We start from the raw sequence: 72,089 nt of genomic DNA on the forward strand, positions 1-72,089 counted from the left end.
AACGTGTGCACGTGGCCTCATTGGTATGTGCGCATGATGTCTTTTTCAGGTGGGGACACTCAGAAAACACTGAAAATGCTCTAAATAAGTATTAAAAAAATTAATATATGCACTGTAAAGTAAAAACAACTTGTCGTTCACATGTCCAGTCTTTTGAGCTTCTTCTAACTGCTTCACATTTGTAAAGATGCAAAGAAGTTAAAAGAAGTGACCTGTCTAGTCTTCACACTTGGAAGACACTCATTATAGGGAATAGTACTGCCTGATGCATTATAGGAGAACAGGTAAGCTACTATGGAGGTGTCCAATGACAAATTGTTGGCTGCTTCCATAGATGACCAGCAGAATTATGAATGCAGCTCTGGACTATAATATAGCAGTGTCACAATGGGTATACAAGGTTGCTAAACTATTTTTAGTGCGTAATGGAGAATATGACATTGAAATAGATATCCAGGCTCACGATTATTATTACTGTAGTCATTTTCCTACTCAAAGCAATGTATTTAGTTCCTTCTTTAATTTCCCCCAGTTTCAAAATCTGTACTTGCTGTCGATGAATGAAGCAATTTTTGTCTGGGAATCTGTCCTGATCATGTCTAACGAAGGTTCATGACTCGTAACCAAAGAGCTCTGACTCAAATAAAATAGTTGTATGAGAAAAAAAAACACATTGATTAGAGCCAAACTGTAATACCATAAACAGCCACTGGACAAGAGTGGCGCTATTGCTGGAATCAAAAGAAGCAAACGAAAAAAAAGCTACGGTAATTGTTTTACAATCTCATACAACTTCTTTGATGTGCTCAGCACCTGTGCAAAACTAGAACAAGACCAGGACTTGCTTTCAGCCACTGAAAAGACTGTACGCAATTAATTTTTTCATCCGTCAGCAAGCAAAAATCTTGAAAACTGTCAGAAGCTGAAACACAAAGGGACAATTATTATTTAAAAAAAATAAATAAAATAAAATTGTCTAATAGCTTTCCGTTTGGGAGTCTAATAACATTTTTACACACATAGCCAAATTTATAAAGCACATGCATCATTTTCCATGCCAGGAAATTATTATCCTGTGCAGATCAGTTAAGGCCAATGCTATTCTATCCAAGGCTATTGAACAGGGCAATATATGCACTTTGTGAAACTTTGATGTATTTGGCACATCATGAACAGTGTATGATACTTTTTCTAAATGTATCCCAAAGTAAATAGCACAATATAAGAATATCCCCTTAAAAGCAGATACAACCTGCATGGATTATTAAATAGATCGCTTAAAGGGGTTATCCAGGACTAAATTATTTAGGCAAGTTGCTGCTAACTACCTGCCTGTTCCATCCAGCACTGACTCAGAGTGATTCAGCTGCTCCACGTCAACACAGAAACTCTTCTTCTTCCGGGCTGCCCTGTCGACGTTGCGTGACTGCCGATGTCATGCTGATTGACAGCTGGCTTCCAGCAGTTAGGCAACAGGGAGTTAATTAGCATGACATAGGCAGTCACGTCCTATCAACAGCGCCGAGCAGAAGAGAAGCCGCTGCTTTCTCTACGTGGCATCAGTGGAAGCTGCAGAATTACCGGCAGGTGCGGTCAGTGACCAATCTGTGTCACTGACCGCTCCTGCCGATCAGTGACATCTGTGCCAGGCACAACAGGCAGGTAGTTAGCAATTACCTGCCTGTATTCTTAGGCCCACAGTAAAAAAAATCATATAGTCCTGGATAACTCCATTAACGCTCCCATACACATTAGATAAAGGTCATTCGAATGTCTCAATCTTGGTTGTCAGTGCGGGAAGCGGACAGCAAGGGACCTGACGGACACCGGAATGTGAGTATGTAGTGTTTGTTTTTTTTTACGTTTAAGCTGGTAACCAGGGTAAACATCGGGTTACTAAGCGCGGCCCTGCGCTTAGTAACCCGATGTTTACCCTGGTTACCCGGGGACTTCGGCATCGTTGGTCGCTGGAGAGCTATCTGTGTGACAGCTCCCCAGCGACCACACAACAACTTACCAAGGATCACGGCCAGGTCGTATCGCTGGTCGTGATCGTTGGTAAATCGTTTAGTGTGAAGGTACCTTAAGATCTATTAAATAATGTATGCAATTTTGTATTGTGAAATCTCGTGTCAAGCCAACTTTAGATAAATCTGCATTTTTTACTTGCTGAACACTGTCTTTTTGCTTTATCCACTCCCTGGATGAGTAACCCATTACCATTGTGACCAAGATATACAACAGTAAAGTGATGAGATTGTTTTTCATTATTTACTCTCAGGAATTACCATCCCAACTGCAGTGTTTATGGCAACTGTGGACATTACTTGAATGAAAAGTTGCTCCAAAAGTGCTGATCTCGCAATTCAGGCATTAGTTTTTAGTGATGTGGCTGAGAACACATATAAAAAATAGTCGCAAATCATTTTTAAAGGCTGCTCTGAGCTAGGGTATGTTAGTCACTCAGTCATAGGTTCTGTCTGAATTCCAAACAATGGGATTCAAACGTGCCCCTGACAAAACCCTAGACTTCAATTATTAAAAAAGTCCAAACATGCAACTTTGATGTACTTTTGAGAGCTTGGGAGTTTTTTTACACCTAACAATAGCATATTCTACTGTGCGAAAAAAGAAAATCCAAAGTTGCAAGTTGATAACTGAAGTTTAAAGTACCGTCATGGGCACATCAAAATCCCATTTTTGGGGAATTCAGAAGTAACTATTGATGGAGTCACAAACATGTGACCAAAACATAAAGCAAACCAGGCTTTAATCAGTTGGCCAACCTTGGGCTTGACATTTAAAAAATTGCTGTTGCATCAGTATATATCAAATTAATCCACTGGCAATCTGGTAGATCTGTTTTTATATAATCAATGACTATGATGTGAGTGCATCTATGTGGTTTTCTGGGTAATATATAGATAGCCTATCCTTAGCACAGGTCTACAATGCATGATTGGTGGAGGTCGTGAAGTGGTGCCTCTATATGTGCAGCTGTACCTCAAACTGGAGTTCAGCCCCATATTGCTTTTCATGGAGTTGTTGTGACCCCCTCCAATCACACATATAAATCCATAGGCAAGGCCATCAATATATTTTCCCCAAAAAACTCTTGAACTCTGGTAATATAAAATGGCAATTTTTATTATTCTAATGAGAAAATAGTTAATTTAACATTGGAGAATTAGATTTATCTCAAAACTCAGTGTCGGTAATGAGAACTAAACATAAATATATTTTGGGAACATATACGATCCTTGATGTTATTTTGTAAAATACAACAATTTAGTATAATAGAGCCTAGATCCAAAATAGAGGGTGGAGGCTTTACGTGACTCAGTAGAGACGATGAAGGTTGGGGTTGGCGTTGCTTCAACAAGTCTTGTCCTGTGGTTATGTCTGTGTTTCTGGAAAAAGTCCTCATTTCAACCAGTTCTTGCGCCTCCTAAAGTCCTAGTGTGTCCGTCTGTTCATTCACAGGCAGAGGCCACGGAGGTGACGCTGGTAATTTTCGAGACATCATCTGACCAAGGCTGGAGGTTCTGCAGGGCGAAGAGAGAAGAGTTGTGGATGCAGATTGGATCTGGCTGGAGAGGCTGGTTTATAGATTTCTGAAAGGCCTCTTGCTGAAGTTGCATTAATATCCTGTTGGCTTGTTGTCTTTCTGCTTCCCTCTCTTCAGCTGTCTGTCTTCTGTAGGTGGAACAACAATAATGTCATTCTCGTTGCAAGCATGTCAAGTAAAATAGCTTTGCTTTTATTCTTTATTTTTTATATTCTAATAAACCTAAATGTCATTGGTATGAAAACTGCTCTATGAAAATGTCTGAACAACATCAAATGTGTATTGTGCTATGAGTTGGCCATTAGGAGGATCCCACTGATTAGCCCTTATCTGACTGCTGATTGGCACAAGATCCAGGTCAGGATTGGGCTCAATATCATCATAACTGAGAACTCTTATAAGTAGGAATCTGATGTGACCTATGTGCTGGGTGTCACCATCAAGAGACTCTGCCATAGCCAGTGCCTTTAGCTATATTGCCCCAGGTGAAGGGACACGTAACTATAGCTGTGAGCAATTTTTGCCTCCACCACCATTTTCTATCAGTCTATGGACAAGTTCAAAAGTCTTTTTTTTTGCTGACTGATTGTCTTAAAAAAAAATAAAAAGTAGACCTGGATGGTTTTGATCCGATTTGCAAATCAATCTGGCGCATTCAACTGAATGACTAAAGATGGTCTTGTGTGTAGAAAAAAGCATTTTTAATCCAGCAAAAAACATGGAAATCCAATTGGATTTCCATGTGTGTGCTCGATTAAAAACGGTTTATTCTAGACATGAGTGCCGGGACCTGCTTTATTCATAATACTGCTTCCCACGAGCACCACTTTATACGGAGTGCCAACTTACCCTCTTTCCATTTAATTAATTCAATTGAATGGGTCCATGAAACAAAAAACAGATAGCAGTTGCCATCAGGATCTTACCTAAGTGCTGTCCATTTTAAGGGCAGATGCAGACGACAGTAGATTCTCTCATCCGAGAGGATTGTGTGGATTTTGTATATCACACTCTGATCAAACTCTGATCAATGTTTGATCATAGTGTGATTCGATTCTCTTGAATGAGGAGATGGAGAAAAAAAATCCAACACACGCAGCCCCATAGAAAAATATTGGGCCAAGTGTAATCCAATGTGTTGTCACACTCAGGACGAAAATACCGCCACTCGCATGAGCCGTAACGGCAAATTATTAGGAAACGTGGAAACTTTTTTTTTTTCATATGAGAAAAACATGATATCCTGATGGTGAAAATAAACACATGGATGGAAACTAAAATGCATAAAATGTGATCTTGGACAACGAACGCTAAAAAATGGGTGTCTGAATGAGGCCACTAAGGAATAATCGGAACAAGCAGATCATTCAGATTCTTTTATGTTTTAATTAAAATTTGCAATGTTCACATCTATTAGATTTGACAAGTGATTCATGAATCAGTTTTTGAAACAGTCTGTACACATTTTCTGGGATTAGTACAAGATGTCTTTTGTGATAATTGATTGGTTTCCATCTTATGCTTGGCAGGCATTAAGAAGTATATTTGCTTTTGACCTTAGTCTTTCAGTTCATGAATAGACTGAATCTATGTGAAATGCTGCCTGCACAGTAAGGCTACTTTCACACTAGCGTCGGTACGGGGCCGTCGCCATGCGTCGGCCCGACGTACCGACGCACGTTGTGAAAATAATGAACAACGGGGGCAGCAGATGCAGTTTTTCAACGCATCCGCTGCCCCATTGTAATGTCCGGGGAGGAGGGGGCGGAGTTTCGGCCGCGCATGCACGGTCGGAAATGGCGGACACGACGCACAAAAAAATGTTACATGTAACTGTTTTTGTGCCGACGGTCCACCAAAACACGACGCATCCGTCACACGACGGATGCGACGTGTGGCCATACGTCGCAATGTGTCGCTAATGCAAGCCTATGGAGAAAAAACGCATCCTGCGGGCAACTTTGCAGGATGCGTTTTTTCTCCAAAACGACGCATTGCGACGTACAGCAAGCGACGCCAGTGTGAAAGTAGCCTAAGGCTGTGTTCACATCATGTTTTAGGCAATTTGGATGTATACATTAAGCAGATGCCCCATATACATTAGGACCATCACTGTAGGAACTGTCTGTAAAAAAGGTGAGCAGTCACTATTACTTTTTCCGAGCACTCGGGGCAATATCATTTTCTACAGACACTTGGGAATTTTTGGTGGGAGAATTATGACTGCTTGTGGTTCACTCAAAGGGTGTCATAATCATTATGGGGGACACACGTGTATTTATTAATAGTTATGGGGCATTATTAATTTTGCGGGGTATTCAGAGGACATTATTAATAGCGGGCACCTAAAGGACATTAATACTTATTTAGGGGGCACTTAGGTCATCATTGTTTTTTAATATTACTGTTAAGGGGCACTTAAGGGGTACTGCTACTTGAAAGGGGGTACTTAAGGGACTTGTGGCATAATTACATAATAAGGGGCACTCAGTTAATTTTTACTCATTCTAGGGGCTATTTGGGACATTATTACTTTAAAGGCGCTTTTAAGGAATTAGAACTCGCAAAGTGGTCCACAGGGGATATTATGACTCTTTAAATGGTTAAAAAATGGGGACATAAAACTTTTTGGGGCTCATGCATCCTTTTCTTGCTGTTTGAAAAAATGCAGTTGATTTTGTTTTTGATTAAACATATGTGTTTTTTTACTATGGGTTCCTATGGCAGCCGTCTCAAGCATCTTCTTATCCAATACAACCTAGCATTTAACATATATATTATGGAAAGCGTTACCTTTTGTATTGTACAGAAGTTCGGTGTAGGAAAAACTAAAGGTCCGTTTACATGACCCAACCGCCTGCATGATACGACCGCCAGTCTGTAAACTTTTACCTATCTGCGGTTGTTTAAATACCGGTTTCCACAAACAGACCAAAGTAAATTATGCATACTGAGTGATCTACTAGATCACTCAGTGCGCATAGACTGCCATAGTTTTCGGCAGTGTGAGTCTTGATTACACAGGACGGTGTACCGCCAAGAATGATGATATTATGTTCTCTACTCTTCAACACCTGTTTACATGGCAAGATAATAGTGAAACAAGCATTTTTTCACAATGCTCGTTCACGATTATTTTACAGTGTAAATGCCCCTTAACTCCTTTCTGCATTACAAGAGTCATTGTCCAAGGGGACAAGTTTCTTACTGGTACTAGGAGATGGCAGCTATGAAGCTGCACAATTAGGAACGCAGCCCTGGGCAATAATACATACCGTGATACCTGATCAGTGTAAGGCAAAGACTGGCAAACTGTCTTTACACATTTGTGAGTGAAAAATCTGATAATAGACTAGATAAGGGAGAGGAGAGGGTGAGGAAATTTCAGAGCTACACTTAAAGATTATAGATTTATTTTGCAATGTTGGGCAAATTTACAGCGTAATTGTCGTTTTAATTTTTATTTAAAAAAATCAATGGTACACGTGAAAATTAGCAACTTTGCAATATATCTTATCGCAGAAATCTGAACAAGTCTTCCATTCTCCAAAGACATAATGATAGGGAATTTAGATTGTGAGCCCCATTGGGGACAGTGATAATGTATGTAAAGCGCTGTGGAATAAGATAGCGCTATATAAGCAAAGCATAATAAATAAATAAATAATAAAATTCTCATTATTCTAAATTCATGGGTAAAATCTGTATTCAGTAAATACAGATTTTTACATTACTAACATAGGAAATGGCAGTTGTTACAGATAATATTCTATACAGATAGGAGGGGTAGGGGAGGAGAAGGGAGAAGCTAGAGGAAAAACTCCTTCTTCCTCCCACCCTTCGATCTAAATGTAATCTAATCAGTAGGAACTGTCATCTACTATCTATGAAATTGAACACCTGTCTTCACTGAATACAGATTTTACCCATGAATTGAGAATTTTGAAAAATGAATAATCAGTCCTGGAGGAGACAGAAGCAGATTTTTGGATAAGATATATTACAAAGTTGCTTACTTTCATGTGTACTATTGATTTATAAAAATACAAATAAAACAACATAATATTGGTGCATTATGGAAATTGTGGGGCTGTTACCAGACCCATGGCAGTGCCAACTATATCATCCGTATCGTCTTTTTATGAAACCAGCCTTAACATGAGAAAAGATATTTCCTGACATGACATTTCTAAATTTCTGAATACTCCATTTGATATCACGTTAATTTAGAAAAAAATATATTTTGAATATGTATTATAAATGATGCTGTATATTTTGCAATTGTCTCCAACCTTTTTTGTTTCAGGGTGGAGTCTTTTGCATAAATGTTTGTCATGATTATTAAACAGCAATAATCATATGAGGATGATTAATTAGGGGCAAAAGTTTAAAGACCTTATCAGCATGTGTTTACATCTGCAACCCAATTATCAGAAGTGATAAAAGAGATTTGTAGTAAGTAAACAAATATGCAAACAAGAGTAAAACTATCTACAGAAAACAATCTTCCCATACCCATGAGAATCATTGGGGTGCATTTACACTGGCTAATTATTGTGAATGAGTTTTCCTAGGAAAGTTTGTTTCTCGATAATTTTGCAGAGTAAACAGGCTGCCAATTACCCAATGAACAAGAAAAACAGTTGTTTGTCAGATAAAATAATCATTTGGCTTGCTTAAAAGCCATCGTCCTTGGCCGCGCATCGTCTTGAGTAAACTGGATGTGCTACCGAGAGCAAATAAAGTCTATACACACAGATTGATCATTCTGTGCACATGGGAAGGGTGGTCAGCCTATTTAAATAGGTTATTAAACAGCTGCTGATCGACTTACAGGTAGTTGTTCAACATTCATTTAAAGGGAAACTGTTACATCATTTCAAGCATCTAAACTATCCCCAGTGTGTGATTAGAAATGAAATGTGCATCAATAACTTTTTGTTTTTCATTAAAAACGGCGCTGTAATGATGTCCAAAAAGCACTTTATATAGTTATATGGTACCTGCTTGTTTAGTCATAGGAGTGGGCTTAATTTTCTGTTCAGTCACAGGCGTCACCACCCAACCAATTTCATTGATTTCCTTGGTTGCACCAATGTCACTGGAATCCTGCGCTTGCACAGTGTGGTGCTTGGAGCTGCGTTTGCACAATGTTGAGCGGGCAGCTGCACTTGCTCAGTGTGTAGCGTGGAGCCGGCCACTCTAGTGCAGTGTCGAGCGGGGAATCGCGCATCTTGGAGCATGCGTGGCTCCCAGATCAACACTGTATAAGCATGGCTCACCACTCAACACTGCTCAAGTGCGGGTGGCTCCATGCTGCACACTGTGCAAGCGCGGCTCCTGCTCGACGCTGCTCAAGTGCCGCCGGCTCCATGCTATGCACTGTACAAGCACAGGTGCCCACTTGACACTGCGCAAGGGCAGCTCCAAGCGCCACACTGCACAAGTGCGGGATTCCAGTGACGTCAGTACAACCAGGGAAATCAATCAACTTGAGTGGGCGACGACGCTCGTGACTGAACAGAAAATGAAGCACACCCCTATGACTAAACGAGCTGATACCATATAACTAAATTGTTTTTTGGCCATCACTACAGCGACGTTTTTAAAGAAAAAAACGTGTTAGTGATGCACATTGCATCACCACACACTGAGGACCGTTTAGATGCTTGAAATGACGTAACAGGTCGCCATTGGATAGTGTTAATGCATCCTTAGACTGCATCAGACACAACAACTAATAATCTTGGGGAAAAGAATTAGTCTGTGTTAGGGCTGGCAGAACGCACACCGAGTAAATATGGAGATAATATTGGTGCGTTCGCAGCCCGGGGTCCACCGTGCAGGAGTGGACTTTGCTGCTAGTAAATTGCAGCACTATATGGCGGTATTACGCCTGAACAGACATGGGTTCCATCACCTGGTCTGTAAAGGAGCGAACTCTGTTGCTTCGCAAAGTCACCGGGATAAAAGATAACGCTGTGCCTTGATAATCTCACAGAGGGTCACAGCTCTCTAATGGAGCAGGTAGCATACAGTGGTCACACAGTCAGCAACAGCACTCAAACAACTCCTCTCCGGAGGTGCCAGAATTCTAGAGGCTATATGCCAGCCCTAAATTCACATACACAAACTCCTCTCCGGAGGTGCCGGAATTCTAGAGGCTATACGCCAGCCCTGAATTCATACACACAAACTCTGGAATTCTAGTGGCTATACAACCGACCCTGAGCACATGCTGACAGCGACCACAAAAGTAGCTAAGGTCATACACACATGAACTTAAGTTGATACTAGCGCATGGCCGTGCGGCCATGCGAACCTTTTATAGAGAAAACTCTCCAGGACCTTCCTAGTGGTCCAATAGGAACTGCTTCAGGACCTGAGCATGTGACCCCCGACCTTCAATGAGAGGTCGTCCCTTGGGCATGCCCAGTAGAGGAAAAGCAGGACTTAGTCCCAGGAGCGTCTGCTTGCTGCAGAACAGTGTTGATTACAATGGCTGAGTCTGGAAGATCAGCAGTAACCAGGCGCACAGTATCTGCCTGAGCCAGACGCTGGGACCGACGTCTCCACTGAGCAGACTCCACTGCGGCCGGAGAAGAATGGGAGACCGCAGCGGAGGTGGTTCGAGATTCCCCCTGTGCAGCGGCGGGAACTCGACACCTAACAGTCTGTTTCTAAAAAATTAATCCCAATCAAGCTGCACCCCCCACTAGGAAGCAACCAACGGTTAACACAACAATACCTGCCAACTTTAAGAAGTGGTTGTGCTGGAGTTATATGCGTTCTAAGCCAGAAGATTTTTGCCCATGTTACAAGCCATGCACTTCCATGCCCCATTTTTCTGCATGTGTGTCTGGACATTGGGCTCTGCCTGAAGATGAAGCATCCCTGAGTTATGCAATGGAGACTATCCAGAAGGTTATAATATTTTTTTGCACCATGCAGGATAATTTCCCAACTTTTCCATACAGGAAAGATATATATCTTGGTACCGTGTTAGCCAGTGGATAGAAAAATATTTAGAATTGGACTGAGGACTCTCAATTCTAAATATTTTTCCAACTTTTCCAGGAGTTCAAAAGGTCTCCTCTTTTTATTGGAGTCTTCTAGATGTTCTGGGAGAGTTGGCAAATAGGATTTACAGGTAAGTAAGTTATTTGGATCACCTTCAAGTTTTACTTAATGGGGTATAGAAAAAAAAAGTTACATAAATACTAAACCAGAGAAAATAAGTTAAGGATTCAACGAATAGAAAAAAATCCCTTTAAGGGACAGGGTGATCCACATATGTATAGCCCAGTTTAGGCTTTTTTCAAGGGGGTGGAATTAATGTAAATGCTTAGGTGTTTTATATTATTTAACTTAAAGGGGTATTCCAATCTCCAAGATCCTATCCCAGTATGTAGTAGGTATAATAATAATAATAATAATAATAATAATAATAATATTAGCAAACACTTCCAATTGAAATGTAGTATACTTCTCCTTATTCGCTATGTCGCTTACCCCATGTGCAGGGCATTGCAGTAGCTTAGATATCCATGGTTACGACCACTAACAACTAACTAACCGTCTCTATTTGAGTAGTCGTAACCATGGATACTGCAATGCCCTGCATACGGGGTTAGCGATAGCTTATAAAAAGAACTATACTACATTTCTAATTGGAGGCATTTACTTATATTCTTTTTACTATTATACATACTACATATTGGGACAGGATCTTGGAGATGGGAATACCCCTTTAAGCATAATGTGAAGCCCATAGAATTCTATGAGGCGCCACTGTACCTCAGTATGCCACAGCATTTCTATTTACCGTCATACTGACTGCATGCACCTTATGAATAAAGAATTAGGCAATGTTCACACATTCAGTATTTGGTCAGTTTTTTACCTCAGTATTTATAAGCCAAAACCAGGAGTGGGTGATAAATACAGAAGTGGTGACGTGTTTCTATTATACTTTTCCTCTTTGTTAAACTCCTGACTTTGGCTTACAAATACTGAGGTAAAAAACTCATCAAATACTGAACGTGTGAATGTGGCCTTAGTCTCACTCACGTATATGTACAGAATCTACTACAATTCAAAGATCCATCTAAACTGAGTCACCGTCATGGTCTACTATATTAGATGCATTTTACTCAATTACTGTTTTATGTCGAAGTCTGTCAGTACAGCTCACGTCTTCCTCTGGACTGACCACTGAGACAAGCTGGATGTCAGGGATACATAAGCCTAACAACTATATCTTTGCTGAAGGCAAAAATTGCAAAATGTCCTTGCTACACCGCCATCTTACTGACTGCTGTCTAATTATCACCAATCTTAGATTTTCACCCTCAGGGTTACAGTTCCTTCCAGTTTTTTAGGTTTCCCTCCAATTGAGAGATTTGCCGCTGCTCGAAGGTCTGCATGTCTGCCAGGGAGTTGTCTGAGGTCACATTTTGAACTACCGTACCATTTTTTAGCATCAGCAATGTTACCGACATTGGAGAGATCCCACAGAGCAGGATTCACATTGTCGATGACAAAGAGGAGCACTTTGTGCCCATGCCCAACATCCAGAGCCAGATAGACCTATATTCATTGTTTCTTTTTCCAGCTCAGCGAGATTTACATCAATGGAACCAGTGATGCCGAATCCCGTCAGAAACTTTGAGATCAGTTTTATCATCGTTTTTTGTACTTCTCTAGAGGAATAAGAGATGAGGGAAGTAAACATATGTGAACTTGCCTTTTTTTAGAATTAGACAAAGGGGTCTCAGGACAGACATTTCTGGAATATACACCAGTTATGCCATTAATATCTAATCACTTAGCTTCAAAGTAGGGTTCCCACTGGCACCCAACCACAGTGACCATAGAGGTGTACCCCTGTTCTGGAGATAGCTGGAGGTCCCAGCATCTATTAGACATTTATTGCACATACCATAGATGGGCAGCATGGTGGCTCAGTGGTTAGCACTCAGTTCAAATCCCACAGAGGACAACATATGCAATAATGCAACGTCTGCAGGGTTTTCTCCTACACGCCAAAGACATATTGATAGGGAATTTAGATTGTGAGTCCCAATGGGGGCAGAGATTATGATAAAGTGCTGTGGAAATTACTGGCGCTATATATGCAAATAAAAGAAATAAATATGCCCTAATTGTCTTTTGTGAGACAAACGCTTTAGGAAAAGTAGCACAAGAAATGCAAGAAGAAAAACTAGACTAGTGTGAATGTGCCCTAAAGCTCTGCACACATCATAGGTTTTTTTATCCAAAAAATGATAGAGATGAGTATCCAGCAACAGGTCCGAGAGAGCGTGATTAAAAACAAAAAATTATTATAATTTCATTAAAAAATGCAGAAAAAAATAGGGGCAGTCCCCGGGAACTGTGCCATGTTAATCGAGTAGATCTGACGCGTTTCGAACTAGGCAGTTCTTATTCATAGTCCGGCAGCAGTAGCATACTGTATATGTACCAGAACATATAAATTCAGTCCGTCACAAGGTCCTACTGTGAAATCAGACTACTGTATAGCATTTCATACTGCCTCTTTGTGTGTTAGTGTAGTCTACTACGCTATTTCATACAGGAAAAAAAAAGTATGTCAACGCACCCAGCGTGCCCCAAAATGGCACTCTTTAGGCACACATAGGATCAATGGAGCTTCATAGAAATATTTGGTTTTGTGAATACCTTAACAAGAATGACAGGCTGATAATAAGAATCCTTTATACCCATAATAAAAAGAATCTTTGTATTCATATGGCAATATTATTCAAGTCTTACAATGCAGCCTTTAAGGCCTTGTTTCCATTCAAGGGTCTGTCTTATGCTCTTACCCTATCTATGGTGTGGTAGGGAAACTGATGCCTATACTGATCCCATATATTTATATGGGATCATTCCAAGACATCCATGGTCGCTCTGGACTAGTCCTAAAGCTAGATAAAAAAAAATTTGCATGCGATATTTTTTGGCCCAGCTGGACAGGTGCACAACCTCACATCAGTTGGGTCTGGCTCACACATAAATCAACCGTCTGGGCACAACAGGTTTGGGGAAACCAAGCCTTACATTGTCAGATTTCTTTGCATTACAATGGAAAGTACTCCTTCAAATCATGACAAAGATTGTTCAGGGCATAACAGATATACAAACAGTACATAACATCATTATGGATCAATGTGAGGTAGCATTTACAAGCTGGGGTCACTCAGTGTTCTCCAGCCTGCGGGGTACTGCTTCAACTGGACACAACTGATAACAAAGAAGTGCTAGTCTGAGAAACGTTTCATGGATATCCAACGTCAAAACTAAGAAAAATGGAACTAAATGACTGCATAGGAAACTATCAAAGACTGGAGGCATGGACATATGATGAGGGTCGTCAGTGGACTTCTCTCTATGCACTGCTCTTATATGTGCAATGTCTGTAGAGGCCAATAGTGATGAGTGAACGTTCTCGGATAAGGTGTTATCTGAGTATACTCGCGTGCTAAGCTTGAAAAATATGTTCAAGTCTCCCCACCTGCATGTCTCGCGGCTGTTTGACAGCCTCAACACATACAAGGATTGCCTGTTTATTAGACAATCCCTGCATCTGTTGCTGCTGTCTAAAAGCCGCGAGACATGCAGGCGCAGGGACTCAATCATATTTTTGGAGCACGCTGAAGACACTCTGTTAGCACCCGACCATGCTCAGATAACACCTAATTCGCTCATCACTAGAGGCCAACAATGGTAAAGGTGTTCATGAGATTGGTAGCTACTAGTGATGAGCGAATATATTTGTTACTCGAGATTTCGGGGTCCTCCGAGTATTTTTTAGTGCTCGTAGATTTAGTTTTCCTCACCTCAGCTTAATGATTTACAGCTACTAGCCAGCTTGATTACATGTGGGGATTCCCTAGAAACCAGGCAACCCCCACATGTACTTATGCTGGCTAACAGATGTAAATCATGCAGCTGCGGCAAGAAAAACTAAATCTCCGAGCACTAAAAAATATACGGAGGACCCCCGAGCGTGCTCGAGAAATCTCGAGTAACGAATATATTCGCTCATCACTAGTAGCTACAGTGAATCAGATTGCATGTCAGTGAGAGAACAGTCCAAGTGCTAATTCTGGGTATAATATGACTCAGTTATTTGTCAGATTTTATATTCGAGAAAGCTTGGTGCTTTTACTTTTTTGCTTTTTGGCCCATAGTTTTGAGATTGGGTTTTCACAGATTTGTTGCATCCTGTCCTTAGATTTTCTGCCTGAGCATTGTACAAGTAGTGACAAAGTTGTGCACTTTATGTACCGATCCAGGGTCAATAGATAGACTTAAAAATGCTTCATGCCATGTTGCTGATCCTTCAATAAGACCAGCCGGATTCAACAACTGAACCAGCCGATGCCGGGAATGATCCCATAGAAAACAAAGGCGATTAGATCTGGTGTCAGATTCCAAAGTTTACAAATCACAAAGAAGATGAAAAATTATAGTAGGCAGGATATATGGCAATAAGGCCTTACAACAGTAGCAGATGCAACATGTATGTCATTTTTTTATGAAATGTTGCATCTTGGCTAATAGGTCCCTGTACACATAAGCTCAGCCACTTAGCTAGCATAAGGCTACATTCCCATGATGAGCTTTTGGTGAGTTTTTGATGTTGCAGATTTTCTCCACCAGTTCTGCACCCATTAAGTAAAAAAGTTTGCCTACATTATTTTGAAAAATTAAGCGTGAAAAAATCACCAAAAACTCACCGTGGGAATGTAGCCTTAGGCCCCTTTCACACATCAGTCTATTGCCGTCAGTCACAATCCGTTGGCTCGATGGATCCGTCGCAGATTGCGAAAAACTGATGCGACGGATCCGATTTTTGGATGGATTCGACTAGCAGATCTGGCTAATTGGAACGAAGCATGCACAGTTTAAAAAAACCTAATCCGTCACCGGATTCCGTCATTTGACGGATCCGGTTCCATATGCTTCCATTCTAGCAAACGATGGACGGCAACAGATCCGTCACTGTCCGTTTTTGCAACGTACACCAAAAACGTTACTTTGTCCGTTGTCTCCGGCCGCCGGACAAACAATTTTCGACGGATCCAGCGAACGACGGATGAAACTTGAGGCCATCTGTTGCAATCTGCCGCTAATAGAAGTCTATGAGATAAAAAAAACTTATCCGGTGGTATCAGTCTCCGGATCCGTTTTTTTTCAAAATTTGACGGATTGCGACTGATGGCAAAAAACTGATGTGTGAAAGGGGCCTTAATGACAAAGCAGGGAAGCATGAGCAAGCATTAACTATTTTTTCACCTCCCAAAACAAGTAGTTCACAAATCATGATGCATATAGACCATTTAGTTGAAAGCAATTTGCAAAAAAAAAATGTTTATCATTCTAAACTGCAAATAGGAACTATATGGCATGGGGCAGCCGCTAATCTCTGCAACCTGGAATCACCATAAAGCTGGATATAAAGGATTCCAGAATAATTGATTCGGGGATTTGTATTCAGGAGAGTTAATTCAGCAAATGGTCTTTAGGATAAGCAACATATTTTGGGTGGATAGATAATATTAATTATTTATAATACTTAATAGTCTTGTAAAACCAAATAAAGGACTGAGTAAATTAGTATAAAATATAGGGAGCTAAATAGTCCAGTACAATAATATACAGCACTGGATAGTTCTGCTCATTAATATGAAAAAGATAATCTAATATAATAATATACTATACACTGAAAAGTCTTGTATTAAAAAAACTACTGGATTGTCTGGTATGATAAAATAAAGCACTGGGTAATCTACAAATAACATGAATAATGTAATATAATAATGTACAACAGAGAAATATGCAGCACTGGAATGTCTGGTGATATGTAGATATATCATAACACACATCACTGGATAATGTGGCACCATAATAATATACAACACTGGGTAATTTAGTATTATAATAGATAAGAAAGAAATATATTGTAGAGGTCAGCCCGGGATAAAAAATAGACAGCACCGGATAGTCTAGTATATATATATATATATATATATATATATATATATATATATATATATATATTTATTTAATATAAAACAGGGATAGTCTATATAGTAGCATACGGGACAGAATAGTTTTATACAATGCAGCATGGAACTAGGATTCCAGTGTACTAAACTGAATGATCTAGTCTTATACACAACACAGAATATTCTATTAGAATACTGTACAGCATTGGAAAGTCTAATAAAATATATGCCAATGGTTAATGTGGTATAAAAATTGACAGCTTGGATAGTCTAGTAGTGTAAAAGCATAATATAGCACTGGATAGTTAAATATAATAAACTGCACTGGATAGACTAATATTATAATAGTAATATAACAATATACACCACTAGATGGTCTTGTAATTTAATCATATACAGCACTGGATAATCCAGTAATACAATAATATAAAGCACTGGATAATCTAGAAATATAATATACAGCACTGCATAGTCTAATAATATAACAATATACAGAACTGGACAATCCAGTAATATGACATATAGCACTGGATAATCCAGTAATATAATAATATACAGCACTGGATAACCTAGCAATATAATATACAGCACTGGATAGTCTAATAATATAACAATATACAGAACTGAACAATCCAGTAATATAATATATAGCACTGAATAATCCAGTAATATAATAATATACAGCACTGGATAGGCTAGGACACTAATATGCAGCACTGCCTGCTCTAGTATAATAATATACAGCACTGGATAGTCTAATAATTAAACAATATAGAGCACTGGATAATCCAGTAATGTAATAATATAAAGCACTGTATAATCCAGTAATATAATATAAAGCACTGGATAATCTAGAAATATAATATACAGCACTGCATAGTCTAATAATATAACAATATACAGAACTGGACAATCCAGTAATATGACATATAGCACTGGATAATCCAGTAATATAATAATATACAGCACTGGATAACCTAGCAATATAATATACAGCACTGGATAGTCTAATAATATAACAATATACAGAACTGAACAATCCAGTAATATAATATATAGCACTGAATAATCCAGTAATATAATAATATACAGCACTGGATAGGCTAGGACACTAATATGCAGCACTGCCTGCTCTAGTATAATAATATACAGCACTGGATAGTCTAATAATTAAACAATATACAGCACTGGATAATCCAGTAATGTCATAATATAAAGCACTGTATAATCCAGTAATATAATATACAGCACTGGATAATCTAGTATAATAATAATCCACAGCACTGGATAATCTAATAATATAAAAATATACAGAACTGGATAATCCAGTAATATAATATCCAGCACTGGATAATTTAATATTATGATACATAATTCTAACTATTCTAGTATTATCATCTACAGCATGAAATATGGAGCATTTGATAGTCTAGACTCTAGATCCTTGGGTTATTCCACATTACACTGTGTAATACACAGATCTGGATAGTCTCGTAGTATAATGTGCTGCACTGGATAGTCTATACTCTATAGGATACACAGCTGTGAATATTCAAGTATTATTATATGTAACTGGATGGTCTGGTATAATGATATACAAGACACATATTGTAGTTCTGGGCAACTAAAGCGAAAAATATCACCTGTCTGTAGTGATTTCCCATGTGACCAGGAAGGCATCGCACACAGCAATTATTACAGACTTGTCACTTTGGGGGGCTCTGAAGACACTCATGACATCTTTTGCAATAGAGCAGGATTGTGAGCAAACTCCACCTATATAGAGATAGTCTGGATTGTTTTGTTATAGTCTAGAATTGGTGATCTAGTTTTACATTTCCACTATTTTAATATACTGTATACATATATTGTGGAAATACAAAACTATATATATACACTATATATATACACCAGATCGATAACGGTATATATATATATATACACACCAGATATATATACACCAGATCGATAACGGTATAATGTTACTTGTTAACTTTATTATGCATAATGACAAGTGTATATACATGTGATATATGTGAAAAAGTTTAGTACAAATATCCTATCACACGTAGCAAATTACGATGCTCGGAAGATTTCAATCACTCAAGGGGTTAATTATCTGATGTAATTTAGCCGGTAATTATGAACTCGTAGAAAAAAAAGGTCGTTTAACTGTTCAAATTAATTGCAATTTCATCTGAATGCACAATTTCCTATATGCACCATGGGATATTGTGCGGCAATATACAGTAATATAAGATGCCGGTAATATTGTTAACCTTAGATGACTTATCATTCATGCCTCCTCGTCAATAAAATATTCCTCTTTTAAGTAAGATAAATATTACTAGGAGGGAAGAAAGAAAGAAAGAAAGAAAGAAAGAAAGAAAGAAAGAAAGAAAGAAAGAAAGAAAGGAAGGAAGGAAGGAAGGAAGGAAGGAAGGAAGGGAAGAAAGAAAGAAAGAAAGAAAGAAAGAAAGAAAGAAAGAAAGAAAGAAAGAAAGAAAGAAAGGAAGGAAGGAAGGAAGGAAGGAAGGAAGGAAGGATGAATGAATGAATGAAACAACACAATTAATGGAGAATTGTGGGTTCAAGGCCTCCCAAATAACAATAAGGTTGTAATAATACAAAGAAAATAAAGAAAGGCCGTACTCCAAAAATATGCAAAAAAAAGTTACATTTAATTAGCCCATGTGGCAACGTTTTGGTACACAGAATCTTTTTCAAATGATTGAGAAAGGTTCTGTGAACAGAGACGTTGCCACATACGCTAATTACATGTAACTTTTTTTTTTGCATATTTTTGAAGTAATATAAAGTCCACTTTTTTCATCATTTATTGGAGTGCTACCTCCTTTTTTATTTGTTATTATTTATACAAATGGATATTTGCTTGGATGGTTTTGCACCCCGAATTCATCTATACGGTGCTGTTCCATTTTTTCTGATATATACATAATAGTAATAGACAGATAATAGGATAGATAGATAGATAGATAGATAGATAGATAGATAGATAGATAGATAGATAGATAGATAGATAGATAGATAGATAATAGAGTAATGTATTTCATAGACATGTGGAATAATTTTTAGAGTGATGATGTCAGCTACAGGTGAGGTGACACATAGTTGCAGGTATGGAATGTTGTATCGATCTTTTTTACTAAATGGATATTCTGCACTCATTGTCCATAAGAATGATACCGAAACCCTGGCACAAGAGCTGCAAATGTACATAAATAGTGCAGTGTGAATATTAACAAAGGCCCAATGGAAGAAATGCATCGGAGAGATTAACAAAGTCTAGATACAGACTAGCTTACTACTAAAAGGGAATCCCTTTCACCCCATAGCCCTCTGTATAGATAGTGGCACACATGGCAGCCAGCAATTATTATCATTGACGAAGTGATTCTTCCCTATGTAAACATAAGACGTCATATGATAATACAGTGCTGCCTCCTTGTCAGGGATGGGAATGGGATTATTTATGGCTCTGCCATTACTGAGGCCACATGCTCAGTGCAGGAATGTGTAGGATAATCAGTCCTTACTGTTAGGACCCAAAATATGCACAATAGTTGATACAACACAGGGTTTTAAATATAAAGGCTTTTGGGTTACAGGACATGAAGCTAATACTGTACATTATACAGGCAATGCAAAGTCAGTGCTGTCAATAGATCCTTATGTATTTCTGACAACAAACAGGCCAGAAGGCATCTCAGCACTTGACAAAGATACAAAGAACATAATGAAAGTCCACAAAGGAGGCTAGGAAATAGAATAAAAACAAATACATTATATATAGTGTACGTGCGTATCAAACATATGTCTATTGTCTCTCTGTTATTTATCTAAATATCTTTATATCTTCTACATTTTATAAGGTTACATTGATGGTAATGTATGTAGAACCAGGAAATGTCTTCAGGTGAAGTCATAAATATATGTAATTTAATTCCACCTCTCATAACTATAGGTATTATCTATCATCTGTCTACATTAAGAAAAATAGAGCAGCACCAGAATAATAAGAGTGCAAAGCCACCCTAGCAAGTACCAAACCTTCCAAATATGAAAAAGAAAAAACATCTGGAGGCAGCACACCAGAATAATGTAAGGCGAAGCTTTCTTTAAAAAGCGTGATCTTTTATCAAAGGAAAAAGGTTCACATTTTTGAACCGAAACGTCGCCTTAATGGGCCATTAAAATCACTTTTTACATTTGCTGCCTCCAGATGTTTCTTTAATATAATCTATCTATACATAGGTAGTGTCCATTGTGCATGCAGGTCCATCAGATGGATGAAGTGTTGCCTTGTTACCTCCACTTGGTCCTGCGGTTCTGGAACCAGGTCTTGACCTGGGCATCTGTCATCTTGAGCGCCTTGGCCAGGGCAGCCCTCTCGGCGGAGGCCAGGTACTTCTGGCGGTGGAACCTCTTCTCCAGCTCGCAGATCTGCAGTCTGGTGAACGAGGTCCGCGGCTTCTTCTTTTTCGGCGGCGTCCGGTTCTGGTACGGGTGACCTATACGGCGTGTTACAGTGAACGGTGAGAGCGCCACTGAGCGGAGGACAGAGGCAGAAGCGGCATCAGCAGCGGAGAGACAGACAAGGGTCATCAGTACAGGAACACTGGAGCCACACAGCACAACACACAGGAAACAGTCACAGAAGAATGCCACAGGATCTATCATCTATTATCTATCATCTATACAGTATATAGCATCTATTATCTATATATTATATATCATCTATTATCTATTATCTATCATCTGTACATTATATATCATCTATTATCTATTATCTATAATCTATCTATTATCTATATATTATCTATTATCTATCATCTATCTATTATCTATCTATAATCTATCTAATATCAATTATCATCTATGTATTATCTATCTATTATTTATATATTCTCTATCATCTATCTATTATCTATATATTATCTATCTAATATCTATTATCATCTATGTATTATCTATCTACCATCTATCTATCCATTATCTATCATCTACCTATCTATCTATCTATCTATCTATCTATCTATCTATCTATCTATCTATCTATCTCTCATATCTATCTATCTCATATCTATCTATCTCTCTATCTATCTATCTATCTATCTATCTATCTATCTATCTATCTTTCTATGTATGTATATTTCCATCTGTCTAACATCGATTCCCCTTTTTTATATTAAGAACGACATAAAATTTCCAACATATCTGTGTTTATAATATTATCTAAATCGTATACAATATATACAAAACATATTTATAGATAAAGATAAGTATATTTAAATAAATATGAAGTAAGTAACATTAAAGAGAAAGTGTAAAGTGAAAATTAAAATTTAGAAATAAAAAATATGAAAAGTTAATTGCGCACACAATAAAAATTATATATATATATATATATATATATATATATATATATATATATATATATATATATATATATATAAATAACATTAGAAATTTAATTTCGAGACATCTAACATTGTTCCTCATATTATCTACACATTCAAAGGATAGCTCTGGTTGTAGGGAGTTTATTATTATTTTTCATTACTGTTTTCTTATAATTATGGTGAACTTGGCAATGTAATTATAGGACACCTAGCTTTTTTTCTTTTATTTTATCGACATTTAGATCGCTCTGGTGGTAGGGGGTTTATTATTATTTTTATTTTTCATTTTTTCTAAAAAATATATACAGGAATGCACAGATTATTTATGTGTGTCTAAATGAAACACGTGACATTGTTATAGTGTGATGGCAATGAGAAATAATAATAATAGAACAATATTTAGACTCAGCTAATTTATTAGCATGTTATACATCATGAGTTATATTAATTATGTAACTCACATATGTGTTATATACTCATGTATACATTATATATTATATATTATTTATATATGTATAAGATCTGTATGTTTTGTACGAGGCACGTTTTAATACTTTTACCTAATTTTATTGTAACATTATCAATCAATCAATCAATATATATATATATATATATATATATATATATATATATATATATATATATATATATATATATATATATATATATACATACACCTTCCTAAACACCTCTCTGTTGTGATTTCAGCATTACCACTAGACCCTAAATAGTCTCGCAATTCTAAATAAAATCAACTTACCCAAAACGCAATTGTTTTTTAAACTGGTATTGTGTAATTAAATCAACCTGTCATGTAAGGTTTTGAAGCTGAACCATATGCTGTACAGCTCCATCTTTCTTTGTATTATTCTATTTCTGCAGTCTGGTAAAATGTATAATTAAAAATAAACAAAATCACACTCCATGTAAGTATTTTGCTATTACAGTTAATAACTGCAGAAAACAAAAACTGCAGTATATAATAATTATTACAATTATCATATACATGCATGCAAATCCATAGTACTAAATTAAATACTATTAAAAATGAATGTATTACTGCCACTGCTATTATTATCATCACCACAAATAAAATAATAGTCATTTTTATTTTATGGACTAGTGGAATTTATATTTAGTATCAGGAAATAATATAGCTGATAATAAATAAATAAATATAAGAAATTGTTCATATAATAATTTAATGGAATAATAAAATAAATTAATATAATAATACAAGTATTATAATAATTATTGTTATTGTTATTTTAATAATAATACAAATGATAATAATATTATATTAATTTATTTTATAATAATGTTAATAATTATAATAATAATTATAATGGTATTATTATATCAATTTATATAATAATAGTAATAATAATAATAATTGTATTATTTTATTTATGAATAATAGTATTATTATATTAAATTGTTTATTAATAATAATAATAATGGTATTATTTTATTTATGAATAATAATAATAATAACAACAATAATAATGGTATTATTGTATTTATTATTAATAATAACAATAATAATAATAGTATTATTATATTAATTTATTTAATAATATTTTATTAATAATAATAATAATAATAATAGTAGTATTAATATATTAATTTATTTCATAATAATAATAATAGTAGTAGTAATATCAATAATATGTTTTATTGTGAGACCTTTAAGCCTGTCAGTACAGCAGGTCAGCATACTCTTGAGCCTGGCATGGAACCTCCTTTGGTGTCACAGGCATTGCTGTCACAGAGAGTGCAGGTAGCAGCAGAGGGAAGCACAGAGGCCAAGCAGAGCTTGCAGGCACCTACCTGTGAATCTGTCCTTAGTATATCTCCTGTTACTTTCCATCCAGGGGAAAGTTAACCCTGTGAGATTGTTCATATTGTTCATGGCCGCCACACTGGGCACAGTGGGCATTCCAGTGGAAATCGGTTGGTGCATGCTGCCAGATAAAGGTCTGTGGGCAGGGACCCTAATAACCCCCGCTGCATTCAGGTTGTTTCCATTCATGTTCATCCCCATGTTCATGTTGTAAGAGCCCGTCAAGGAGGCCATACTGCAGGCATTGTTGTTGTATCCCCCGGTGCTGCTGGTGCTGTAGTTGCCTGTCATGGTGTTGTAGGCGCTGCTCACAATGCATCCCAAGCCATAGTCGGAATCCTGGAGCCTGGCACTGGAAATCATACAACTCCCCTGATCTGGACTGTTCAAGATCTGATCAATTCCAAAGCTGATGGGCTCTGCATGGCTCTGGTGCAGGTGGTGAGCCCCTATGTGATCCATGGTGGAGCTCCAGCCCCACAGCTCCGATCACTTGTTAGGAGATAAACAATGGAGCTTGGTCTCGCTTCAGTTGCTTCCAATTCCTGGGGCAGGATAAAAAGAGCAAAGAAAGAGCTGAAGTGGGGAGTGCTTTTTGCATTTGGTTAGTGCTCTCTGTGCAAACTGTGACATCAATCATCCAGCCAGGAGGCCTGAGAGAGGCAGCCAGGACTCTGCCACCCCAGATCTCTGCCTATTGGCTGCAACACTTCAACATGCACTTGAATGACAACCTGAGAAAGGAGTCTCCTTCCTCCCAGCCAAACCCAGCAGCGATCATAGGTGCATATGCCTGGCTCAGCCCTACACAGTGGAGTCAAAGGGGCGTGGCATGAAAGACAGGCTGCAGAGAGCACACAGCAGGAAAAGCAAACCTGCACATAGAGACATTGACCTCGACATAGTGCAGATATTACATGGAGTATATATATATATATATATATATATATATATATATATATATATATATATATATATATATAATTCAAATTCAAAGAAGCTTTATTGGCAAGACCAAATAAACATTAGTTTTGCCAAAGCACAGGGAATAGGAAGTAGGGACTGGGAGGATAATGGGTGGGGACTGTAGGATCGATGGATGGGGCACAGGGTGGGGGCTAAGGAAGTCCACGACATATCATGGTTGTCTTTCTCACAGCCTATGGCACACACTCACATGCATATATGTATATACAGTATATGCATGTTTGTGTATATATATATATATATACATATGTGCATGTTTGTATGTGTGTATATGTATGTGTATACATATATTTGTGTATGTGTGTGTTTATATATATGTGTGTATATATAATAATCCATGTTTGTGTGTGTATATATATACTGTATGTCTGTTTGTATGTGTGTGTGTATATATATATATATATATATATATATATATATATATATTTGTGTGTATATATGTGTGTGTGTGTGTGTATATATATATATATATATATATATTTGTGTGTGTATATATGTATGTGTGTATATATATATATATGTATGTGTGTGTATATATATATTTGTGTGTTTGTATATATCTGTACGTATCTATATATGTGTTTTTGCTTATATATATGTGTGTGTGTATATATATATATATGCTTACAGATGAATAGATCAGTAAGCAAATTGATCAATACATTTAGTTCTACACCTACTATCTACCTATTTATGTATTCAATAACTATCCTTCTGTCAATCATCAATTTATCAATATCATATCTACCTATCAATCTGTATCCAAAAAATGGAAGCAGCACACCAGTTAGATCAAATCACGACAGAGTTGATTGCCCATGTGGCGACATTTCGGTCCAGACATGTGGACCTTTCATCTCTGGACCGAAACGTCGCCACATGGGCAATTACATCGCACGTGATTTGATCTAACTGGTGTGCTGCTTCCATTTCTTTTTAGATATATTTACAAGGTTTGGTACGTACCCGGGAAGCTTTTGCACCCTATAAACATTTTTTTGTGCTGCTTTTTTTTTTTCTTTCTACCAATCTGTCTATATATTTCTATCCTATCATATATTTTGAATTGTCTTCATTATTACTGTATGTATAGATTAATAGGTCTATCTATCATCTATCTATCTATCTATCTATCTATCTATCTATCTATCTATCTATCTATCTATCTATCTATCCAGCAATTATCTCTCATAGATCTAACTTACATTTCATATAAAATATTAGTTATATTTCTTAATTTTATTTCAACAGCAATGCTTTTTTAAATATAATTATATATATTACTTCCTATCTATCGCCTTGTCATGTTTCTCTGCTTGCTGTCAGTGAATGTTTTACCCCCCTGTTTGCTCCTGGTATGCTATAACATAAATGCTACTATTGCAGACGGCTGTAGCTATCACTGTTATTATTGTTTCTTATACTTTGCTTCCAGGGGGTCTGCGATCTGCTGCAATAATTGGAGCCTTTCAGATCATGCTGACACCAGAACATTGTATAAATTGATAAGCAGTTATCAGTGTAATGTGCTTTGCACCAGGCAATGCATCTTCCATACACAATTTATGTCAATTTCCTTTCAATTGTGTAATTAATCAGTGAGTAATGGCGATGGGGCAGGGTCTTGTTAGAAATCATGGCTTGTATTATTTACTTATCTCCTGACCTGTGCACAGCTCCTCTCTCCATTCCATGGGGGTGTATGGGGGTCCTGCAGCTCTGACACCTCTTAATCTCCCAGACGTTTAATCTGCTCCTGTCATTGCTCTTGGCACAATCTCCACCAGGACGAACAATCACTTTCACAGGAGCGGCTAATTCAGTTTATTTTTTCTTAATTAGCACCATTTGGATTGTTTACAAACCCCATTGCATAAGTATCTGTGTCTGGTAGTGAGGATGTAAGCTGAGCCGCCTGTCACTACAGGGCAGAGAACATGGAGGCAGAGGTCCTCTCTCCAGCCTTGGGCCATCATTAGGGATCCTCTGCTCCGTCCTTGCTGGTGCTCTTTGTTTTTCCAGCAGAATATTATCTCCCACCAGTCTGCCACTGTTCTTCAGTCTCTTCACTTAAAGACAACACAAAAAAGCCATCAGCTCATTGTGTTGTGCAATGTATGCAGCTAGCAATGGGAAGAAAGAGCAGTGTGCATTTATTGTTATAACTGTCAATGTAAGAGGTGTCAATAAAATGATTTATATAGGTAAGGCTCAGAGAGATAAATTATTCTATGGTTAGGTCATTATAAGATAATTATAGCATAGGTAAATTTATGGTAAGATAATCACTAGATAGATAGATAGATAGATAGATAGATAGATAGATAGATAGATAGATAGATACATATATATATATATATATATATATATATATATATATATATATAGATACTAGATAGATAGATAGATAATAGAGATATAATTAATATATATAGATAATAGATAGATAGATAGATGATAGATAATAGATAAATAGATAGATAGAGATATAAATAGATATATACATAGATAGATACTTAGATAGCTACATTGAGATACATAGATAATAGATAGATAGATAGATAGATAGATAGATAGATAGATAGATAGATAAATAGATAGATAGATAGATAGATGGATAGATAGCTAATAAATAATAGATAGATAGATAGATAGATAGATAGATAGATAGATAGATAATATATAGATACATAGATTATAGATAATAGATAGATAATAGATATATAAATAATATATAGATAATAGATAAATAGATAGATAATAGATTGATCATAGATGATAGATAATAGATAAATAGATAGATAGACGGAGATATAAATAGATAGATAGATAGATAGATAGATAGATAGATAGCTACATTGAGATACATAGATAATAGATAGATAATAGATATATAGATAGATAGATAAATAGATAGATAGATATATGCATAGAGAGATACATAGATAGATAGATAAATAGATAATAGATAAATAGAAGCAAAAAAAAAAGAAGGCAGCACTCCAATATTTATCAAAAAGTGAAGTGGACTTTATTTAGCCCACGTGGAGTGGCGATATTTCGGCTTACTTAAGCCTTTCTGTTGGACAAAGGCTCATGTGAGCTGAAACGAAGGTATGCCATGTGGGCTAAATAAAGTCCTCTTCATTTTTTGATAAATATTGGAGTGCTGCCTTCTTTTTTTGTTTCTATATTTTTGGCAAGTAACAGATAATTTGCTTGGGAGGCCTGTGCACCCACCGATTGCGCTGTTCCATTTTTTTTTTCAAACAGATATATTGATAGATAATAGATTGATAGATAATAGATAATAGATAGACAGATAGATATGGGATAGATAAATCAATCTATAGATATATTGATAAATAGATAGATATGGATAAATAGTAGATATTAGATGGATAAAGAGATTGTAGATAAAAATAGATAATAGATAGATAGATATGGATAGACAGAAACTTTACATATATATACAAAACAAGTAATAAGAGTATTGTACATAGTAATAAAACAATTAAAATAATGAAGGATGAATTGATTCGTTTCCCAGTTGCCACCTGCACTTATTTCACAACTAGCAGTTCATGACATATTCACATAGGATGTAGATAAATTCTCTTGCTGACATATTTGATAAACTAAACAGATAATATCTATGTAGACAGGTGCATTACCCTCCCCTGCCAAGGACTGATAATACATTATCACATGTGCTGGGTTGGAAACAATCCCTTGCCTTGCACTTCATTTCATATATATGTTGGGCTCAGAATCGCATTTGGGGCAGATTTACCATCTAATGTTATTTTGTGTGTGCCACCATGTAAAACTACAGTCATGCAGTGGTACAGTATGGACCCTCATAGCTCGCTCTCGCAGTACTAACCTATGCCACACAGACCCATAATAGGCTGCTAAATTGAAAGTCCGTATTTCCAATTCAAGTCCACAAAAGGCCGAGTTTCCAGATTTCCAGGCTCCGCGTATCAGTTTTTTGTGCAATCGTCTGATGACAACTGAAGTCAAAATAAATCAGTTACCATCAGACTATTTCACAAGTTTCTAGAGCAAAACTGGTAAGATGGATGGAAATGTGCAAAATGTGGCATGTTCTGATTCAGCTTTTTGAAGGAGCGACAACTGCTGGGCCGGGTGAATATGAATGACCCCATTGTAAACTGTGGGATCTGTTCTCAAATCAGTTTTACTGCCACGTGGGATGGTTGGACATGTGGAAATGCCTAGGCCTCAGCCAGCAAGCGGACGGCTCTACTGCTATTTCATGTCTGTCATCTCTCCTTAGGCCTCATACACATAAGTATACATAGCAAGTGTATACAGATTGCCCAGTATTGATTGTGTATGAGCCGTATGAATGGTGCCCAGTGATGTAACTGGAAGCTCATGAGTCCAAAAGCAAACTCTACAACACGGTCCGTAAATATCATTGTCTTTAATAACATTGGTCTTCACATATGGAATTAATGGACCTTTTGTCACAAGCGTGTCACGTCTTCCTGGGAGATCTTGAGTTAAAAGATCATTCACTATGCATTGTGAATCACAGATCTTCTATTTAACCTATGTGTTTGTGCCACATATTACATGGATTTGGTTTTATTTGGTGCTGAAGAGGTTAACGACCCTTTCTATGCTGGTCAGAAACTTGCAGCTCTATTTCAGCTGCTTCTAATCTGGTCATTTCCTCTCCCCCTAAAACCTGTCCAAACCTTTTCCTTGCCAGTGAAAGCTTTGCTTCCTAGCTCCTTGGAGATGCTGTTCCGAATTGGAGATAGTTGTTGCTATGGAAGATTGTTGCATGCTGTTTTTGGGTGTATGCTTTCCTCATTGTCCTATTCCCATTTGGTTGGTACATTCCTATCCTTCCCTTTATACCTCTCTACCTTTGGTGTTTGTATGTTTGTTGCTTTCTGTTATCCCTGTTTTGTCTTTGTGTCTTGTTTACCTTACATTTCGGCCCCATGCCTCATGGGGTGGGGGAGGGGACAGATCAGGAATTAATAGGAGCATAGTAAGGTCAGAGACTTGGAACTCTGTACCTTTAAGAGACCTTTAAGAGTACCCCCGGAGACAGCGATAGTTAGAGTCCCAGTTCTAGGGAAAGTTTGTGGACCCCTTCCTTACTGAAGACCATCACAGCATGACACCTTTGGGCCACTGGCAGATACAGACAGAAGAGGGCCCTTGTACAAGAACACTATGTGGGCCCTTGCAGCCCACTAGCTCAACATGCCTTCTTTGGAGATGAAAATGAGCCCCCTTACCCTTGGTACCCTTGGGCCCCTGTGTGGCAGCACTGGTTGCACCAATGATATGACTGCCTCTGCTTTGGGCCCTCTTAAGCTGCAGGGCAGAGGTGGGCCTGCAACCCCTGCACCTATAGCTATGCCCCTTTTGGTGCTAACAATGGGATCAGGACTAGTGAAGCCTACTCTCCCAAAGTTTCTGTTTTCCTAATAACATGTCTGACCCCTTTTTAAGACTAAGTTTACATACATCAGTTTTGTCTGACAGTTTCGAGAAAGGGGACATGAGGTTTCTGAGTTTTCATCAGTTAAAGGTGGTAAGATTTGATTTAAAATATGTGAAGGTGTGAACAGCATCTAATAGTATCTGAAGCATGAAATGGAACAAGTTCTTTAGGCCTCATGTTCCTTGGTAGAACAATGTACAGTCTACTTTTAGTCTTGGTTCACATCTATATTTTAGGCTCCACAAGGTTTCTCCACTACAGACTCTATACAAAATTTGCTATTCTACCCAGTCAATTCCAGTCCTTCCAGGTTCATGCACCTCATGAACAAATACAGATGGGTGCAGCTGACCTGGCTGCTGTGGAATAGACTTCTAAGGAGGGTTCCAGCAGAGCGTAATCAGAAGGTAAAAATCCAGGTGACCAGCAATCCCAAAGGCAAAAATCAGATCATTCACCAGAGTTGAAGAAAATAATAAAAATGTGTTAAAAACACAACGCATTTCGCCTGTACACAGCCTTCCTCAGGTATCAATACCTGGCTACACTACTATTATACCTACACCTATATATAGAATATTAGTATTGTTTCCATTAATTGACACCTGAGGAAGGCTGGGAACAGTGAAACCTGTTGTATTTTTTAGATAATTTTTTATTCTAATTTTCATCAACTCTGGTGAATGATCCATTTTTTGCTTTTGGGAGTGACGGTCACCTGGATTTTCTCCTCCTAAAATCAAAGTTTAGATTTACATTAGCATTTTGCTTTCCATTTTTCTACTGTTTTTTTTTTTCCCCCTAGGAACAGAATAATGGAAATAATTAAGAAAATGGGTCCACCCAAAACCAAAGAGATGCCAGCTGAAAAGTTTTGACCTAGTGGGGTCCATTAGGTTTTCTTTAGGATGTCCCTCATTTAAACAGAACCAACAGGGCAGAATCCTGTGATTTTTCTTCCAGTGAAAATGATGGAATTGTAAGGTCCTAAGGAAGGCTAAATTGTCAGTGTCAACCCAGCAGAGCTCCCCGGTCACAAATGTCCGTCCCTTCTTCAAGTGGTTGAAGCGATGGCATTCATTTTGACATTGAATATCTGCGCCAATCAGAAAAATGTAGCATGCAAAGCCCAGACACAACTGATGAATCCCAGTCTAATAAGATCCAATAGTAGCAATCTGAATAAAAAGCAACCAAAATGTTTTAAAATCCAATTGGATAATATAATTTTATTCCTATTTCCAGTGCCCAACAAAAAAACCATAAGAGGTGTGGCTGTGTCCATGAGCTGGGATTGACTATTGTGACTCATTACAGAAAAAAATGTTCCAAAAACAAAGAATAACTTCAATGTATCCATTTGTATTTTAATGTCTTTTTTTTAAAAACTAATATATAGCAAGAATGTCAATGATAAGTCTTTTAGCCTCTCTGGCAAGATTGGTGCAATGATGGACAGGTGGAAAAAAGTCTGGGACTCTTCTTTGCCTACAAGATTTAGGGGAAGGAACTGATCCCCTGTATTACAAAGGGGAAGAAAACCTAAGAAAAAATGACATCCTGTTTGTACTTATAGAAACCTATTCAAATTGAAATATATATATATATATATATATATATATATATATATATATATATATATATATATATATATATAATCACATGTAAAGATTACTTATTACATAGGAATCAATTGAATCAAATCTTTTTAAAATTGGCACAATTGAAATATATAAATATATATATATATTATTTATTTTTATTTTTTATTTTTATTTTTGCAATTATTAAACATCATTTTGAATGGTTTTATCGCAGGGAGGTTTCTGTTTGGTTCTCAAAAATAGGATGCACAGATCAAGTCAACTAGTGGCAGAGGAGAAGGGCAATGTGGTCTGCAAATGTCCTGGTGTGCAGTCTCCTCAGCTCCTCCAGGACCCCCACAGCCATCACTGCACTTATTTGTTGTGAAGTCGGCAGCAGAGCATTGAGCACAATTGATTGGCACCAGGGGGCTTTTCCCTTTACATCCAGCATTAATATATGAATATTTTATGCACGATTTTCTTTTCTTTTTTTCTTTTTCTGTCCAGCAATTGACCAGCATTAAGATTTCATGTGACGACGATCCTCCTAGCAGATTTTAGGCCATTAGTGAAAACTTGGAACAGTTTCCTTCTATGGGTAAATAATTCAGTGGTAAAGCTGCCTCCGAAATAACAGCAGAGCACAGAGACTGGGCTGCACATAGTCACTGGCAAGAGAATGAATGAGATGGGAAATAATTAATTAATAAATACATTAATTAATTAATTAAATTTTTTTAAAGGTCTTTAGGAAGTAACTGATATTCCCTACTACAGCTACTAATATTACTACTAATGCACAACAAACAGAATGATTCCGAAATTGTAATACTGCTAAAAATGATAAATAATCATTATACAAAAAGTAGTAATAGAATAAAATAATAGCAGTAATGATAATAATAACAATAGTAAATAATAATAAAGCAAATAAGAATGATAATAATAATAACAACAACAGTAATAACAATAATAATAATACAAATAATTAATGCAAATAATAATGGTGATAATAACAATAATAATAATAATAGTAAATAATATTTGTAATAATAATAAAATAAGAAATAATAATAATAATGATAATAATAATAATAATGCAAAAATACTATAACAGCCAGTACCAGGGTAAATATTTCTGTAAATTTTTATTAATAATTGAAAAAAAGTGGAACAGCACATCATCACTTAAGGAGTGCACAGGCCTTCTCAGCAGGTCATCCAATACTTCCCCAGGTCCCCCCAAAAAATAAAAGAAGGCAGCACTCCATATACTTCAGATGAAAGTATATAGACTTTATATACAAAGTACTATATACTTCAGGTGGATTTATTCAGACCCACATGGCCTGGCGACGTTTCGACTCACACTGAACCTTTCTCGGGCCTTATTCTTTTTTTGTAAATTTCATTCATTTTAAATAAATTGTATAACTTATTATAAACAATATTACTATTATATTTTCAAAGTACATCTTAAATCATAAGTATAATAACCAAATCTTTGGAAACACATGTATGAATTCAGAATTAAGCATAAAGAAATGTAATTAAATAAATTAGCAAAGTGATAATGACAAATAAGACTAAACAATATATACTGACTTATATTTATTATTTGCATTGTTTTCATTTTTCATTATTGCTTTTCTTCATTTTGCCATCTCTATTGAGGATGAAATATATATATATACAGGACAGTGTCGGGTTTATATTTTCAGAAGATTAAATATATGTTTATATATGTCAAATGCAATTAATACAATAGTGAATATTTATATTAGGATTATATTTACAGTAATTACGGCTTTGACCCAGAAAAGTTTAGTGTTATTAGTAGGAATAAAGGTAAGAATGAAAAAAACCCCGATAATTTAGAAGTTTTGCTTTTTCTCTGTCCCCGCTACAGACTCTTGATCATTAGTTTTAATAATTAAAGAATAATAAAAGTGACTCTATTTGATGTGCCACTTTCATTGCTTTTCTCCCATGAACTTACAATCTGAATTTGCGACTTTTGATGCTCATCCCTCTCTTGAATGATCTTCTGCAGATAAATACATGAAATATTGTAGGATAATTCCTGCTGCACACATCTTGGGGGTGATTATCTGGGTGATGCCCCCATAGCACAACATGTGACAGCCATATGGTTCTAGCCATGTGAAGCATCTGCTATAAAGTGATCCTGAGCTCAGTTCAGCCCAAAGGGATGTGAGAAATCAAAGTCTTTTATTGACTGTCCTTCAGCTATCAATTGCAGCACTTTAGGCAGTAAGTTGTAGTTCAGGAGCATCTGTGGAAGCAGAAGTCCCAGCATAACCTAGGAGCCAGGCAGAGAATGGGATGACTTCTGGTTTTCCTGGATGAGTTGCCCTTGTCTGGGCTGGGGTGTTGTGTCCTGATTATTTAACATAAACTTTTATTATATGGGGGGAAAAACGTTTTCTATTGGCAGCTATGGAGAGTGTCATTATCCTGGGAGCCAGGGACAGTCTCCAGTGACTACATAGCTTGGAGTTAATGGAAGGAACAGGATTTCCTTGTACCTTTGAGGTGCACACACAAGTAAAAAGCAGGCACCTTAGTTGAAAGGCCACTTTAGCCGGTGATGGACAGAGAGTAAGTGTGTATGGGGCCTGATGAGCTCTCTGTCTGCCTGGATCTCCCTTCCTGAATCCCCTGTCTGTAAGGATCACATTTCCAGCCCTACCTGCCCAGTGAACTCTGCTGGGAACCCTCTGGCGCCAGCTCCATCAACCAAACTTCTTGTGGTTAGGAAAGGAAGGAGCACTCAGAAGGAAAGAAGCTGACGAAGGGTTCAAGAAGCAGCCCCCTCCTCATTAGCCCCCAATGGATTAACCCTCTCCAGGCCCTAATTGGCAATAGACTCACAACATTCAGCTACTAAGTCTCATATTATGTCTCTATATAGTCAGTCATTAATAATCACAGCTCCAACCCAGCTTTCCCAGTGCCCTGCCTGGCAAGGGATGCTCAATGAGAACACACCAGGGAGAGCAAGGTTGCTTTACTTTTTAATCTGGTTTCCACTTAGCTTTTCCAATAATTTATAAAAGCTGGAAATACTTTTTCACATAGGAGGACAAATGAAACGTATATTTTTTGCATTCTGTCTAATGTGATACTTTGTATCCTTTGTCTAACCTGTGCGCATTTAATGCACCACAATGTTCTGCTCGCTGAATTATGGTGCTGTTTAGTTCTATAAAATGCACAGATCTTTATAACAAAAAATTGATTTGTAAAAATAGGAACACAGGACACGAATATATACAGATACTAGGAGAACCCCAACTATATTAATGATGTCTGTCTGGTGCTGCAGATTACAGGTGAACTAGTTTTTCCATATCATTTATATTTGGAGATAAAATCCTCTGAGTGCCATTGGTAGAAGTGAAAGGGGAACATGCAGGATGCTGGGAGAGAAGACATGACAAGATGACAAGACACTGCCTGTAGTAAGTGACGATCCTGGACCTGCTGCTCAATGGTCCCTCATAGCTCAGAACTAGGAGGACAGCTTCAGTCAGGACACAGAGAGGAGGCTCTGAGCTCACACCAGGGATATTATTAATTCTGAGTGTCCCAGCCGAGAGCAACTCATCAAAGGCACAGGAGAAGCACTGGGTGGGGGGTCTCCAGGCTGTATGGCCTCCTGGCTCCACTGCTGCTTATAGGAAAGTCTGCACAACAGGACTATGGACCCGAGAGTGCACTCAGTTATGTTCTCTGCAGTCACTGCTCGATCTGTAGAGAATCCCGGCATCAGAACTACATTGAATTATGTTAGACATAAAAGAAATAACAGGAGTGATTTAGACAGAACGAAATGAGGTAGAAGATAGATAAATAGATAATACAGAGATAGAGAGATAATAGATGATAGATAATAAATAATAGATAGATAGATTATAGATAGATAGAGAGATGATAGATAGATAGTAGCAGTTCTGGACAGAAAAAGGTGCCAGCCTTCAGGATCAGATCCAATTGTCGGTAGTCAAATCAGAATACAGGAGTTGGAAGCGACTTTTCAAATAAAATCCTTTATTTAACCGTACACCATTAAATAATGAAGGACTTTATACTTTATTTGTAGTGCTGCGTCTAAGTTCTGCATTTAGATAGATACAGATATAGGATAGATAGATAGATAGATAGATAGATAGATAGATAGATAGATAGATAGATAGATAGATAGATACAGATATAGGATAGATAGATAGATAGATAGATAGATAGATAGATAGATAGATAGATAGATAGATACAGATATAGGATAGATAGATAGATAGATAGATAGATAGATAGATAGATCGATAGATGACAGATAGATAGATAGATATGATAGATAGATAGATAGATAGATAGATAGATAGATAGATAGATAATAGATAGATAGATAATAGATATTGTTGCGTTCAGGTTACATAGTATTATTGATCCTAAATCTTTTTTTTTAGTAAAGAAGCCCAATATACCATTAAGCTATAACAGGATATCTATGGTAAAAGGGTAATATTAATTTTGATAACAGATGATCATCACTACTGTGACAGCTCCTACTTGTTAGCAGCAGTGAGAGGTGTGAGGGTTCTCCTGGTTATAGATACATAGATAAACAAAGCCTGCGCTATTCTCTGTGTCATTCCAATATATCACAATCCGAATAAAAGGCACCTGGGGATATTTTCTATTTAATATGAGAGTTTTAGACAGACAATGGCCTGTAACCTGTAAAGTCTGCTATTGATATGAAACTTCGACTACTGCATTGGCATTCTTAACATTATCTCTCATTTTAATTCATCCATTCATCCATCCATTCATCCTTCTGTTTATCTATCTATCTATCTATCTATCTATCTATCTATCTATTTATCTATTATAGATCTATCAATATCTCTATCTATCTAATATTTTTATATCTATCTATTATCTATTAATCAATCAATCAATCAATCAATCAATATCTCTATTATTTATCTATCAATATCTCTATCTATCTAGCTATTATTTATCTATCAATATCTCTATCTATCTATCTACCTATCTATCTATCTATCTATCTATCTATCTATCTATCTATCTATCTATCTATCTATCTATCTATCTATCTATCTTCGATATCTTATTACACTCAGCACAGGACACATTTCAGGCTATTTCATGCTGTCAGTTGATGCTTGTAGAACATTTATCTGGGTCTCTATGTGTTGAGTGCTTTCACTTCCAATGATTGCAGTCTGGCTAGAATCTCAGTCAAACTGTTCAGTGAAATTTAATCTTCCCATCGATTTGGCTCCATAGACAGCAATTGACATTAAGCCTAAATTTGCTAAAAGTCAATAGCATTACACAATTTAACGTTTTCTCAATTCATTTCTCCCAACTGAATAAAGTGATCACTTTCCACTTGACAGAGGGCTGGTGAGACTGTAATGGGACCTTCATCTGTTGCTGCACTACACCTCCCAGCATTCCTGCTCTAATGACATCATGGGAGATTCCCAGATGTTGCAAGTCCTGGAGTTAATAGTAACTGAAAATATATGTTTAGACATACTAAATTACTGTTTCTCAGAAGTGAATCTGTTTTTTTTTTTTCTTGTACATAGTATCTCCCTCCATAACTAATAGAACATTTATTTGGGTGTTACCATTGGACACTCTTGATTCTCTTTACCCATCATTATCTGAGGCTCCCTTATATATGCCATTTGTTCATTTGACTTGAAGCTGCCTGGCAAAAATGGTGCAAGTTCTTTATGATAGATAAATATTAATGATTAGTGAGCGTGCCACTGTTTGATCTTCGATCGAGCATCGGGGTGCTCTGGTACGCTACACTCCATCGAGTATCACAGGTACTCTAGTCACCGTTCCACGTTTAACGGCTGTTAGATGTGCAACAAACATGCGGGGATTGTCTGCCATACACGGTAATGCCATAGCCATGTTGGCTACTGGCATTATTGTGATTGGCCGGCCACATATATATATACGGATGTACTTGTTACTTAGCGGGTAATGGGCGGTACTCTATGTAAAACTCGAATCCTCGCACCGCATCTTCGGCGCCTGTTATGCAGCCAATAAGCATGCAGGGATTGTCTGTGAGTCGCAGCAATGCCATAGCCATCTTGGTTGTGGCATTACTGTGATTGGCTAGCCGTGCGACATCTTAAGGGGTTATAAAAGAACAGGCACCGCCCGGCTTGGCATTGGAGGGAGAGAGTGCTTGTATAGGTGTGTGTGTGCACAGCATCAGAGGCCTGTAGTGTTGATACTGGTGCTGAAGCTGAGCCATCATACTAACAGCCCTTCCAAGGGCTAATCGTTTGCTTTATTATTTGTATCACAATACAATCTGAATTTAGCCTATGGAGGGAGAGAAAGTCGCAAGAGCAGGGAGAGTGACAGAATCCAGTCTGTAGACAGGGTATAGGTTTATGCAGTCCATTGGCAAATATAGAGCTGCAGCTTTTTGGGGGGCTAAAAAATTGAATATATTTTGATCCATCAAATATGATGTGATTTGTGTTACTTTTTTGCACTATATAAGACTAAAAAAAAATCATAAAAAAGTTTCCTTTGTTTAAAGTTCTTTCCCATACACTATTCTGTGTTCTAGATTTTTTTTTTTATATATATATATATATATATATATATATATATATATATATATATATATATATGTATATATATATATATATATATATATATATATATATATATATATATATATATATATATAAATAAATAACACTCCAAAAAAAGCATTTAAACATTTTGCAGGCTTAAATTTGTCACCCATACAGTATTACGTAGATTGGAATACATTCCCTGTGACCAATAAAACTGAAAAAAAAACTGTTCCTTTTTTTTGCAGGCTTAAATTTCTCAGCCATACTCTTTAACATGTTCTCAGGGCCGGTTTTAGACAAAGTGGGGCCCTAGGCAAAAATTTAAAGTGGGGCCCCAAATGCTAACATTGTAAAATCACACAAACATTTAGGTTACACTACATGAGCAGGATGCAGATACAGTTGGTGGAGGGGCCTGGAGCCAGTGCTCACACTGTGGCCCCCATATTTAGGGGCCTTATATCGGCCAACAGGTCTGCCACTATTAGCTGTATGCAGGGGCGTTGCTAGGGTCAGAAAAGATTAGGGGCCCAAACTCCAAGACAAAGAGTTGCCCCCAACCCCCTCTTAATTTTTTGTAACACCACAGATAATACAGTGCTAACTCTCTGAGTACAGATAATGTAGTAGATGTCACCTGCAGTCCTATGTAACACCACAGATAGCAGTGATAACTCTCTGAGTACAGATAATGTAGTAGATGTCACCTGCAGTCCTATGTAACACCACAGATAGCAGTGATAACTCTCTGAGTACAGATAATTTAGTAGATGTCACCTGCAGTCCTATGTAACACCACAGATAGACATAGCGTTTCAGAGAAAGACTATGTTCACATGCAGCTTTTATTCAGTAGCCAAAAGCTTTTCTATTAGCAGTAAAAATGTTGCGTTCAAAGCACCTGTTTTTCAGCTTGTTTTGTGGTGTTCTTCACACTTTTTTCAGCTTTTTTTTGGAGTGAGGATGTTTGCTTTGTCTACAGTATGTTTAAGGCCACGTTCATACGATCAGTAATTGGTCAGTATTTCACATCAGTATGTGTAAGCCAAAACCAGGACGATGAGAAATACAGAAGTGGTGAGATGTTTCTCAGGCTATGTGCACACTCTGCGGATTTTGCTGTGGATCTGCACCAGTTTTCCGTGCGTTGTACAGCACCATGTAAACCTATGGAAAACAAAATCCGCCGTACACATGCTGCGGAAAATACCGCGCAGAAACGCTGTGTTGTATTTTCTGCAGCATGTCAATTCTTTGTGCAGATTCTGTAGCATTTTACACCTGCTCCATAATAGGAATCCGCAGGTGTAAAAACACTGTTGAAAACCGCATAAAAAAAGTGGTAATTCCGTCGTAAATCGGCAGGTAAAACGCAGGGCGTTTTACCTGCAGATTTTTAGGAAATATCCGCAGCAGATTCCGCAACGTGTGCACATAGCCTCATTGTTCCACTGCTGTTTCTGTATTACAAATACTGATGTGAAATACTGAACATGCGAACGAGACCTAATAGTTTAATTCACCAAAACCACTTAAAAATTTGCAGTGAAAAATGCTGTTGCAATATCTGCAGCTTTTTTATTCTTTCATTGCTTTCTACAGGTGAAAACGCACTGAAAGAAGTGACACGCTACAGATTTATAAAGTGCTACAGTTCTGAAATCCAGTCAGAAAACAAACAAGCGCCTGCAGGAGATTTCGGAAATCTCCTATGTTTTGCTGGCACTTTATAAAGCAGCTTTTCGCCATGTTCATATGCAGACGTTTTGCAGCTTTTCTTCTGAAAATAAGAAGTTTACAGCATTTTACAGCACAAGCAAAAACTGGGATTTTCAGAAATCTCCTGCACACCCTTTTATTTTCCCCTGACTGAATTTCACAACTGCAGCGTTTTTTAAATCTGCAGCATGTCACTTTCAGCAATTTTTTTCACCCGTAGAAAGCAATGAAAAGGTCTAAAAAATGCTGCAAATGTTGCAACGTTGTTTTTCGCTGCGTTTTTTGTGAATAACACTAACTTTATTAAACATGTACTGTAGACAAAATGCATACTGTAAAAAACAAACAGCAAAAGCTCTAAGGCCGGTTTCACACGTCAGTGGCTCCGCTACGTGTGGTGACAGTTTTCTCACGTACCGGAGACACTGACTCACGTAGACACATTAAAATCAATGTCTCTGCACATGTCAGCGTTTTTTCAGGGACCGTGTGTCCGTTTGAAAAACACGGAGACATATCAGTGTTCGTGGGAGCGCACGGATCACACGGACCCATTAAAGTCAATGGGTCCGTGTAAAACACGTACCGCACACGGATGCTGTCCGTGTGCCGACCGTGTGCCGTGCAGGAGACGGCGCTACAGTAAGTGCTGTCCCCCCAGCGTGGTGCTGAAGTGGCCATTCATCCCTTCTCTCCAGCAGCGTTTGCTGGAGAGAAGGAATGAAAAATCAATGTTTTTTTTATTATTTTTGTCTTTAAAATAAAGATCCTTGACACCTCCCCCCTCTCACCCCCTGTGCGCCCGCCCGCTGGAAAGAAAATACTCACCCAGCTCCCTCGATGCTTCCTCTCAGCGTCGCAGCTTGTCCTGTATGACCGGTCACGTGGTGCTGCTCATTACAGTGATGAATATGCGGCTCCACCTCCCATAGGGGTGGAGCCGCATATTCATCACTGTATTGAGCAGTACCACGTGACCGCTCATGCAGGAAGAAGCTGCGGCGCTGAGAGGAAGCATCGAGGGAGCTGGGTGAGTATTTTATTTCCAGTGGGCGGGTGCACAGGGGGTGGGAGGGGGGAGGTTGCCGGGAACTTGATTTTAACCACACACACACAAAAAAAAGATTTTTAATTCCTTCTCTCCAGCGAACGCTGCTGGAGAGAAGGGATGAATTCCGGCTTCAGCACCAGATGCAGGGGACAGTGCTTATCTCTAGCGCTGTCTCCTGCACAGTGTCATGTCGGACGCTGTTCAGACCAAGTCGTCCGACAGACAGCGGTAATTCCGCTTTTGACCACTATTTGCTCATTGGCGTCTGCTAGATTTTATCTAGCTGTTCCGGGGTTAATTTACCTAATCCTCAGATTGGAAGCTGGGCGATTCCCATGGCCTTTAAATAGTTCTCCTGTTCATTGGGCGTCGCCGATTATAGCTTCTGTCTTGTGCATTGTTATCTCAGTCTGGAGTGGAGAGCTGGTTGTTGGAGATTCGTTGCTGGTGGTGTATTTTCCTCTGTCTTATTAACTCCTTCCTATATTTGTATTTATTTTTCCCTGCACATTTATAGTGTATTCCTGAGTGACTGCGGCGTGGTGTATATTTTCCTTTATCCTTGTCTGTGCTAACTGTGGGTATTGGAATATTACCTCTTCACTGGGTGGAGGGCGGAGGTATCAGCCTAGGGTTAAAACAGGAGTCAGGGTGAGGTTCGGGGCCTGGACATGCACACCATCAGTGTAAACTCCAGGTAGAGGGTCAGTCAGGATTTCCCTAGTCTGAGGGAAACTGCAGTGGCCCGGGTTATTAGCTCTTGCTCACCTAGTCTCCCCGTGACACACAGTCCGTGTGGTCCTCTGTGGGCACACGGGCGGCACATGGCTGCCGCACGTGTGCTACACTGATGTGCCACGTGAGCACACGGACACACGGACACGGATAACTCTGGTACCGATTTTTCCGGTACCGGAATTATCTGGACGTGTGAGACTGGCCTAAGGGTGTGTGCTGTGTACTTGTGCAGCGTCCAACCCGCAGCGGCCAGATGTTACAGTATAGTGGATGCGATTTCAAGAAATTCCATCTCTACTATGTGTGCACTATCATCTGCACCTCACCTGCGGAGACGGACATGGGGTGCGTCTGTCCAGGCTGCATCATGTCAATTTATATGGTGTAGACGCGAGTCTCCACAAGAGAAATCTAACTCCTGCAATGTATAGGACGCAGGGATTCCGCACAGATCAATGATCACCTGTGTTCAAAACATGGCAGCACTTTGGACGCAGCACATGTCCACTGCATCCAAAGGGCTGCTATTTCCGGATCCTCTGCACATACCCTAAAAAATGGGTGCTTTGAAAGCAGTGTATTTACTGCCAAGAGAGCAGGCTTTGGCTGCAAAAAAAAATGCACCAAAAACACTGATTCCTATGCACACCTGTACTATATGTGTTTAGTTTACCCTTATTGTTTCACGTGGGAATTCATTTATTTCTATATAATAAATACCCTGATTCAGTAGACAATATTCCTGTCTTGTGTCATCCAGACAGTAGTGACAGGAGGTCGCCCTGTCAGATTACAAGCACTGATTCAGTGACTGTGGTCAGAGCCCATGCTGATCCCTATGTATGTGACTGTGAAACCTGATCCTACAGCACCAAGCTCAGGGACCACATAAGTAACTCACTGCACTAAGGGGGTCTCCAGGGGGGTTTGGGAGAGACGCTCTGAGACTACAAAGCAATGCACAGCTTTAATCACTGCTGATCACCTTCTGGGCACTTCATACAGGGGTTGCAGATGCAGGGGCCCCCTTGTAGGTGGGGGCCCCAGGCGTCTGCCTGGTCTGCCTGTGCCAAAAGCCGGCCCTGCATGTTCTGTGGTACATTTCTGTGATATCTAACAAAAAAGTGTTAAAAAATTATCTGTATTACATTTCTCACCCATACACTATTCCGTGGTCTGAGGTAAATTTGTGTGATATTATCTAACCCTACAATAAAACATTAAAAAATATTGGCTGGATTACAGTTGTCATTTATACACTATTCTGTGGTCTGGGGAACATTTCCTGTGATCTATAATACTGAAAAAAGCATTAACATTTTTTGGAAGCTTACATTGCTCAGCCATACAGTATTACATGTTTGTGATCTCTTAAACTGAAAAAAAGCGTTGTAAAATTTTGAAGGGTTACATTTCTCAGCAAAACAGTATTACGTGGTCTGGTGTACATTTATGTGATTTATAACACTCCAAAAAAGTGTTAACATTTTTTACTCTATTCAGTTAGTCAACCATACAGTGTAACTTGCTTAGTGGGCGGCAAAGATGGCAGAAGTATGCAAGACTTTCGAGGGAGTGGCCAGAGGAAGCTGGTGCAACAGCTGAGTTAGCAAGAGGCTGTAGTCCTGATCCAGCTAATATTCTGGACCTACCAACGAACAAACCCAGGCCGTATCCTTTACCGCTAGGATTCTTGCTGACTGCAGGCAGGAGAGCCAGGATTCAGTAACTGGTAAGCGGACTGCGGGGGCTAGGCTGGTTGGAAGAGACAAGGGGACGAGCCAGAACCAGGTCTGGATAAATGTTATCGGGCACGCTAGTCATAAGGTACCGAGAGTTCGCATCCTGGGGGAAGCTAGTTACTTACGACAATCAACAAAGAAGAGGGTCCATTTGAAGAGTTTCATCGCAGTAGAGATGGAACACTTGCCTCAAAGGCTGCAAGAGCTGATGGCTGGAACTAGGGTCACTTTCCTTAAAATGGAGATTTCTATCGCTGGTATGCAGTGGGTATGATTTCAGAAGGAAGGGAGCATGATGAACTCTTCTTGAGGAATGAACGGGCCTGGGAAAGGCTTCTGGAGGCAGCTCGAGACATGGCTACTACCACCCCCGAGAGATAGTATTGTCCTTGGGGCTCTCCTATGCATGAGCAGCCAATGGTGCAGGTGACACAAGGGGTTGTTGCCCATTTCTATATGTTTGGAGCTCCGTCACTACCTGATGCCGGGTCACGTACTTGGGAATCAGGCTCCAGGAGACAGGTGGAGGCAGCCCGCCCAGCCTCAAGAGGAAGGAGAAGCAGACACCTGAAGAAATGACTGTATTACCCTGCTTTTAATTTTTACTGGCTTTGTACTTGTGCAAAGCCTTTATGAGTTTTATGAGTACAGCAACTACAGTTTTAAAATACTTGAATGAGACCTGCCAGTTGTTGCCTTTCAGGGGCCTATGGATGACTGTCCGTCCTTAAAATTTTTTCCTGGCTTTGCACCTTGTACAAAGCTTTTATGAGTGTAGGCAGGGCAGGCTTCAGGTTTTTGTGGGCACAACGTAGTCCTCCATTCAGAATTATGGTCACCACATAGTCCTCTATACAGACTTATGGCCACCACATAGTCTTCCATACATTATTATGGATACCGCATAGTCCTCAAAATAGAATTATGGTCACCACGTAGTCATTCATACAGAATTATGTGCACCACATAGTTCTCCATACAGTACAATGGGCTCATATATTACTCTATACAGTATAATGGGTACCACATAGTCCTCCATACAGTGTAATGGGTCCCATATATTGCTCCATGGGGCATGACTCACGGGCCCCATAGCGTGCTGGTGTCCCAGACGGTGAGTGGTCCCTCCCATTAGTCCAGGGCCCTGTAACAGGGCACAGGGAAAATGGGGGGGACATATGACCGTTCCAATCGCACTCTTAGAGCCCTGGCACTTTGCCCACGTGTTCCAGGTGGTGATGCTGGTCCTAAGCGCAGGAGTACAACAAGTACACTTTTAAAATATTTGAATGAGGCCTGCCAGTTGTTGCCTTTCAGGAACCTATGGATGACCATCAGTCATTATAATTTTTTCCTAGCTTTGTACTTTGTACAAAAACTTTATGAGTGTATGAGTACAGCAACTAGATCTTTTTAAATATTTGAATGAGGCCTAAAAGTTGTTGCCTTTCAGTAGTCTATGGATGACTGTCATAATATTTTCCTGGATTTGCACTTTGTGCTAAGCCTTTATGAGTGTAGGAGTACTGCAATTATACTTTAAAAATATTTGAATGAGGCCAGACAGTAGTTGCCTTGGAAGGGTCTATGGATGACACTCCTTATAATGTTTAACTGGCTTTGCACTTTCTGCAAATCCTTTATGAGTGCATAAGTACATAAGGAACAATTTTCAAATATTTACATTCAAATTTTTTAATGGATTCAATGACGTATCCATACAGGTTAACACGGTTATGGTTTGTAGTGCAGCAGTAGCACCGTTACGCAGTGATAAGGCAGTGACCCACAAAATTCAAAGAAAAAATCTTTTTAATGTGTTTACTTTACAGAATAAATGTCCAAACTTCACACAAGTGCATATCATTAGTGCTCAGTTCACACCAGTTCGTAGCACTACATAGTACATGGCTTTAAATCACAGTCCCTAAACACACCCGACTTCCCTGTGTCCAGTTTCTGTGGGTGACTGCATGCTGTGACAAAATCTCTTATGCACAGTGTCACTCTATTAGTTGCAATTGAGTTGCCCCACGGGCTAGGGGTTACTCGGTACTGGGTCCGATGTTCACTGGGGGATGTCATGGTGGCTGCAATCCGGTTCGTGGCCCAGGTCGCCCATGTAAAAGGGAAAGGTCTTTAAAAGGATAGAGTTTATGTTTGTGACACCACCTGTGGTATTCGGTCAGGGTGACCAACGCTGCTTTAAGGGGTCCGCTGGGGTGATGTTATGGCAGCTAGATGGTATACCTTCCCACAGGTGAAGTGTATCCCCAGGGCTTCCCAGTGTGTAGATGGTGGTATGGTGAGAGGCGCAGAGAAGAACGAGGACACAAGGTTGCAGTGTCTTTACCTTTCACTGAAGACTTCAGCATCCACAGTCCAGGGCACCAGATCACAGGGCAGGCAGAGTAGTCCAGGCAGTCCAGACACAAGCAAGTTCCCCTGGGTAAGCCAGGTGGGAGCCTACCACTCTGTGCTTTCTGTCTCTAAATCCCTGCTGCCACTAAGTGTCTCAACAAGGTCTTTAATTGTTCTGCTGTCCTAGGACAGATACCTCTATGGCAGGCAGCTCGGGCTGTGTGAACTGGGGTCTGTTCTCTGTGAATCCAGGCTCCTAGGTGCTGCTATGCCACAGGTAATTATGGGCAAAGTCCTTGTAGAACAATACCCTCCGGTTCTGCTCTGTGTTTTATAATCCACAAAAGCCTCGGGCTCCCGGTACCCAGATTCTTGCACTGATACTCTTCAGAGGCCTGCTTGTGGCCTCCTGGAGCTCTCACTTTCCTCTGTGCTCCACTCCTGTCTGTCCTCGCACACAGACTTTTGCTACAAACTGAGCTGTCTGCGCCTCCAAACCAAGATCTTTATTCAGGGAAGCTGCCTTAAAACAGGGCTTGGAGCTCCCCCTCCTGGCCTGGAAGTGGAAGGTGTTGTGTGTGTAAACCTACCAAAGGAAATCTCACTTGTCTCCAGACATAGCACTATCCTCCCGGTGAGGAAGACAGCACTACTGTGGTACCCAAATTCCTGAGGTGCCACATTCCCCCCATTAAATCCAGTACTCCTGGACTGGGAAAAGAGAATAACAAAAATACAAGTTAAATAATACAAACAATTTGACAAACATTTGAACAATAATAAACTTTGGCTTCCCTTTTGGGAGGAGAGGACACTTGAACGTTGCAAAAAACAAGTTTATAAAAGTTCATCCGGTATTGTATTTGGTCAGATGAAACAAACAAAGGCTCTACCCATGCCGCAAATGGGCAGAACCAGTGTGCACCATGAGGGTGCCAAACTATTTACAATGAAAGTTTTTGGGTTAGCATTGTCCATTACCTCAATGTTCATTTTAAACCTGTAACAGATATAAACAAATAATTCAAACAATTAACAGTAATTATTAACATTTTTAGTCCCTGTAACGAGCTGGGATTTGACCTTTGGTACTACGAGTAGACCTGCGTAGTTCCTGATCTAACATGTCTGCTGCTACTGTAGTGGACTCACTAGTGTGTGTACTATCTGTAGGCCTGTATTGTGTAGGCAAATTGGGCAAGAATCTGCGTCTTGTTCGATTCACCGTAGGTCTAACAGATTCACCAATAGCAGAGGGTGGATTTTCTGGTTCCACTGCTGGGGTGACATTTGCTGCTTGAACCTGTTGGTGCAGAGCCTCTTCTGGTTCAGGATGGTCTGGAATCACATTTTGTTCTGGTATTTCCAGCTGGGGAAAAGTCAAGACAGGTATCACGATGGCCTGATGTACTTGAGTCCAAGACTGGGGAAAATCTCCAAGAACAGTGCGAATCCTCTTTTCCTCTGGTTCCATGGGTGGAGATTTTCCTGGGTCTGTCTCTCTGTTCCTCAATTTAGCAAGGCATATTTTGAGATGGTCTCTGGATACTGCCGTCGATGTTTCTCCTCCATCTTTACTGATAAGGCAGACTGTTGTCGAAGTTTGAAGGCAGGATAGTATACGGTTCCACTTCCCATTGGTCATCAAGCTTGTGTAATCTCCTTTTACGCTTGAGCACTTGTTCACCTGGTGACAAGGGACTTGCAGGAGCATGTTGATTAAAGTCTCTTTCTTTGTCTGGCTGGCTTGTGCTAAACTTCTCTCTATGCATTCTTGCACTTGGCGATACTTTTCTTTTCTCTGTTTCCCAATCTGTATCTGGTGAGATATCTTCTGGGGTTAAGACTCCCATGTCTAGATCGACAGGTAGTTGACTGGACCTTCCCCTCATTAAGTATGCTGGCGTACAGTTGGTGGAATTTACTGGGACATGGTTGCATAGGTCTACCAAGTCTGGTAACATTTCTGGCCATAAGTTCTTTTCGTGTGAAGGCAATGTCTTCAGGAGATCAATCACTATCTGATTCATTTTCTCACACATTCCATTTGTCTGTGGGTGATACAGAGTTGTCCTGGAATACCTCCGCTTCAAAGGCTGAACCTTGGTCAGTGAGCACCTTCTCAGGGTATCTATGGGGTCTACAGAAGTACTGTTGGAAGGCTTGGGCTGCTGTCTTGGCTGTCTGATCCTTGACAGGTACAACCACCAGGAATCTGGAGTAGTGATCCACAATAGTCAAAGCGTAGACATAGCCTGACCGGCTTGAGGTTAGCTTCACATGGTCTAAGGCCACCAATTCAAGTGGCTTTTTGGTGACTATGGGCTGTAGGGGAGCCCTTTGGCTGTCACAGTCCTTTCTGCGCAGACTACATGGGCCACACTCACTGCACCACTTTTCGATGGTTTTCCTCATGCCAGGCCAGTAGAATCTCCCACATAACAGGATCTCCAACTTCTTCCATCCAAAGTGTCCTGCTCCATTGTGGTATGCTTCTAGAACCATGGGCGCACCTCGTCTTGGGACCACTATCTGCCAGACTAGCTCATGTGTGCGTGGATCAATGTTTTTTCTGCACAGCTTACCATCGTAGATGAATAGTTTACCTTTTTCCTTCCAGAGTCTCTGTGTCTCTTGTGGATCATCTGGACGAGGGTGCGAGTCTGCCTGTGTCAGCAGTTCTTTCACCAGACGGATTGCGGAATCGCTATCCTGCGTTTCTGCCCGTCCATGGTGGGGCAACGGATTCAGCGTGGCTTCGCGTTTGTTTTTCCATCTGTTTCTCACGTAATGAGAGTATTGAGTCACTCCAGGGCGATGTAACGCTGGCAGCTCTTCTTCTTCAAGTTCTTCTGGATCCTCTCCTACGTCTGGTAGGCTGGGCAATCTGGACAACGCATCTGCGTTGGCATTCTTGTGCCCTGCACGGTATTTGATGGTGAAGTCGTAATTGGACAATTGAGCCATCCATCGCTGCTGCAGAGCACCGAGTTTTGCAGTCTCTAAGTGGGTCAGCGGGTTGTTATTCGTGTAGACTGTAAATTTTGCAGAGGCTAGATAATGTTTAAATCTCTCTATCACTGCCCAGACGATGGCGAGGAATACCAGCTTAAAGGAGCTGTAATTTTCGGGGTTCCTTTCTGTGGGGCGCAGCTTCCTGCTGGCATACGCGATTACTCTCTCTTTGCCTTTTTGTACTTGGGACAGTACTGCTCCCAATCCCCCGTTGCTGCCATCTGTGTACAGCACAAACGGTTGGTCGTATTCTGGGTAGGCCAGTACTTCTCCCGTGAGAGCCAACTTCAATCAAGTGAAGGATCTCTCCAGCCTGTCGTCCCAGTCAAATGGGGTATTCTTACCCTTGATTTCTTGGATTGGCCCACTAACGGGTCTTGCAGTGGTGCAGCTATCTTAGTGAAGTCTTTCACAAATCTTCGGTAATAGCCTACCAACCCGAGGAACTGTCGGACTTCATGGAGGTTACTGGGTTTTGGCCAGTTCTTGATGACGGTGATCTTGTCTGGATCTGGGGCCAGTCCTTCTGAGCTCACCACATGGCCCAGGTATTGCACTTTGGATTTCAACAGATGACATTTTGAGGGTTTTACCTTCAAGCCAAAGTTTGACAGGGCTTCAAACACCTCGACCAGGGGCTTCAGATGATCCTTATACGTCTTGGAGAAGACAATGACGTTGTCCAGGTACAACAAGACAGTTTTGAAGTTCTTGTGTCCAAAACAGCATTCCATCATCCTCTGAAATGTTCCTGGGGCCTTGCACAGTCCAAACGGCATGTAATTGAACTCGGAGAGACCCATCGGTGTTGTGAAGGCTGTCTTCTCCTTGTCCGCCTCTGCTTCGGGATCCTGCCAGTACCCACTGGTGAGATCCAAGGTAGAGAAGTAGTTAGCAGATTTTAAAGCAGCTAAGGAATCTTCTATTCTGGGCAATGGGTATGCATCCTTGTGTGTAATGCGGTTTATCTGCCTATAATCTGCACACATCCTCATGGAGCCGTCTTTCTTTCTGACAAGGACTAATGGAGCCGCCCGTGGGGTGATGTTGTACCCCTTTTACCTGCCCAAAGTCTAGTGGGTGTTTACTGAAGACTCGTTCATACTCTTGAACCATTCTGTAAGCCCCTTGTTTCTGGTGTGCAGGTGTAGAGTCAGTGCCCACGTGCAATTTTTGACATCAATCTTCCATTCGACCTGCAGAGCCATTGTCCTCCGCCTAGGTGGACAGGACCAAGGGTTGTGCCACCTGTATCACATTATTATCAACAGTAAACAGTTTGGCAATTGTGGCATATCTGTTTAGGTGAACTTCTTTCTCTCCACAGTTGAGAACATGTACTGGTACTCTCCCTTTGTGGACTTCAACTACCCCTCTAACTGTCAGGATCGTCGAGCTACTATCAGAATACACAGGTTCTACTAGCGCCTGGTAGTCTTTACCTCTGATACCTATCGATGCCCAACACCATATCAACGTTTCACTTCTGGGGGGTATTGCAATGGGGATTGGATCACTCACTGTGACTCTGCCAATTTCTCCACCAGACAGTTCTACCTGTTGTCTTTGTACCAGAGCCCTCATTTCTTTCTGTAGGACTCTCTGTTCACTGGAACCAGCTGTTTCGGCCACCTGCTGTAACAAGACAATAACCTCGGACAGACAATTTGCAATAACATTAGTGCCAATGGTCATCATGGGGTTACATTCACATCGATCAATATCAACAATCACAATCCCTTGGGACTTTAACTCTACCCATCCCACTTTAATGGTGACCTCTTTGTATCCCACTTGTGGTAATGGCAGACCGTTACTGGCTACTATGGTGAAATGATCAGCGGGGCCACGGGTAATGTCTGTGTCAGCCCAATAACGTTTATATAGAATGTAAGGCATAGTTGTCACCTGAGAACCAGTGTCCAACAAAGCGTTCATGGGGATGCCGTCGATCACAATGGGGAGAACAGGTCGTCCTCCAACGTATTTGGCTCGCCAATTGTTTGGGCCTGGTCGTCCTACTCCTGGGGATTGGCCCTCTGCCCCAGGGGTTGCTTGTTTAAATGACAGTACCTTGCAATGTGGCCTGCCTGGTTACTGCGGCGTCAGATGGGTCGTCCGTCCTGATGATAGTAATCATCGTCTCTCCCTCTGGTCGGTGGGATCCTCTTCTGTCATCTCCAGGGAACATCCTCCGGTCTGGAAGCCAGCTTGATCTTCTCCTTGGGGGCCTCCTGTAGGGACTGCACGGTCCGGGCTAATGCAGCAAAGTTCTTGGTCAGCTCCTGCATCTGGAGACGTAGTCCTGTGGGAAAATCATAATCGAGGACCTGGGCATCGGCCTCAGCAGGGACTTGAGGATATGACGCCACCTCCTGGTGGTACGTGAGGGCTGGTCGCTTAGGAGGTACTGCACGGCTGGGTGGAGGTTCGTGCAACACCTGGATGGTGTTGTCCTTAAATTGCGCAAAGTCTAGGTCGGGGTTTTGCAAAGCCAGAATATGTAATTGAGCCTTGTGGTTAAGAGATAGAAGCCCCTCAATGAACTGCTCTTTCAAAAGTTTATCTGCGTCCTGAATGCTGTTAGGATCTACTTGTTCAACAGCCAGGAGTGCCTCCTGCAAGTTAAGTGCATAGTCCCGTATACTGTCTCTGGCTTTTTGCTTACACCCGAAGAACTTCATTTTTATCTCTGCAGCGGTGCGGGTGTCAAAAGTAACTTTGAGCTTAGCAAAGATCTGCTGCACAGTCCTTTTATCCACATCCGGCCAGGATTTTACCTCCCTCAGGGCCGCTCCAGACAGTTGGCCAGTTAGAATATGAATCTTCTGATGCTCTGTCAGGGGATACACTTCCAACAGGCTACAGAGTCTTTCTTTAAAATCGGTGAACATATGTAATTCGCCAGAATATTGCGGGAGCCAGGCTGCTCCAGGTATGTACGGCATGGAGAGGGGCATGATGGCCGCAGTAGTTGTGGCGGTGACCAGCCGGCTTATGGGAGCTGCGGCCTCGACTAGCAGTATGGGGACTGCGGCTGCATTCTTCGCGGGGCCCGGGGGCATCACTGGGCCTACAGGTGTGTCCGCTGCTAGGCCTGGGGGTGAAATGAGGTCTGCGGCTGCGACCGCTGCCAACTCCCCTCCCGGATTAGACATGGCTCTTCCCCTTGCTGACCTGGTCGAAGTCGGCATCTCCTGTCCGGAATCTGCAGTGTTCTCCGCTCAGCACTTTGCAGTGTCTTTTCTTGCAGCTCCGCTGTACGACGTCTTCACTTCTGGCGTTCTTCTCAGCAGCGCGGCACCAGTTTTTCGGCTTCGTGCTCTTTTTGGCTGGCTCCGCCCACGAAGGTATGTCTCCCCCTCCTCGTGCTGCACGTGGCTCGGCAATGGTGGATTTTGGCATCAAATGGCAATAAACAGTCTTTTAGGCGCACATGACAAGATTTACGGGGTTTAGTCGATCCTGTTCGTGACGCCAAGATGAATCGCCCCACGGGCCAGGGGTTACTCGGTACCGGGTCTGATGTTCACTGGGGGATGTCACGTTGGCTGCGATCTGGTTCGTGGCCCAAGGCGACCATGTAAAAGGGAAAGGTCTTAAAAGGGATAGAGTTTTTGTTCGTGATGCCACCTGTGGTATTCGGTCAAGGTGACCGATGCTGCTTTAAGGGGTCCGCTGGGGTGATGTTATGGCAGCTAGATGGTATACCTTCCCACAGGTGAAGTGTATCCCCAGAGCTTCCCAGTGTGTAGATGGTGGTATGGTGAGAGGCGCAGAGAAGAACGAGGACACAAGGTTGCAGTGTCTTTACCTTTCACTGAAGACTTCAGCATCCACAGTCCAGGGCACCAGATCACAGGGCAGGCAGAGTAGTCCGGGTAGTCCAGACACAAGCAAGTTCCCCCGGGTAAGTCAGGTGGGAGCCTACCACTCTGCGCTTTCTGTCTCTAAATCCCTGCTGCCACTATGTGTCTCAACAAGGTCTCTAATCATTCTGCTGTCCTAGGACAGGTACCTGTATGGCAGGCAGCTCGGGCTGTGTGAACTGGGGTCTGTTCTCAGTGACTCCAGGCTCCTAGGTGCTGCTGTGCCACAGGTAATTATGGGCAAAGTCCTTGTAGAACAATACCCTCCGGTTCTGCTCTGTGTTTTATAATCCACAAAAGCCTCATGCTCCCGGTACCCGGATTCTTGCGCTGATACTCTTCAGAGGCCTGCTTGTGGCCTCCTGGAGCTCTCACTTTCCTCTGTGCTCCACTCCTGTGTGTTCTCGCACACAGACTTCTGCTACAAACTGAGCTGTCTCCGCCTCCAAACCAAGATCTTTATTCAGGGAAGCTGCCCTAAAACAAGGCTTGGAGCTCCCCCTCCTAGCCTGGAAGTGGAAGGCGTTGTGTGTTTGTGTAAACCTACCAAAGGAAATCTCACTTGTCTCCAGACATAGCACTATCCTCCCCATGAGGAAGACAGCACTACTGTGGTACCCGAACTCCTGGGGTGCCACATTATCACATATTATACGACTTCCTTCCGTTGTACAGACACTACACATGCCATTCCTCCTCTGACTGGTTCCCATGGGTGTCCTGCACTGCTGTATCACAGTCTTTTTACTCACACAGCTGTACACAGTCCTTGATATCCTCCGGATCACAGCTGGGAACCATATCCATCTGTTTGCAGCCGTTACACATGCCAGTCCTCCTTTAGGCACAGGACATCCACCTGCGGTTCACCTCCAGGCATTGGACTGTCCACATCCAAGACCAGTTACTGTGGATGGCAGCACCGCTGTGTATGCTGTGGGTGCCAGGCTATTCAGCTGCCCTGGCTGCTGGCTCAGCTGGCCTGTGTTGCAAAGCTGACTGCTCTGCACATCAGCACACACCAGACTAACTCAGCCCTGACACAGGCTTTACCTGACTTCTTCCTTGCAGGGTTTGAACAAAGAATCCTGTGGCCTCAAGCCACAGGGAAAACCTGGGTCCAGAATGGAACAGACTACAGCACTATCATAATGAAGTCTGTTTCAAACGCAACATCCAGAGCAGGTTTTCCCTACATCTGCCTTGGACACTAACATGACCAAGACTAACCATATTTATTATTACATTTAACCTGCATTGCAGTCACAGCTATGCCCGTGACTGCCATGCATACCTATGGCCGTCATACACCTCCGTTCATATCCTGGGGAGACTACACAGGGACCCCTACATGTGACATCGGTCACTGCTTCACCATTGCAATCCCAATGCATTCTCATAGCCTCAATATGCCTCCACGCGTATCCTGGGGAGCACAAACAGCGACCTCTAGCTGTTAAAGGGGTCATTGCATCACAGCTTGCATTATGATGGTATGTAAAACTTGCAAAAAACGTTGAAAAATATTTCTGGATTAGATTACTCATCCATAGAATATTATGTGTTTTCTGTCACATTTTGGTGGTGCAAAAAAAAAATTAAAAATTTGGCCTGGTTACATTTCTTACTCATACACTATTCTGTGGTCTGGGTTACATTTTTGTCATATATAACACTCGAAAAAAACGTTAACAAATTTTCCTGGGTTACATTTTGCAGCCATAGAGTATAATGTGGTTTTGGGTACATTTCTATGATATACTGTATACTGTAGCACTTCCAAAAAGTGTTAAAAAATTTAGCTGGGTTACATTTCTTACCAAAACACTATGTTGTGTTATGGGGTACATTTTTTATGATACATAACACTCCAAAAAAGCGTTTTACCCTCAAAAACTTGTTAAAAAAACGTATCAGTATTATATTGCTCATCCACAGGGTATTACATCTTGTTATATACATTTTGTTGCTATATAAGCCTCAAAAAACTTGTTCCAAAATTTATCGGTATTATATTGCTCACCTGCAGACTATTCCATGGTCTGGAATACATTTTGTTGGTATATAACACTCAAAAAACTTGTTCAAAATTTATTGACATTATTGTTAGGGCAGGTGGAACGCACCGAGTTATTTGTAGAGAAGCATAGGTGCGTTCGCAGCCCGGGGTCCACCGTGCAGGAGTGAGACCTGCTGCTAATAGATGGCAGCACTATTTGGCGGTATAGACATGAGTTCTGTCACTCGGTCTGAATATGAACGAACCCTGTTGCTACACAGAGTTGTAAGATTCCACGTAGAAATAATACCCTAACTAGGGTTGTGCTTGCTCAGGAACTCTTCCGTGCTAACCTCACACAGGAAGGAACCTGATGCTAAGCCAAGCAGCTAATTGCCCCCACTGACACTAACTGCCTGCCTGATAGTATTCCCAAATCTAGACGAACACACACCACATGTAGAGAGATTGGTAGTGTATTAACTGGTGACAAGCACATACACAAATGATACCAGCGTATGGCCGTGCGGCCATGCAATCCTTTTATAGTTGCAGCAACTTCAGGACCTTCCTAGAGGACCAATGGGAGTTGCTACAGGACCTGAGCGTGTGACCCCTGACCTCCAATGAGAAGTCTTCCTTTGGGCATGCTCAGAAGGGGAAAAGCAGGACTTAGTCCCAGAGGTGTCTGCTCGCCGCTGACCAGTACTGGCTACAATAGCTGAGTCTGGAAGAGCAGCAGCAACCAAGCACAGAGTATCTGCCTGAGCCAGACGCTGGGACCGACGTCTCTGCTGAGCAGACTCCACTGTGGCTAGAGAAGAATGGGAGACCGCAGCAGAGGTGCTTTGAGATTCCCCCTGTTCAGCGGCAGGAACTCGACACCTAAGTTATATTGCTCATCCATATGGTATTACATGTTGTTGGCTATATTTCATTGCTATATAAGCATTCAAAATGTTATCGTTATTATTTTGCTCATCCATAGACTATTCCATTATCTGGAGTACATTTTGTTGGTATATAGCCCTGGAAAAACTTGTTTAAAAATGTATAGGTATTGTCTTGCTCATCCATAGGGTATTATATCTTCTTGGGTACATTTTGTTGCTATGTAAGACTCAAAAAATTTGTTAAAAAATGTATATATAATATATTGCTCATCTATATACTATTCCTTGTTCTTCGGTACATTTTGTTGGTATATAACTCTCAAAAAATTTGTTCAAAAATATATTGGCATTATATTGCTCACCCATATACTATTCCATGGTCTGGAGTACATTTAATTGGTATATAACCCTCAAATAACTTGTTCAAAATGTACTGGTATTATATTGCTCATCCATAGGATCTAACGTGTTCTTGGGTACATTTCGCTGCTATATAAGCCTCAAAAAACTTGTTCAGCATTTTATCGTTATTGTATTGCTCAACTATAGACTATTCCGTGGCCTGGAGAACATTTCATTGCTATATAACCCTAGAAAAAGTGTTCAAAATATATTGGTATTATATTGCTCATCCATAGGGTATTACATGTTCTTGGGTACATTTCGTTGCTATATAATCCTCAAAAAACTTGTTTAAAATTTGATTGTTGTTATATTGCTCATCCAAAGGATATTCTTTGGTCTGGAGTACATTTCATTGGTATATAACTCTCAAAAAACTTGTTAAAACATTTATCGGTATTATGCCGGGGTCACACTTGCGAGTGCAATGCTAGAAACCCGCACGAGTCTCTCGCATCAATACCTGGCACTGCCGCCGGCACTCGGGACTGGAGTGTGTGGCTGGATGTATTTCTATGCAGCCGCACACCGGTCCCGAGTGTTGGCAGCAGTGCCAGGTATTGATGCGAGAGACTTGTGCGAGTTTCTCGCATTGCACGTGCAAGTGTGACCCCGGCATTATATAGCTCATCGATAGGGTATTAGATCTTCTTGGATATATTTATTTGCTACATAATTAAAAAAAGTGTTAAAAAATTTATCGATATTATATTGCTCACCTATAGACCTATATTATGTGGTCTGTAGTACATTTCGTTGGTATATAGCCCTCAAAAAACATATTCAAAATATATTGGTATTATATTGCTCATCCATAGGGTCCATTGCTCATTTACATGTTCATCCATAGACTATTTTATGGTCTGGAGTAAATTTTGTTGGTATATAAATCTCAAAATCTTGTTTTAAAATGTATTGTTATTATATTGTTCATCCATACGGTATCACGTGTTCTTGGGTACATTTTGTTGCTATATAAGCCTCAAAAACTTGTTATAAAATTTTTGGTATTATATTGCTCATCCATAGACTTTTACATATTCTTAAGTAGATTTTGGCGGTATATAATTCTCAAAAAATTGTAAAAACAAAATTATTGGTATAATACATTTCTCATCCATAGACTTTTACATCTTCTTGGGTAGATTTTGTTGCTGTATAAGCCTCAAAAATCTTGTTCCAAATTTTAGGATGTGTGCATATGTTGCAGATTTGGTGCATTTTTTTTTAGCGTGGATTTGTAAAAAAAACCTAAAGCAAAACCTGATGCCAGCAAAGTGAAGGAGAAACCTAAAGTGTCATACACACATTAAGTATTTTTGACTTGCAGATTTGGTGCAGAAAATTATCTGAAGCATGTCTGTACATTTTTCACCTTTGACTTAACTCAAATCAATCAAAAACGCAGGGCAAAAATATGGCAAAAAAACCACCAAAACTAGCATTTTTGGAGCTGCGTTTTTTCTACCAAGAGATGCAGAAATGGTACAAAAATTTTGCTCAAGGTGTGCACAAACCCGTATTGGTATTATAATGCTTACCCATAGACTATTCCGTTGTCTGGGGACATTTCCTTAGTATATAACCCTCAAAAGTGCATAGCCTTTATGAGTCTAGGAGAACAAAAAAATCAATTTAGGTTTACTAAATTGCTAGCTTTTCCATTGACTTCCATTATACTCATTCGAAATGAGCATGCGAGTATTAGGAATTAGTCGGCTCAAGCAACGAGCACCCAAGCATTTTAGTGCTCGCTCATTTCTAATTTTCATCCATTCTTCCTTGGAAGATTCTTCCAGTTCTGTGAGATTTCTGGGTCGTCTTGCATGCACTGCTATTTTGAAGCCTAGCCAAAAAGATGTTCAGATCAGGGGACTGTGAGGGCCATTGTAAAACCTTCAGCTTGTGCCTTTTGAGGTAGTCTATTGTGGATTTTGATGAGTGTTTAGGATCATTACCCATTTGTAGAAGCCATCCTCTTTTCAACTTCAGTTTTTTTTACAGATGTTATGTTTGTATCAAGAATTTGTTGAAATTCCAATGAATATATTCTTCCCTCTACCTGTGAAATGTTCCCTGTGCCATTGGCTGCAACACAACCCCAAAGCATGATTGCTCCACCCCCATGCTTAATGGTTGACGAGATATTCTTTTCCTGAAATTCTGTGCCCTTCTTTCTCTGTACATACCTTTGATCATTGTGGCCAAAGAGTTCTATTTTAACCTCATCGGTCCACAGAATTTGTTTCCAAAATGCATCAGGTTTGTTTAGATGTTCTTTTGCATACTTCAGACACTGAATTTTATAGTGAGGATGCAGGAGAGGTTTTCTTCTGATGACTCTTCCATGAAAACCATATTTGTGCAGGTGTCTCTGAACAGTAGAATAATGTACCACAACTCCAGAGTCTGCTAAATGTTTCTGAAAGTCTTTTGTAGTCAAGCAAGGGTTTTTATTTGCCTCTTTAGCAATTCTACGAGCAGCTCTCATTGCAATTTTGCTTGGTTTTCCAGACCTTATCTTGACCTCCACTGTTCCAGTTAACTGCCATTTCTTAATTACATTTTGAAATGAGGAAAGGGCAACTTGAAAACGCTTTGCTATCTTCTTATACGCTTCTCCTGCTTTGTGGGCCTCCACCATTTTCATTTTCAGAGTGCTTGGCAGCTGCTTAGAAGAACCCATGGCTGCTGTTTTTTGGCACAAGGTTAGAGGAGGCTGTGTTTTTATAAAGCTGGGAAATGTGCATCACCTGGCCTTTCCTAATGATGACAGAGAACAAGCCATAACCCTAACAGGCTAATTACGGTCTGAAACCTTGGTCAAAGTTATCTCAGCACCCAAATCTCCAAGAGTGCCAAACCTTTTGCATCGGCCCATTTTACTTTTTGTGATTTTTAAAATGTAAAAGATGAATATATAATTTTTTTTTTGCTTAAAATGCAAAGTTAATGTGCCATCTTTAACTTTAACCCTGTTAGAGATCATTTCATCTTCAACTTGTTTAAAGGGAACCTGTCAGCAGGATTGCGCACAGTAGCCTACACACAGTGTAAGGTCGGCGACGTTATACTGAATAAAATGATACCTTTGTTGACGAAATCTGTCTTGTTGTTGTTTCTTACTCTTTATTTTCAGTTTTGTGTTAGGCTGCTGTCACACTAGCAGTATTTGGTCAGTATTTTACATCAGTATTTGTAAGCCAAAACCAGGAGTGGAACAATTAGAGGAAAAGTATAATAGAAACATATGCACCACTTCTGCATTTATCAGCCACTTCTGGTTTTGGCTTACAAATACTGATGTAAAATACTGACCAAATACTGCTAGTGTGACGGCAGCCTTAATGAGATTCTTGTGCCCTAAGTTGTGGTCAGTAAATGTGGTGTTCTGATTAGGTATTCATAATGCAGACTGCTGACAGGTCACTGATCCCTCAGTGACCCACCCCCTAATTTGCATAATGAGTATACTAATGTATGTATTTGAAAAAAGCATGTCACTTACTGAAAATGGTGGCGCCTGCGCACTTTCTCTTATCGGTTAGTGCCTATTATTTTCCTGTGTTTCAAAGAAAAAAATCACCATCAATATGGCATCGTCAGGTGCGCCTGCACATTAGCATCTACTGCGTTTCGGCGGCGCCATATTGATGGTGATGGTCCACCTCTACAACTCATATATATAAATAAAAATGTTTTCTGAGGCTCTCCTCTACGTGTGTCAGGACTCTGAACATTTTTTATTACCTTTTGTGCATTACTGCCCTTTTCCAAGATGGCGTCTTTGGTCTCACGTGCACTGTGTCTCCTGCTATAAAACTCCACCCCAGCCTTCAGTCTGTGCTAGAGTATTCTGCCTTGCATCCAGCTCCTGACCTCTGATTACTCCCTGGCTATATACCTGCTCCTGTGAACCTGTGTGGTGATCCTGCTCAGGGCCGGCTCCAGGTTTTTGAGGGCCCCGGGCGAAAGAGTCTCAGTGCCCACCCCCCCGTCCTTTAACACATACCACGATTCATGATGCCCAGATACAGCAGAGAAGTATAGGTATAGTACAATGCCAGATTTCACTTCTTACATGAGTGGTAGCTATTGTAAATTCTGCAGTGTATATATACAGGACAGGAAGAGTGGTACTGTATAGTGTATATATACAGGAGGAGGGGTACTGTGAAGTGTATATATACAGGAGGAGGGGTACTGTGCAGTGTATATATACAGGGGAGAGGTACTGTGCAGTGTATATATATAGGGGAGTGGTACTGTGCAGTGTATATATACAGGAGGAGTGGTACTGTGCAGTGTATATATACAGGAGGAGGGGTACTGTGCAGTGTATATATACAGGGGAGAGGTACTGTGCAGTGTATATATATAGGGGAGTGGTACTGTGCAGTGTATATATAAAGGGGAGAGGTACTGTGCAGTATGTATACAGGAGGAGGGGTACTGTGCAGTGTATATATACAGGGGAGTGGTACTGTGCAGTGTATATATACAGGAGGAGTGGTACTGTGCAGTGTATATATACAGGAGGAGCGGTACTGTGCAGTGTATATATACAGGGGAGAGGTACTGTGCAGTCTATATATACAGGGGAGTGGTACTGTGCAGTATATATATACAGGGGAGACGTACTGTGCGGTGTATATATACAGGGGAGAGGTACTGTGCAGTGAATATATACAGGGGAGTGGTACTGTGCAGTGTATATATACAGGGGAGATGTACTGTGCAGTGTATATATACAGGGGAGAGGTACTGTGCGGTGTATATACACTCACTGGCCACTTTATTAGGTACACCTGTCCAACTTCTTGTTAACACTTAATTTCTAATCAGCCAATCACATGGCGGCAACTCAGTGCATTTAGGCATGTAGACATGGTCAAGACAATCTCCTGCAGTTCAAACCGAGCATCAGTATGGGGAAGAAAGGTGATTTGAGTGCCTTTGAACGTGGCATGGTTGTTGGTGCCAGAAGGGCTGGTCTGAGTATTTCAGAAACTGCTGATCTACTGGGATTTTCACGCACAACCATCTCTAGGGTTTACAGAGAATGGTCCGAAAAAGAAAAAAAATCCAGTGAGCGGCAGTTCTGTGGGCGGAAATGCCTTGTTGATGCCAGAGGTCAGAGGAGAATGGGCAGACTGGTTCGAGCTGATAGAAAGGCAACAGTGACTCAAATCGCCACCCGTTACAACCAAGGTAGGCCTAAGAGCATCTCTGAACGCACAGTGCGTCGAACTTTGAGGCAGATGGGCTACAGCAGCAGAAGACCACACCGGGTACCACTCCTTTCAGCTAAGAACAGGAAACTGAGGCTACAATTTGTACAAGCTCATCGAAATTGGACAGTAGAAGATTGGAAAAACGTTGCTTGGTCTGATGAGTCTCGATTTCTGCTGCGACATTCGGATGGTAGGGTCAGAATTTGGCGTAAACAACATGAAAGCATGGATCCATCCTGCCTTGTATGGAGCATCTTTGGGATGTGCAGCCGACAAATCTGCGGCAACTGTGTGATGCCATCATGTCAATATGGACCAAAATCTCTGAGGAATGCTTCCAGCACCTTGTTGAATCTATGCCACGAAGAATTGAGGCAGTTCTGAAGGCAAAAGGGGGTCCAACCCGTTACTAGCATGGTGTACCTAATAAAGTGGCCGGTGAGTGTATACAGGAGAGAGGTACTGTGCGGTGTATATATACAGGAGAGAGGTACTGTGCAGTGTATATATACAGGGGAGAGGTACTGTGCCGTGTATATATAGAGGGGAGAGGTACTGTGCAGTGTATATATACAGGGGAGAGGTACTGTGCAGTGTATATATACAGGGGAGTGGTACTGTGCAGTGTATATACTTCAACAGCCGCCCAGCCCAGACCCACAGCACCTGTCCTGTATATATATTATATACACTGTATCTATACAGGCTGTGCTGGGGCCTGGGCTGGGCCCATGGCCGCCCCAGGTCACCCAGACTGTCAGAATATACAGTAACAGCGATATAGCATGGCACTCACTCAGGCGCCGGTAGGAGCTCCTCCGGAATCTGCCTGTGCCTGATAAGTTCAGCACTGCACGCAGCTAGCGGCGGGAGAGGGAGGTGGACGCTTCTGATAATGCTTTGGGGGCTATTCTCCCAAAGAACTGGAGAGAAGGGTCTGCTACATCCTTGTGCTTTCTTTTCCCGTAGACTAACCTCAGCAGAGAAGAATTACGATGTGGGAGACAAGGAATTGCTGGCTATTATTGCGGCTTTCAAAGAATGGAGGCATCATCTGCAAGGAGCTGCACAACAGATCATAGTGCTAACTGACCATCGCAATTTAGAGTTCCTTAGATCCGCTAGATGTCTTTCTCCTCGTCAGGCTCGTTGGAACTTATTTTTAAATCAATTTAACTTTGTTATCTCGTACCGTCCAGGTTCTTGTAATGGGAAGGCTGATGCTTTATCCCGAATCCATGCTGCGGATTCCGTACCTGGAGACCCGTCCAAGACCATTCTATCTGATGACAATTTCATCGGAGTTATCCACGATCAGGACTTGTGAAAGGAGTGCAGGGAGGCCTATGACGGTGATGTATTTCTGGAGAGCAGAGCAGGAGAATGTGCTCTCTCCGCCCACAATGTCACGCTGGCTGTGTCCTTAACCCCGATGTGCCTGGTCCTGCACTGACTGAGAAGATGCTTGTGCCAGCGCAAATTGGAATCTATGACTGCGTGAGTGGGCCCCCCCATCTCGCCAGGGCCCCAGCACTTGCCCGGGTGCGCCGGGTGCTGACGCAGGCCCTGATACTGCTACTCTGCTCTGAGTTCCTGCTGCATACACCAGTTCCAGTAATCCTCCTTCATCTGCTGCTCGTGTTTACTTCCATCTGCATTTGCTGGACATGTAAGCTGTTTCTGCTCTGCAAAAACCTGAGACTATTAACCAGGCCTCCCTAGTTGAGCTAAGATGTTATTTGAACTGCCTTATAAGCTTATCTATCTGTGTTTGGACTAAGACAAGGATTTATTTGTGTCAAGTATCCTCAAGAATAACTGTGCTTCATAGACTTTCTGCTTGATTGCATTTTCCTCTGAAGTTTCCTATAGATTGCTAAGCTGCGTTTAATATTTACACCAAGTGTTGTGGACTTGAGTTTCTCTCTGCACCTGTTTGAATCACCGTGTGATAATATAGACTTTACCACTTATAAAACTGTCCTGTAGTTGTCTTGTTCCACGCAAAGAGTCTCCTAAGTTATCCCCTATAATTATTACAGGATACTCTAGCCCTAAAAAAAGCCCTAAAAAAAAAAAAAAAGGAGACCTCTGGAGCAATGACTGCAGAACGCAGATTAGAGCAGGTGTTTTCCGTAATTAGATCACTGCAGAAACATGTGGAAGGTCTGCAAAAGAAGTTTGGAAGCTTTGAACACAGTCAACAAGTGTTTGGACAAACTTTGCAGGACTTAAGCAACAGCATGGCAGCCCAGGAAAACAAACTTGCTGGCATAGAGTCCCAGTATGGACGGGCTTTTCAGGACATAAGCACGCAAATAGCTGCACAAGTGACTTTACCCTCTGGGCAACCACCACCAGCTAGCCCACCTAAGTTGCCCCCATTCAGATTTAATGGTGATCGCGACAAATTTCGTGGCTTTGTGAATCAATGTATGCTATATTTTGATGTGCATGCTGACCATTTTCCTACTGATAGATCCAAAGTATTGTGTGTAATAATGCTACTGACCTCACGAGTGCTCGCATGGGCGAATCTGATGATTGAGTCTCGTGAACCACAGTTAAATAACTTGGATGATTTCTTGGCCGCTATGGCATTAATGTTTGATGACCCTAATCGCCGTGCAACCGCTGAATCTGCTTTGTTGTCTTTACGCTAGGCTAAACGTTCTGTTATTGAGTACGCCACTGAATTCAGGAGATTAGCGGTAGATACTAATTGGGATAGTTATGCACAATTGCCTATTTTTAAAAGGGGTCTGTCTTGTATTATAAAAGATGAACTAGCTCGCTCTGGGTCACCACAAGAGCTAGAGACATTTATACAGCATTGTGTGCGCATAGACATTCGCCTTACTGAGCGTAGGCAGGAGAAATTTGCTGCATATAACCGTATTTCTAACTTTTCCCTTCCTTCCAAAGAGCCTGCAGGTAAAACCTCTCGGGAGGTGGAGGAGGTGCCCATGCAAATTGATTCCGTTCAGAGGCGTGAGATCAATGAGCGCCGGGAGCATCGCCTTCGTGAAAGTCTATGTTTCTACTGCGGTCAGTCTGACCACTTCTTGATCAACTGTCCTAAGTGTCCTAGACAGCCTAACAAGGTGCTAGCAGCAGTAGGGGACTATGACAACTGTGATGATGAATCTGACATCTCTGAATGTAGCCTGCCTTTAAATGCTGTATTCCATTCACTTTCTATGACTTTACCCCCCCAAAGGAGCTGAAGGAGAAGAACTCTCACTGTTCTCTCCCTATTAAGATCCTGTGTTCAGGACAGTGGATTTCCAGTGCAGCTATGATTGACTCAGGTGCAGGTGGCAATTTCATGGATATCGCATTTGCCAAGGAACATGGTATTGAAATTCAGCAAAGAGCCTCTCCAATTACCATGGAAACAGTGGATGGGTCACCTTTAATCTCTGGGCCTGTGGATCAGGAGACCGTACCCCTTGAAATTTTGTTAGAGCCTAATCATCAGGAGCAACTTTCTTTCTTGCTAATTTCTTCTCCTCATTTTCCTGTGATTTTTGGCATTCCTTGGTTGCGTTCTCAGAACCCAATTATCAACTGGGAGACCAAGGAGATTATCTTTCCAACAAGGAGCAACTCAGCGTTAACAGAAGCTGTCCGTGAGACCACGGCTACGGAACCACATGTACAGGTATTTTCTTTACCTCCAGCATATAAAGAGTTCTCTGACATCTGTGACAAGAAGAATGCAGATCAGCTTCCTCCACACAGGCATTATGACTGTCCCATTGAGCTACTTCCTGGGGCGGCTATTCCTTTTGGTAACGTATACCCTTTGGCGGAACCTGTGCTTCAAGCCTTAAAGGAGTATATTGATGAAAATCTGGCCAAAGGCTTCATACGTCCTTCTTCCTCACCAGCAGTGGCACCTATATTTTTTGTAAAAAAAAGAAGGATGGGACCCTGAGACCCTGCGTTGACTATCGGGAACTCAATAAGGTAACTGTACGAAACCGTTACCCTTTGCCTCTGATTCCCGAATTACTGGAAAGAGTCCGCCATGCTAAGGTGTTCTCTAAACTGGATCTTCGTGGGGCTTATAATTTGATGCGTATTCGTCCAGGGGATGAGTGGAAGACAGCATTCCGATGCCGGTATGGACACTTTGAATATCTCGTGATGCCCTTCGGGCTTTGTAATGCCCCTGCAACGTTTCAACACCTTGCTAATGACATTTTCAGAGATTTGTTGGACCAGTTTGTGGTGATCTATTTGGACGATATTCTAATCTTTTCTGACTCTCTACGGGAACATGAAGAACATGTCAAAGTTGTTTTAAGACGTCTGAAAGAGAACCATCTGTATATCAAGCCGGAGAAATGCGAGTTCCATCATTCTGAGATACAGTTCTTAGGTTATATCATCTCTCCCCAGGGGCTGAACATGGAATCTGGTAAGATTCAGGCTATCCTTGACTGGCCGGTACCCTAGAACGTTAAGGAGGTCCAACGTTTTATTGGTTTTGCAAATTTCTACAGACGCTTCATTCGAAATTTTTCTGATATTGTCCGTCCCATTACTTCCTTGACAAAGAAGGAAAAGCCCTTTAAGTGGTCATCACAGGCTTAAGAAGCTTTTGATCGGCTTAAGATCTGTTTCACATCAGCACCGCTGTTGATACACCCAGATCCAACACATCCTTTCATTGTGGAGGTGGACGCTTCTGATAATGCTTTGGGGGCTATTCTCTCCCAAAGAACTGGAGAGAAGGGTCTGCTACATCCTTGTGCTTTCTTTTCCCGTAGACTAACCTCAGCAGAGAAGAATTACGATGTGGGAGACAAGGAATTGCTGGCTATTATTGCGGCTTTCAAAGAATGGAGGCATCATCTGCAAGGAGCTGCACAACAGATCATAGTGCTAACTGACCATCGCAATTTAGAGTTCCTTAGATCCGCTAGATGTCTTTCTCCTCGTCAGGCTCGTTGGAACTTATTTTTAAATCAATTTAACTTTGTTATCTCATACCGTCCAGGTTCTCGTAATGGGAAGGCTGATGCTTTATCCCGAATCCATGCTGCGGATTCCGTACCTGGAGACCCGTCCAAGACCATTCTATCTGATGACAATTTCATCGGAGTTATCCACGATCAGGACTTGTGGAAGGAGTGCAGGGAGGCCTATGATGGTGATGTATTTCTGGCCAACCCACCTGTGGATATTAATCTTGTCTTTAAGGGTGGCATGTGGTTCAGAGATCGACGTATCTACGTCCCTGAGGTCGTCCGTCTGCAGATCCTCAAGTTGGTACATGACTCCAAGTTGGCTGGTCACAGGGGGGTTCAGAAGACACAAGAGTTCCTGAGCCGATTCTTCTGGTGGCCAACTTGCCTGAAGGATACCAAGGAATATGTTCTCTCTTGCGAGGTATGTGCCCGTTACAAGACTCCTCATGTGGCACCTACGGGTCTTCTACAACCATTACCTGTTCCGTCCTGCCCTTGGGGGTCTATATCAATGGACTTTATTGTGGAGCTGCCTACATCGGGGGGCATGAATACAATCATGGTGGTAGTTGATCGCCTGACTAAAGCTGCTCATTTTGTTCCATGCACCGGCCTCCCCTCAGCTAAAGATACAGTGAACTTGGTTATACAGATTGTCTTTGGGTTGCATGGGGTTCCGGATGAGATCATCTCTGACCGTGGAGTACAGTTCACTTCAAGATTCTGGAAGGGGTTTTGCTCTGCACTCAATATTAATGTATGTCTCTCTTCCGCTTACCATCCCCAGACAAATGGTCAGACTGAGCGTACCAACCAGATGCTGGAACAATATCTAAGATGCTATGTCAGCCATCTCCAGGATGATTGGTTGGAGTTGCTGCCATTAGCCGAATTTTCATATAATTCTCAGAGCGCCTCCACTAAATTTACACCTTTCTTTGCCAATCTGGGTTATCATCCGTGTATTTTACCTAGGTCTCCAATTAATTCTCCGGTTCCGGCAGTGGAGGAAAGGCTGACTGCGATGAGACAAAATCTGGAGGTTCTGAAGGAATCCCTGACCACAGCTCAAGAACGTTATAAGAGATCGGCTGATAGATTCCGTAAACCTGCACCCATGTTCAAGGTAGGAGATTCCGTGTGGTTAGCAACTAAGAATCTGAAGTTAAAAATTCCTTCACAAAAACTTGGACAGAAATTCATTGGCACTTTCAATATCAACGGTATTGTGAGCTCTGTGGCCTGCCGGCTGAAGCTGCCTAGGACTATGAAGGTACACCCAGTTTTTCATGTATCTTTACTAAAGCCTGTATCTCCTAATATCTTCCATGGATGTGTTGTGCCACCTCCGCAGCCTGTGGTGATTGATGGGCAAGAACAATTTGTGGTGGAGGAAATTATTGATTCCAGGATTCGCAGGAATCGGCTCCAATATCTGATAAGATGGCAGGGATATCCCCCTGAGGAAGACTTTTGGGAACCTGTGGAAAACATCAATGCGCAACAGAAGATTTCTTGTTTTCATCAGAGATTCCCTGAGAAACCAGGTCCAGGATTGTCCTGAGGCCGCTTCTAAGGAGGGAGTAATGTTAGGACTCTGAATATTTTTTACCTTTTGTGCATTACTGCCCTTTTTGCCCTTTTCCAAGATGGTGTCTTTGGTCTCATGTGCACTGTGTCTTCCTGCTATAAAACTCCACCCAGCCTTCAATCTGTGCTAGAGTATTCTGCCTTGCATCCAGCTCCTGACCTCTGATTACTCCCTGGCTATATACCTGCTCCTGTGAACTTGTGTGGTGATCCTGTTACTCTGCTCTGAGTTCCTGCTGCATACACCAGTTCCAGTAATCCTTTCTCATCTGCTGCTCGTGTTTACTTCCATCTGCATTTGCTGGACATGTAAGCTGTTTCTGCTCTGCAAAAACCTGAGACTATTAACCAGGCCTCCCTGGTTGAGCTAAGATGTGATTTGAACTGCCTTATAAGCTTATCTATCTGTGTTTGGACTAAGACAAGGATTTATTCGTATCAAGTATCCTCAAGAATAACTGTGCTTCACAGACTTTCTGCTTGATTGCATTTTCCTCTGAAGTTTCCTATAGACTGCTAAGGTGCAGTCTTAATATTTACACCAAGTGTTGTGGACTTGAGTTTCTCTCTGCACCTGTTTGAATCACCGTGTGATAATATAGACTTTACCACTTATAAAACTGTGTCCTGTAGTTGTCTTGTTCCACGCAAAGAGTCTCCTGAGTTATCCCCTATAATTATTACAACGTGTCTTCCAGGGTGTATTGCAGTCCCTCCTTTTAATTTTTGCCAGCCCTTGCACTTAGTGCACAGGCGTTATGAGTCTAGGAGTCCCACTAACTACTAACTACTAATTTTAACAGAATGTGTATGGGGCCTTCTTTATATCTAATACTGGGTGTATCGGAGTCAATCTTCCTTATAATTTTTGGCAGTTCTTGCATTGCTCGCATAGGCATTGTGAGTCCCTTGTTATAAAATTAAACAGAATGTGTCTGACAATGTCACACACACTATGTCTCCAGATAAGGTAGTAAAATGTTAAAAAAAATTACATTTAACGGTGGGTGTAGTTTTATTTCCCCCTCTACTATGTCATCTATCTACTGTTGTTATAGGCGATGGTGAAATATGGTAAGAAATGTCCCAGCTATTAAAGAGTGGAGGAGGGATTTTATAAATCTTTTTAATTTTGTCTTATAAACAAATCATTATACTGGAAAGAATGTTTCCTAACATTTTTTCTGTAAAATGCATTTTATCTTTGATTTTGTATGTTTTATTGTCAGTCCGTAAAAGTGGAGTAATACTCTGACAACATTGTTCCCAGCAGTGACCTGGCGGCCAGATTTCCCATTCCATCTCAGCGCTGTTTCCATCCATTTCAGCAATTTTCCTACCCCTCCAGACCTCATGGGATGGTCTGCCAGAGAAATGTTTGAGTTTCCCATTGCCTTCCATTAAAGGTGCTACTATTAGGCATACCTCCCAACCGTCCCTGATCCAGTGGGGCAGTCCCAATTTTGAGAGTCTGCCCCACTGTCACGGCCGGGACCTTACTTTTACTTTTTCTGCACTGCAATGTGAGCCTCAGCCTCATTCCTCTACTCACTGTTCTGTGTGCTGCAGGCTGTTCTGTGTGCACACTGCACAGGACCTGTGATGAGGTCACAGGAGGGGAGGAGTCAGGGGTCACATGATCGGGGCCTCCGTGTATGCCAGACTCTGCTGTGCTGTCATGGTGCTGGATAAGGGGAAGTTTATTTGTGGGCTCAGGAGGGGTTTACAGTGTGGATGTAGCAGAGCCGTGAGTGTACGAGGTATATAGATCGGAGCCATGTGTGTACGAGGTGTACGGAGCAGAGCTATGTATGTACAAGGTGTACAGAGTGGAGCCGTGTGTGTACGAGGTGTGCAGAGCGTAGCCGCGTGTGTACGAGGTGTAAGGAGTGGAGCCGCGTGTTTATGAGGTGTACGGAGCGCAGCCACGTGTGTATGAGGTGTACGGAGCAGAGCTGCGTGTGTACAAGGTGTACAGAGTGGAGCGGCGTGTGTACGAGGTATACGGAGCGGAGCTGTGTGTGCAAGGTGTACGGAGCGGAGTCGTGTGTGCAAGGTGTACGGAGCGGAGTCGCGTATGTATGAAGTGTACGGAGCGGAGTCACATGTGTACGAGGTGTACGGAGCGGAGCTGTGTGTGCAAGGTCTACAGAGTGGAGTCGTGTGTGTGTACGAGGTGTACGGAGTGAAGCCGTGTGTGTACGAGGTGTACAGAGCAGAGCCGTGTGTGTGTACGGTGTGGAGTCGGATGTGCATAACTCCCAACCGTCTCGGATCTAAAAGGGACAGTCCCAATTTGGAGACTCCCTTCTGCTGTCCCGGCCGAGATCCTCCTTTTCCCACATGGCGGGAAACCAAATGTACCGCCAAATGTACCGCCAAATGTACCACCCCTTTCTGACATCTGACGTACTATCCCGTCGAGGTGGGGTGGGCCCGTATGACCACCGACGGGATAGTATGTCATGCCCTTTAATGCGACACCGCGACTTAAGTCGCGGTGATCGCACTAAAATTCCGACACCATCTTACCTTACGGAAGATGGCCTCGGCATCTTGGGGTATGGCGCCGCCCCCCCGGCCTCCCGATCGCTGTGATTGGCTGTTCAATTCTGAACAGCCAATCACAGCCTTTCTCATTGTTTCAGCCAATCAGATTGGCTGAAACAATGAGGTCCCAGGCTAGGATCGAGTACCGATGTACTCGATCCTGGGGCCGGTGCCTGGCAACGCCAGGCACCGGCCAAAACCCCCCGGATTGGCGCGATCGACGATCACATCGATCGCGCCAATCGCAGGGCACAGCGGCGGTGTTACTGTGCTGTGCCCTGCCTGTAACTACGCGCTCTGCAGCCCCCTCTGCCCTGCCCTGCCTCCTGTGCCATGGCTCCGGATCCTGCAGCTGATTGGCGTGACCGATGTGATCGTCGATCGCGCCAATCACAGGGCACAGCAGCGGTATGACCGCGCTGTGCCCTGATGGTGACCTGCCGGTCACCTACCGGTCACTTGCTGGTGACCTGCCGGTGACCAGCCTATGTGACCTGTCTCACCTGTCCCTGACCTGTCTGACTGCTCTGCAGGAATCCTTACACTTGGTGAGGGTTCCTGCAGAGCGGTCACGCTGACAGATCCCCCTCCTGTGCTGAGACTTGTGGTGCCACAGTAGCCTGTGACACCATAATTCTTGCTAAAAAAATAAAAGAAAGAAGACAGAAGAAAGAAGAGAGACTACAAACGTAAGTGTTGATACCCCGATCCCGGCCCGATCTTTCTTACCCCCTCCTCCATCCCCCCCTTCTCCCTCCACCCTCACTTTGCGCCGTGTCCATCCGTGCCCAAATTTAGCAGCCGCCGAGCGTTGATTGGTGATGCAGTTCACCTATCAACACTCGTGCTCGCTTTTCTTTTTCACCCCCCTTAGTGCCGCCGAGCGTTGATTGGTGACGCAGTTCACCGATCAACACTCGTGCTCACTTTTCTTCTCCACATCCCCGTCCGCGCACCCAGCCGCTGCGTCTAAACCCGTGCCTTTCGTTTCTTTTTTTTTTCTACATCCCCTTGCACGCACCCTGCCGCTGCGTCTGAACCCGTGTCTTTCTTTTCTTTTTTTTTTTTCACATCCCCTTGCACGCACCCCGCCGCTGCGTCTGAACCCGTGCCTTTCTTTTCTTTCTTTTTTTTCCCACATCCCCGTCCGCGCACCCAGCCGCTGCGTCTAAACTCGTGCCTTTCGTTTCTTTTTTTTTTTTCCACATCCCCGTCCGCACACCCAGCCGCTGCGTCTAAACCCGTGCCTTTCGTTTCTTTTTTTTTTTCTACATCCCCTTGCATGCACCCCGCCGCTGCGTCTGAACCCGTGCCTTTCTTTTCTTTTTTTTTTCC

At 41.1% G+C, this 72,089-nt stretch overlaps 1 protein-coding gene across 2 annotated transcripts; it reads right to left on the reverse strand.

Annotated features, from left to right (window-relative positions):
* Positions 1-1,955: 1,955 nt before the first annotated feature.
* Positions 1,956-24,507, reverse strand: TLX1 (T cell leukemia homeobox 1). Of its 2 annotated transcripts, none has more exons than XM_077257078.1 (3): positions 23,859-24,507; positions 20,936-21,137; positions 1,956-3,696 (listed from the first exon to the last, which is right to left on the reverse strand). In XM_077257078.1, exons 1-3 carry the CDS (start codon positions 24,331-24,333, stop codon positions 3,474-3,476), a joined length of 900 nt encoding a protein of 299 aa, XP_077113193.1. In that variant the 5' UTR covers positions 24,334-24,507; the 3' UTR covers positions 1,956-3,473. The 2 variants fall into 2 exon arrangements, with proteins under 2 accessions (XP_077113193.1, XP_077113192.1); XM_077257077.1 differs by having other exon boundaries at positions 20,936-21,173.
* Between the last annotated feature and the right edge of the window lie 47,582 nt (positions 24,508-72,089).

This window comes from Ranitomeya variabilis, chromosome 4 (assembly GCF_051348905.1).
Source record: "Ranitomeya variabilis isolate aRanVar5 chromosome 4, aRanVar5.hap1, whole genome shotgun sequence".
NCBI classification, from domain to species: Eukaryota; Metazoa; Chordata; class Amphibia; order Anura; family Dendrobatidae; genus Ranitomeya; species Ranitomeya variabilis.

Excerpts from the sequence above, each read along its gene's own strand:
- TLX1 (XM_077257077.1), bottom strand. The coding sequence starts at position 24,333 with ATGGATCACATAGGGGCTCACCACCTGCACCAGAGCCATGCAGAGCCC. Across the intron at positions 21,174-23,858 it reads TACTAAGGACAGATTCACAG|TGGCGCTCTCACCGTTCACT; the intron begins GTAGGTGCCTGC and ends TCCTCCGCTCAG. Across the intron at positions 3,697-20,935 it reads AACCGCAGGACCAAGTGGAG|AAGACAGACAGCTGAAGAGA; the intron begins GTAACAAGGCAA and ends TTCCACCTACAG.